The 72,089-nt window shown below is 35.4% G+C and overlaps 1 long non-coding RNA gene across 1 annotated transcript; it reads right to left on the bottom strand.

Moving 5' to 3' along the window:
- Positions 1-40,455: 40,455 nt before the first annotated feature.
- Positions 40,456-42,152, bottom strand: LOC111091010. The gene is made up of 3 exons (XR_005372938.1): positions 42,038-42,152; positions 40,970-41,013; positions 40,456-40,572 (listed from the first exon to the last, which is right to left on the bottom strand). It is a non-coding gene; the product is annotated as an uncharacterized LOC111091010 (long non-coding RNA).
- Positions 42,153-72,089: the final 29,937 nt, after the last annotated feature.

Genomic DNA, 72,089 nt, shown 5'->3' with positions numbered 1-72,089 from the left:
TTCATTTTCTCAAGTGGCTCATATGTTTCTCTTTGGTTACTAGAAACTCAGTGAGTCTATTTATGGGGCTTTGCAACCTACTCAACACATAATTGTTACACGACTTTCTGATCATTATTGGGAAAAGTAGGATTTCTACGAGCCCCATTTTCAAGTTTATCCCCCTAACCATATTAGTTAACCATTTTTAATTGGCCCCATGATGTGCTGCACTAAGAAAATGTGAGACCCTTTTACAGAACTGGGACACACACATGCAGAAATTTCTGATCTCTTCTACTTCTAGTTTCTTAAATTCAGTGTAGAGATTCTGCATGTCATACTGCCATTGGGCTAGTAGGAATAACTGTCACCATAAGTTATTGCTACAATAATGCAGCTTGTGTATAAAATGAATTAATTATTTAGCTAACATATAAACATATAATACTTTCTTTACATTCTTTCCCATTTAATAAAACCTAGTAATCTTCTATCTTTAAAGGTTGTGTAATATGGCATCTTCAAGAGCATAGAATGGATGAGACTAAGTTTCCTTGAGATGACATCAATAGGTGAAATTAAAAAATATGTTTTCTTGATCGATAATCCATACCTTTATAATTTCTTTTGAATTAATGTATTATTTAATTTAATATGCTAACCTTAAAATTTCAGTGATTTAACATATTCAACATCTTCTTCTCATTATATCACAAACCAGTGATGATGTTCCTAATGAGATGCCTGAGTCCCCCAGTATGAAACAGTGAAATTTCAAGATATTTAAAGCTAAAAGGACAGAATAGTTCATTATCTGATAAAGTAGACAGAAGAATGGCAGCTAGAATTCAGCGTATGAAATGAAAGCCATTATTATTAAGCTTATTGAAGGATTTAAACACTATTTATAAAATAATAGCCTCCGAGCCTATTTGTGACCCATGAAAGGATACCAAGGATCATGTGTGCCACTATGGGTAAAAAGAACCATCCACCGCTAGATAGCATGTGATATGTAAACACAGTGTATGTACCCACATTTCGGTATGATGCTCTGTATTTAAGTTTATGGACTGTATTTTCTCTTATGCCTAAGTGGGAGAAAAATGCAGTGAACAGCTAAGAAATAATCAAAAGTCCTTTTACATGATTAAACCGAAAAAGAGAATCCATTATTTATAAGTCTTTATAGATGAAAGCTAAAAGGGAATACGATCACCAAAGGAATGGAGTGGATGAATATCAAATGTTCCAATCCCTAGACATTAATATGTGAGAGAATCCTTTGAGGTAGCATGAAAATGAAGACAGATCAAAATAAAATAAAATGACTGTCCTAAAACACAAAAGATTGAGTGAGGATAAATGAAAAATGGATTCAATTAAATTTAAGCTATATTTGAAGTGGGCATTCAAGAAATGAGCCTTCTTATATTGTCATAAAAAGGTAGGGAGGTTTGGAGTTCTATCTATCATCTATCTATCATGTGTATCTGTATCTATATATACTCATATATATACATATATACATACACATGTGTACATATCCCATTTACACATTACATGTAATCTAATTATTGTGCTTACTATTAAGTTTAGCTAACATACACCACATTATTATTATTTGTTTTGTGTAGACTTATCAGTTTTATGATTCTTTTCTTTTGCTTTCCTGCTCTTTTATATTATCAACCATTTCTATGATTTTTCCCTTTTTTTTTGTTGTTGGTATACATTCTTTTACTATCCTTCCTTTTAATATGTAGGTTACCCTACATATTAGCATATACATTCTTGACACACTGTTGTCAGATACAAAGAATTTAGTTTCCCATCCATAGTCTGCTCGAGTATTAGAACCTTTAAAATTCATAAACCACTGTCTTTGAAATATTTTGTCATGCATTTTAATTTTATATACATAATGCAAATTTTAAAAGACATTACACTTGTGTCATATGGACAAGTACTGTTTCTATTGTTCTTTAACTGAGTGTGTACCTTCTACATACTCATATTACTATTGAAATCAATTTCCATCTTTTACTACAGAACTACTGGCAGCACATTCCCTCCATATTGTTTTATCTGAAAATGTCTTCATTTTGCCTTCTGTTTTGATATCTTCATTTTGCCTTCTGTTTTGAAGGATATATTCTCTAGGTATACAATTCTAGGTTGGTAGTTACGTTCTTTCAACAATTTAAAAACTGTCATTATATTTCCTTTTGTCTTTCCTCATTTCTATTGAAATGTAATCTGCCAATCTAATTCTTTGCTTTATTAATAGTGATGTGTTTTGTTTTCTCTTGTGGATTTTTTATTCCTTTCCCCTGGTTTTTGGTTTTCAGCATTTATTCTATAATGCACTTAAAAGATGTTATCTTTGGATTTATCCTGTTTGTGCTTTGCTATGTTCATTGGATCTGTAGATTGATATTTTCTCTTTTTTTCTACAAATATATCCCCATGTCTCTTAAACTCTGGTGTATTCTTTTCTTTTTATTCTATTTCTATTCCTTTCTCTCTCTCTCCTCTCTCTCTCTCTCTGCATGTCTCCATATCTCATCCTATATGTTAATTTATATTTAATTTTATTAATTCAGTTCTAATATGTTCAATATATTTAAACATATATATTATTAATTTCAGATACCGCATTTTTTCAATTCCAGAAAGTTCATTTTGTTACTTTTAAAAATTAAAACCTCTAGTGAAATTCTGTATCTTTACACTGATACTCACCTTTGTTCTCATACTGTGTTTAACATGTTTATCAAAGTTAAAGTCTTTTCTTCAATATCTGAATCCTATATTCTTTGGTCTTCCATTGATTGCAAATCATGTATGTCTACTTCTTTACATGTCTATTTTCTTTTATTGTATTTTGAACACTGTATACAAAAGAAAAAAAAAACTATAGTGCTACTAGGTGATCTTATCTTTTCCTTTAGACAAATCAGGAGAATTTTAACCACATACAAATTAAAGGATACTCCTTCATATTGCAGGCTAGTACCACTCAATCTATGTAGAATTTCCCCCCTGCTCTGACGTGTTAGCCCTTCTAGAAATTTGTTTTTGAGTGTGGTAGGTCACAGACTTTTCAGCCTTGAAAACCTGTGAGAAACAGAGATTCCACCCCAGATTAACACTGCAAATAGATTCAAGATCAGGAAAAAAAAAATCTCAGTGGATATCCATGATGTGGTTGATGGGGACTCACTTCCAGCAGTATCTTGTTTCCTGTGCATTGAGAATCTATAAGAAATTTAACTCTACTCCAGAAGCTTTTAAGTCCTATCCCATGTTTTGGGAAAAGCCTGAACTCACCAGAAGTTTGGGAATTGTCAGAGGCCTCTGTGGTTTCCAACTTTCACTCCAGCCCCAAATGTTTGCTGAGGTTTCTGTTTGTTTTCATTTTTGTTTTCCATCTAGAAGAGTCTTTCTAACACAGAAGACCAGATTCTTACCCCAGCGTGATTTGGAAAATGTCCTCAGGGGAAAAAACAAACAAACAAACAAACAAACAAACAAACTACAGATCATTAGGCAAACCTAAAATGACTTTTGTTCTCTTAATTTTATTTCACCTAATCCTTATCCATTCCTCACCTATGTGATACCTGTACTCATAAAACTTTTGTAACTTCTCCTACTCTTGCCATAGGATTCTTGGCTAGCTGAAAATTACTACTAAGATCATTTTACTATTTTTACTTGAAAAAATACTGTCTGTACTGTTGGTGTGATACTTCGTAAACACAGACTAGATTTTGCTAACTGGAAGAAGTACTCAATTTCACTTTGTTTTACACTGAAATGTATAAATATTTTAGCGCAAATATTTTCATTGACTTATACCACAGGCCTTCACCTGGCAAGCCTTTCCCCTTGGACTGGAAGTTATACTATTGGCTCCTCAGGTTCTCAGGTCTTCAGACTCAGACTAAATTACACCATCAACTTTCCTGGTTCTCCAGTTTGCAGACAGCAGATTGTGGGATTTCTCAGCCTCCCTAATGCTGTGAGCCAAGGCCTATAATAAATCTTCTCATGTATATATATATCACATTGGTTCTGTTTCTCTGGAGAACCCTGAGGAATATACCCTACATCTAGATAGATTTTAAATTTTCGAAATAAAAAGTATAATCATTTGAATTTCATAGTTTAATTTTTTGCCTCCTACATTGACTTTGTGAGCATAAATTTTAATGACATGTATTTGAATTCCCTTTAATTAAATCTTCAAAGCTAAAGTTTTTTTATACTCCATTTCTTGAACATTTAAGTTTAAGATCTCTAATGGATTTTGAATTCGAATTAAAAAGAGAATTTCTTACAAGGAAGACTTCTTTAAAAACTACTCCAGTAGGGATGAGAGGCCAGAGTGAGTGTGAACTCAACTTCACTGAAAGAAAGTGATAATGGGTTTTTAAGAGCTGGAGTGGAGAGTAGGAGAGTCACAAACTGCAGTGTTTGCTGTTCAGCCCCACTCAAAAAAAAAAAAAAAAAAAGTAAAGTTTCTTCTATCTTCATGAAAGGAAATAGTTGTACCACAAGGATCAGGACACACTCTGAAGTCAGGCCCCTACCCTCCACAGAGATGAGGAGGTATCTATCTGCTTTGAGGATTACATTTCAAAGAGATGACTTTAAAGCCCTAGAGAAAGAATTTTGGTTGTAAAACTGGCAAAAGAATTATTATTTCTTTAATTTCCATCTCAAAGTGGAAGAGAAAGAATTTACAATTATAACTCTCCTAAAGTAAATGCTCTCAGGAAATGGAGATGGGGGAGGAGGGGTGGCTAGAGGCAGGAGGAAGCCTATCAAAAATTTGGTTAAACTGAGGAAAACTTTAAAATTATCTTGGCACCTCTCATTAGATTATCCTAGCCACAAGTAATTTTCTATGTTACTTCTTAGCATTTATAATTAATCTTTATTGCTGCTAAACATTTTTCTATCATATATTAGTAACATCATTTTTTTTGGAACAATTCCTTACTGTTGGATCATTTGCTTGATTTTTGTCCTTTGTTTTTAAAAAATCCTATATGTGCATTGAACTCTCATCCATTTCTTAGAAAATTTGTCTTTGTAAGTAGCCCTGCTTAATATATACCTCCATGTATTGGAGCCTGTAGAAAATGATCCCACCTCTAACTTATGGGTGATTAGATAGAATGAATCTAACTGAAGACTTTCACCCACAGGCTGTAAAATAACTCTGCTTTCTTAATCTAGAGTGAGTGATGGACTACTCCAGGATTCCTCTCTTGATTTAGAATTAGGACAATGAAAAGGTGTTGACACTTAGATTTAGAATTAGGACAATGAAAAGGTGTTGACACTTAATTGTGAGGATCTATCCCAGACTCAAAAGTTGGGAAGCCATTCTGAGCCTGGAGAGAAAGCTTGGAATATTTATATTAAAAAAGGAAGCATTTGGGGGTAAATAATATATGAGAAAAGAGGGGAAAAATTAAAAGGAAATTTTGGTTTATTTTGAATTTTTCCTGAAGCCTGGTTTTATGTTTTTACATGTTTGGTTTTATATTATTTTATTTATTTTTTTAAATTTAATTTAAAATAACTTTTCTCTCTATATTTTGCATTATTTGGCCATGAAAAAAAGTTCTTTAACATGTGTTTTAAACAAATGTAGATGTATTTTCCCACAAAATGATTCCTAATCTTTTTTTTTCAGAGAGATAACAATGAAGTTAATGGTGAACTGTATGTGTGACTAAAAATAATTCTAAGTTTACCTTGATTATCTTAATAACAAATAAATCAAATTTCCAGGCCTATAATTTATGTCGAGTGAGAGACTTGCTTAAAATCAAAAGCACTTTCCACATTTACTATTTTTAAAAATAATAATGCAATTTGTTTTCACAACTAATTCATATAGCTGCATGCACTCTTAATAATTATGACTTGTATCTGTAACAGAAAATTATATTCAACTTAGCACATCTTTGGAGTGCATCAAATGATAGTGACTATCTTAAGTTTATCTAATTATATTTGACTTGTGCAGATTTATTTACAGAGGCAATTGAAAGCAAATTTTAAACCCATTGGAAAAATAGAAACACATTTGCAGATTGATCAGCACAAATGAAAGTAAAATACACTCTCCCAAGGATATAATCCCACAGGGAGTTCTCAAAATTTTTATTTCAGTTGAAAAAAAAATAAAGCATATTCATAAAGTGAAATGATCTTTTGAAGATGAAATTTTTCATGGTTTTAATTTGGGGAATGAGATGAGGCTTCTCAAAGAACATTGTCAAATTCCCTGCGATGGGCTCCGGCAACCTGTCATCTTTAGTTGTACCTCCGTACTCTACTTCCACTAATTTAATGATGTGTTTGAAGTGAAGCACACTTTCAAATTGGCAGGATGTCAGGCAGGTTTGAAAATAACTCTTATTAGCAGAGACAGCCTAAGCTGGCCAGCAGGTGTTGTTATCAGTGTCCTACGATTTTGCTGTGTTTATTAGATTATTACTGAGAGATGGGGCTAAACAAAACTTAACATTGCAAATTTCAGTCTCTCCTTTTAAAACACTTAATTGAAAAGGGTCTGAAGGTTCACAGAAACAAATGTGCTCTCGCTAATAATCTCCTTACAATATACTCATTAGTGTTCTAGGAATACAAATTCGGCCTGCTACATGTTTGCTCTCCCACCAAATGGTGGAAATGACAATCAGGAGCTGATTAGAAAATCACATTTGGAGTACAAAAAGCAAACTGCCTGAAATCTCCACAGTTTTGCAGTCTTTGCAGTGGAAAATATGTTCCATAGTCAGGGTCATGACTGAAGTCAAGTACTTGAGGTGCTAGTTATTGATTCTAAAGAGGTTTCTAGTTTTTCTACTGACTTTTTTATGGCTTGACAACTCCTACAAAAGCACCCAATGAACCAATTTGGCCTTTTTCCAGGTACCTCCATTTATTGCTCTGCATAACAAGCCTTCCTTATGAAACAACCTTAGAGTATTGAGCTGTTAGCTGGTTTGTTTTTTTTTTTTTTTTTTTTGCATATGTATATAGTAGAAGTCATAGCTATGTCTGGAAAAGGCTGGATTTTCTAAGTCATTTTGTTTATTCCCCTCCTAATAATATGAAGAACAGTGTTCCTGGCATTTTTCCAAATAAGATGAAATGTCATTGATAAAGAATCAAAGCACCTTTCAAGTATTTCAATTGAAGTAAAGTTTGATTAAATTCACAGCTGTAAATGATTGTAATTGGTATCATTTATTGAGACTTTGTTGCATGGGAGAAAATGAACAAAAATTTTATGTGTAATTGAACTATATTTCCACAATTATCATAAGGATCAGAATTAATTATCAACATGACAGAGAGATAGTTTTTATTTAGAAAGGTTAAATAATTTCTCAATGTCACACAATCGATAAAATATGTAATGTTGGTTCTAATCTTTATCTGACTTGAAAACTGTTGATCTTAATCATTGTGCTATGCTGTGTGTGTCCAGATATATTGGGAAAATGTAAGGGAGGTGTGGGATAATGGACAGTTCTGTGATAGATTTCAACAAATTAGGAATGAGTAGATACTAGAATATTCTCTCATTTCCAATTGCATCTTAAATAACAGATATGGCATCAAGGGATAGGAACTTAGATATTAGAATTTTAAAATAGAATCATTCTTGGATATCAAGCAGAATAACTGCCTTTCCACAGATAAAGTAATGGTCAGGTAAGGTTATGACCAGATGACTAAAAGGAAACAAGTAAGACCATCCACTCATCCTGACTGCTCTGACATACTACCTTCTAGCACATTCTACAGGAAACTTAAGTAGACAAAATTGTATCACTGAACTGAGAAGAAAAGTTGGTACTTTAGAATTTATGAGACAGAATATCAAAAAACAAATAAGCAAACAAACAAAACCAGAGCTGTGCAGAAAAGGAGTTCCTGAATCCAACCAGAGTCTTGTAAGTCTAGTTAGACACCTATTTGCACACACATAGGGCAAGACTGTAGGATCAGGCAAAGTACAATAACCAACGAGATAAAATGACATTCCAGATGCTGTAAAAGTTGAGGCTGGATTTCTGAAAACAAGCATGGAGATATCTGGCTGAACATACTACAGAAATTAAGGAAGGAATAAATTAAATAAACCTTATTTCTGGATACGTCTGTGAGGGTGTTTCAGGATGAGATCAGCATTTAAATTGGTGGACTCTGTAGAGGAAATTATCCTTCCCAATGTGTTGGGCATCATCTAATCCACTGAGAGCCTCAATAGAACAAAAGGCAGAGGAAGGAGGAATTTGCTCCATTTTTCCTGCCTGTATGCTGCACTGGTACATCTTCTCTCATCTTTTGCCTTTGGACTGGAATTTAATCATTAGAACTCTTGAATCTCCAGCCTTCAGGTTTGAACTGAAATGCTCCACTATCTTCCCCGAATCTCTAACTTACAGATAAGAGCTTGTGGAATTTCTTAACCTACACAATTAGGTAAATCAATTTCTCATAATGATCCCCACCTCAGTAGATGATAGATAGATGATACATGATAGATAGATAGATAGATGATAGATAGATAGATGATAGATAGATAGATAGATAGATAGATAGATAGATGATAGATAGATGATAGATAGATAATAGATAGATGATAGATAGATGATAGATAGATAGATCTTTATCTATCTCTCCTTTTGCTTCTGTTTACTAGGAGAACCCTGATTAATCAATACAACAGCTTTATTCATAATTACTCAGACTTAGAAGCAACCAAGATGTCCATCAAGGAAAATGGACAAATGAACTTTGGTACACCCAGACAATGCAACATTATTCAGCACTGAAAATAACTGAATTATCAGGCTATGAGAGGACATGAAGGAAACTTAAATGTATATTACTAAGTGAAAGAAACCAATCATAAAGGCTAGATACTGTTTGCACCCACGCAACATTGTAGAGAAGGTAACACTATGGAGGAAATAGAACGATTTATGGTAACCAGGATATTTAGAGCAATAAAACTACTTTGTGTGATTCTATAGTGGTGGGTGCATTTGTCCAATCCCACAGAATGTATAAAACCAAAAGTGAACCCTAACTCAAAATATGGACTCTGAGTGATAATTATGAGTCCATGTAGGTCTACCAGCTGACCTTGGGGTCAGGAGATATATTCCCCTCAAGTCTGAAACTGTCATTGCCTTCACGTAGTGTTTGGCACATAGCTTGCTAGCATCCAGCATTTTTTTGTGAACCGATTCAATGATATATTCTGTGGTCCTGAAAATACAAGATAGGAGAAGGCTAAATTAAAGACAACAGTGTGGGGGATCCCTGGGTGGCGCAGCGGTTTGGCGCCTGCCTTTGGCCCAGGGCGCGATCCTGGAGACCCGGGATCGAATCCCACATCGGGCTCCCGGTGCATGGAGCCTGCTTCTCCCTCTGCCTATGTCTCTGCCTCTCTCTCTCTCTCTATCATAAATAAATAAATAAATAAATAAATAAATAAATAAATAAATAAATAAATAAAAAAGACAACAGTGTGGAATGGATTTCAGGAAAAGCTTCAAATAGAAAATAAGTTTTGGGCTAGGCCATGAGTGCAATTAGATGACTATATGCTCACATCGTATTTTACTCCAGAATTTTACAATGTAAAAATACTCTCTTCCATTGGATTCACTGAAACCACACTCCCCTTATTTTTCTACCATAATTATGAACACTTTTCTTCAGTCATTTTAACTTTCACATGCTTCTCTCTTTAGCCTTTAAATATGTAGATTTTCATTCTCATTCTGAGGCCCTCTCAAGTACTTCACATTCTGTTCTCTCCACCACTGGCCAAGATTTAGATTCTTCATTAATCCCTCAGCCTCCTCTCTAGTTACTGAAGTATTCTCTGCACTTCAGTGAGAGCAATCATCTCAAATTTCAACTTTGATTATTCTTACCCCTATTTAAAAACATTTAATAACTTCCATTTGCCCTTTGCATCAACATAAAAATAGTGATAATTGTAAGAATACTCTAACATAATCTCTCTTAAACCTCATTTGATTCCCACCCTGCCTCACCTACATACCAACACCTTCCTATTCTATTGCCACAGACTCTCATTTTATCATGTACCTCTCTATAAATGTCCTTAATAGAATGAATCATAGGTTGGTATTTAAATATATATATATATTTTTTTTCATAGGTTGGTATTTAAATATATATATATATATATATATATATATATATATATATATGAACTTGGTTTTAAAAAGTAAATAAACTTATTTGACTAGGGTTTTACTGCTGTAAATGCAATAATATGCCTGAAATTTGGGTCTTCAAGAAAGAGTAAATTACATAGTGTTTCCCGTAGAAACATTTTGGAATAGTATAAAATGGATTTAAATGATCAGTGTAATTCTAAGGTATAGTGTGCCTGTGATTGAAACCTAGTTCTTAACTTTATAAAAACTCTGTAATGTTTTTTTTTTATTTTCATCCAATCTGCTCAATACCATTCCATAATATGAACTAAATATTAAAATATAAGAGATGAAACACTCTCTTCTCTACTCCTGCAAGCAATGACCCTTCCACCCTGCCCAGTGAATGTCACTTTTAATAGTTAGAAACCCACTGCTTTTTTCTCATTAAGTTATTCCTCAACCAGAAACTTTTTTGAGGTACATAGGAGGTCTCTATGTGAGCCAACAGGAGAGCTTTTAATTGGCTTTCAAGAATTGCAATAAACAGCCTTTAAGATATTTCAGATACTAACGGAAAATGCTAAAGACGTTTAGAAAAAGCTTTGAATTTAGTTAAAGTCAGACCTGAATGAAAACATTGATATGTGTTGTGTTGCAAAAAAAGTACCCACAGAATCTATAAACAAGGCATTTCCTTTCCTTTCAAGAGGTAATTAGACAATTGTCAAGTAATGCCATGAAAGCAAAGCCTAGTATAAAGTAGGTGTTCAATTCATGTTTGAATAAATACAACATGGACATTCTTATTTCCATGTCTCCTACTCATGCTTTTCCCATTCATGGATAACCTTGGTGCTTTGATTTCAACATATCAAACATATTGAATGTTGCAATCGGTACAGTATTACCCCCCTTACCCTCCCACCCCCAGGGACAAATGTCTTTACATGTGATAAACAGAGTAGATAGAAAGCCTCTTCAGATTTTAAATGGCACGAAGTCATTTGGTCTCCTTGCCCCATCTCAGTGGTAAAGCCTATCCTCAAGTGCTGTGTTTACATCAAATATATTATAAACATACACACGTATTCATATACATATATATACATACATTAAAGTGTATACATATATACATTAAAAATAACATCTTATTACATTGCTATTCTCTATGTGGTATTTGTAAGAAATGAATATTGGAGCAGGTCCCTCTAGCCCTGATTCCCCATGGCAGGCATATGGTTGTAGGCCTGTAGAGGCTTCCAAGCCACTGTCTCTGCTACTTACTAAGTATGAGCATAGGCTATTGGCCCCATGTTTAGACAACTCACACCACTACTGTCCTCCTGGCCTTGATGGTTTTCACCCATCCTTCCCCTTATTCTCATTCATTACATGGTCTTCCTTCCCATAAGTTTCTCACACCTTCCTAGAATCAGTTATACAAAAAGACTCCTCATGCTCTCTACTCTGGCTGCCTTCTTTAATCCCTGGCTAGGAACCTGGAATTAATTTGACAGGTGAAAGGAGGACTGTAGGGATGGTTTTTCTTTAGACCATGGGTTGGCAAACTATGGTCTATTGGCCAAATCTAACCCACCTCCTGTTTTTGTATAGCCTATGCAGTTAGAATATTGTTTTTACCTGCTTAAATTATTGAAAAAAAAAATCAAAGAATGATATTTTGTGAAATGTGAAATTATATGAAATTCAGAATTTAATCCTTTCAGTTCCCTTTTGTAGGGAGGAAGACGCCAGTCTGTAAGGGCAGCCTATTCAGATGAAATTTTGTTCAGCCGTCTGTCTCCTGCTATGTGAAGGGATCACAGCTAGCCAGAGAATGTTGCTGGAGCAAGGTGAAATCACCTTCTATAGGGTAGGGGCCAAGCTCTGGAGAGCATTGAGATGTAAACTCAGGGCTACACAGTTCTGAATGTTAGGAAGGGGTTTTCAGACCTAGTGTTCGCTTTCTGCTAAGATAGGCAGTGTTTCACTGTGCCAGAGTACAACTTTTTACAGATTATTAATAAAGTTATATATGTTTCATTGTTAAAAGAAATGCTTCACAGTTCTGCATTTTATCTTTAGATCTATGATTTAGGTTATTTTCTTGAAGTAGTGTATGATCTATGTCTAGGTACTTTGGTTCTTGTTGCATATCAATATCAAATTGTCCTAGAACAATTTGCTAAAAAGACTTTTCTTTCTCTGTTGAATGGCCTTTATGGCTCTGTCAATAATCAGCTAATTATATTTGTGCAAGACTATATCTGAACTGTCTATACTGTTCCATTGACCTATGCTTCTTTTGCTAGTACATCATTGCCTTGATTACCGTAGCTTTATAATTAGTCTTAAAATTGATACTGTGAGTCCTCCAACACGGATCTTCTTCACTGTTTTGATGGTAATTTTAGGTTCTTCGCATTTCCATTTACACTTTGGAATCAGTTTACCAATATCAATAATACATCTTGCTAGTATTTTGATTTGAATTGTATTGAATCCATAGATCAAGTTGGGATGCACTGGCATTTTAACAATATTGAGCCTTCCAATCAATGAACAAAGAATATCTTTCCATTTATTTAGATCTTCTTTAATGATTTACATCCATGTTTTATTGTTTTCTACATGCAGATCTTAGACATATTTTGTTATATTTATACCCAAGAACATCATTTTTTGTTATTCTGGACAATTAAGTCAATTTTTACATAGATAATCATGTCATTTGAGAAGGAAAATTCTGTTATTTTATTATATTTATATTCCCACCCACATACATTTCTTTTCTTGTATAATTGAACTAAATAGGGCTTCCCTGGGTGATGTGGAATAAGAGTAGTGAGAGAAGAAGGCTTGGAGTTTAGAGAGGGGGCACCCAGTCTCTTACCGTTATGTATTATGTTGGCTGTTGGTCTCTCATAGATATTTTTATGAAGTTGAGAAATTTCCTATTTTTTCTAGGTTATTTTATCATGAATTGCAGTTGTACTTTTTCAAATGAGTTTTCCACATCAATTAATGTGATCATATGATTTTTCTATTCAGCCTGTTGATATGCTGGGTTACATTAATTGATTTTTCAAATATTGAACCAGTTTATATATCTGGAATACATTATTTTTAAGAGCTTGAAACCAACAGTGCATTCTCACATTTATATCTATTAAAATTACTGCAAGCCTAAATCTCTAAAATGTTTTAGTTCTTTATACATTTTTTAAAATATTTTATTTATTTATTTATTTTAGAGAGGGAAAGAGAGAGAGTGGAGAAAGAGAATGGAGAGAGAGAAAGCATGCAAGCAAGCAAGGGCAGGAGCAGAGAGTGAGGGAAAGGGATGACTTTGCTTTGTACAGCGAGAGGAGCCCAAAGTGGGACTTCATCTCAGGACCATCAGGACATGAGTTGAAACTGAGTCAGATGCTTAACTGACTGAGCCACCTAGGTGCCCCTAGTTTTTTATATATATTTTTTTACTATCAAATGCATATCACGTCTCTTAGAGCTTTATGTATATGTCCTCTATAGCCTGCTAAGTTATGTTGAGTTGGACAAATGCTAAGAAAAACCTGATCTCATATTCAGAAATTCTTCTTCAGAATGCTATCAGTTAGTAAGATTATTTTTTGTTTGTTTTTCTTTTGGGGGGGTATAGTTTTTGTTGATTGTTAGGTATGTGAACTTAAAGAATTGTACCCCATCTAAACTCTAATACATATAAAAATAAATTTGGTACATATTAAGGATTATATTAATAGTAAATGCAGATACTAATATTTATAAATTAGTTTATAATTTTTTAATAGTCTTGGACATAACTCCCCATCCTTTGGTTTATTTACAGTGATACCTGAATAGAAGTTCACAATTCTTTGACATCACCGAGCACTCTCTAGGCAATTTCTTTTATCTCTCAATGAAAGAAATAGAATTAATTTCATAAGATGTATTCTTTAGAATGCTTATGAATCCTTAGGAGCCTTGTATCTCTGATATGCTATTTATGTTTTCTGATCTATGTCTTTGGTAATCTATATCTAGGACTGAAATTAAAATCACCAGTCTAATGAGGTCAATGTGTTCTAGGGCAGGAGGGAGTTTTATATGCCCAAGTCTTTTGACTTTCTGAACACTGATTTCTAACGTTTTGCTGAATCTGCTCAAATGACTCAAGGAGAGAACTCTATAAAGAGATTTTTGTTATGAATGACATACGGACTATAGGAAAGGGGCCATCTCAGATGCCAAGAAAAGAAATTAGTGGAACATTTTCTCTTTTGAACGTTTTAATTATTCTGGCAGAGAGATCATTGTTATTATCACCAATATAATGTTCAAGGAATCAGTAAAACTACTAGAAGGGGTAGATAAAGATTCCCCCATTTCACCTTTATTAACCTTTTTTCCTTTTCTATCTCTTGAGAAATCACATATTTTAATGAGTGCTATTTTACTATTGATTATTATCATGGCAATAAAATTGTCTTTTATTTCAGATTCATGCTGAAATAATTAACTAGATTTTTCTTTTTCTTACTTTGTATTTTCAAGTCTCATATGGGATACTTTTTTTTTTTTTTTTTTTTGCCTCTGTCCCCACTGGCAATCAACCAATGACCCAGACCAGATCTTAACCACTATCTTCTATTTTTAAAGGCACTACTAAAGGCAACACAAAATATTTTGAGATTTTAGTCCAAAATAGTCATATTGATCATATGGCAGTGCTTTTTTAACTAATAAATTATTGTATATCTTAAGCCATGTAGCCAAAAGACAAGACAAGAGCAAAGACTAGAAAGGTGTTTATAGTTGCAGCAGCTAGATTTGCGTGTCAGTCTGCTTGGATGGATTTCAATCTGTAGTATTTTCATTTCTGTATTAAAATAAAGATGATATCAAGAAATTTGAAAATATATATATAATTGCACCTAAGCATTTACTTTCAGAAAATTATCAAGATAGCTATGGAATAGAATATGCAAAAATCCCCTATGTTGCTATTTAAATTATTTTGTAGAAAAAATACATTACGTACGAAAAAAGAGATTTACTACCTTTTTATCCATTCCATACTTCAATAATATCCTTATTTTTTTACACTTTTAAGGGGAAAGACTCTAAAAATAGTGGGGAACGGGTGGGAAAGAAAGGAAAGAAAGGTTGTGAGCTGTCCTCCCTTCAGTATGATCTCTTTGTGACTAGGGTTTTCTGGAGATGTAATGTGTGAAATATTTAAGATTTGAAGTAGATATTTTTTGCTTAATCTGACACTGTTTTAAGCATAGGCAAAGGATTTAAACCATTTGAATGAAATTGTCTGTGTCTAATACACTACATCTTTCCCATAAAAGTCTTATTTTTGTTCACTTAATATGCCCAGAATGTAACTAGGCTGCACTTGGTATCTGTGAAATGTCATTTCTTGTCAATTTTGGCTTCTTTGCCAGAGGAGAAATTACTATTTTCTTATCCTAGGACTAGATGCCATTTTGACATATTTTTAATGTAAATGCCATTTATCTACTCCCATATATTTCAAAATAAGAAATTATAAAAGAAAGCCTCTCCCAACATCCCACTCCATCACACTCCTGTTCCTAAGCCAACCTTGCACTTTCTACTCTGCCAAAAGTTATTCTTTGAAACCAAATTCCAGTTTCAACCAATTCATTCATGCAGTATTCTCTCATTGTATATTTGGCTCATTTATTTTTGTCAGTTGGTAAAACCTGAAATTGTACCATAGTTGCTCTATATTTCCTCAATCTACTCCTCTAAAATTTTCTCTTTCTTTTGCTATGCTTATCTTGTCTTTCCCTTTCTTCACTTATTTCAGGTATACTTTGATAACACTTTTCTGCACTGATGTTCAGGTAATCGTAGTAGACTTTTAAAGAGTGTTATATAACTTTGGTTGTAGATGCTAGTTATCTAATATATTTATAGTATTGAGTACCTATGATTTGTGCCATATTTATGATTGTCAGCTAAAAATTAATATCAGGTTCTAGGTTGACAATATGAATGATGGTAAATCACTTTTTTTTTTTTTTTTTTTTTTTTTTTTTTGCAGGCAGTGATTGATATAAGCATTCTAGGTAAAGAAATATTTGCCTGGTGTGGCCTCTTTTCTTCATTTCTCCTTGCCCATTAGCATTTCTCAAAATTGCCTCTTGAAACACCATCCCTCATTGATTGTCTCTCTTCTGATTTTTGCATGGTTGAATGTCAAAAAGATTGCCATCTTTCTATGAGGACATTAGTTTTGTGATTGTACTTTCAGATTAAAATTTGTGTGCATTTCTTAGGTATGCATTATTTCTTAATTTCCCTAACTTGTAAAGATATGATGGATTCAGTCGTCCTCTATAATTCTGACATCCTACTATTATACTTGGATCCTAAATAAATCTTCAGTTATTCCCTTGAATGGTATGCCATAGACAAGAACCAGCACTTCAACTATTACAAATACTACCAGAAATTTCCTAAACTAGCTTCTAATAGCATTCACTTTCTTTCTTTCTTCTTCTTTCTTCTTTCTTTCTTCTTTCTTTCTTTCTTTTCCTTCCTTCCTTCTTTCTTTTCTCTTTCCTTTCTTTCTTTCTTTCTTTCCTTTCTTCTTTCTTTCTTTCTTTCTTTCTTTCTTCTTCTTCTTCTTCTTCTTCTTCTTCTTCTTCTTCTTCTTCTCTTCTTCATTCTTCTTCTTTCTTTCTTTCTTTCTTCTTTCTTTCTTTCTTTCTTTCTTTCTTTCTTTCTTTCTTTCTTTCTTCTTTCTTTCTTTCTTTCTTTTTTTCTTCTTTCTTTCTTTCTTTCTCTTATTTTTTAAATAATATTTACTTCTTTCTGTTACCTGGCCATCTAATGCAACCTACCTGGATCTTTATTCTTCATACTTTCAGCATTCAAGACACTAAGTTTGGATCTTCACTATCCTTCCATTTTTAACATCAAATGTAAAATATTATGTGTTTTTAACCCCAATAAATCCTAAAATAAATTAACTTTTTGCCAGAATTTCTCTAATATCTTTTCTTCCCATGAACCACAATGGAATTAAGCAGGAATTTAATCATATTTGTTCTATTATCAAAGGGGAAAAACATAAGGCTTATTTCTCAGAAATATGGCAGAAGAAATTTTGAGATTTTTGTTTACTTGTTTTACAGCAACTAGATAAACATTTACCAAAATTTATTTCAGAAAATATAGATTGTGGTGTTTTGAAATGCTCAAGAATTTGCTGTCACACTAACTTGATCTTGACTCCAAGGTGGTTATTGATACCTGAATTAAAGGAAGGAAAAGCATGCAAAGTGAGCTTTACCAAAAGACATTTTTTTTTTTTTTCAGGGGTCTTTTTCATCATTTCAGTCTTGCCTAGCTGGCTCCATACTGATGAATTCATGGGCTGAGATATTTGGCTGGAGTCTTCTTGAGATGATATTTCAGAATTCTTTCACCTAAGTTCTTTCTTTAACCTATTAGCAGCATGTCATCTATAACTGTCTGTAGGCAAATAATTGTTTTGATCTCTGCAAGAGCTTTCTATTTTTATTTTTCTTCTCTTGTTAATATGCCATGTATGTGTTTTCTTAACTTTGAAAGTCATCCAACTCCATCATTAAGGCTATTCACAGGCTTATAAACAGTAAATTATTAATGTACATATAAACCCAAAGCAGTATTGTATTTTTACATTTTTAATTGAGGTCTAAGGATTATTTGATCATTTTAAATAATTATATTAAGTGTAATAAAACTTGTAAAGTATTAAACTGATAAATTCCAATGTTATGCAAATGTGTTAAAAAGTTACAATGTTAGTCTTATGTATACAAAGCAATGCATTCACTTTATTGATAATAATATAGGAAGTCTAGCTAAGGAAATGACAGCTAAGTATTTTCTTAAGACTTCATCTATATTTCTCAGAATTACTTAAAATATTTATAATATAAAGACCTACCAGACCTCAAAAGATAGCAATTTGGATTTCAAAAAAACTTTAGAATTCTAATACCAGGATTAAAATAATGAACAGAGAAACCTGTACGAGGTATTCTAGTTACTATTAAATAGCTGGCAAATTTTATTACAGATACCTTGAGGGAAATAGGAACCTAAGTACCCATTAGAGAAAACACACAGATCAAACAGCTCTTGAATATTTGCCTGTGGCTCAAGAAAGACAATGGGCTTTCATCAATCAAACTTGCTCTGTCTTCGTAGTTCAAGATATTAAAACCAATACAAACACAACCTAGGTTGCAGTGCAATCCATGAGTGCTGTCCCAGCCATATGCACTGAGGACTTTCAAGCCCAGCAGAGACCCAACAAATACCAACAAAATCTTAAAAGACTAGCAAGTTATAGCCTGTTAGGTTTATCCAGAATTTCTTCTTTCTTTCAGACAACAGAGGAATATAAATGGCATTGGAGTGAGGACCTGCTCTCACAACAAGGGCCAGGGTCTTACAAAATTGTTCAAAGAACCAGTCAACCAAATCAGTTACTGTTTTCTTAGATTAAACTGAAACATCTCTATGTTACCAAAATACTTTAATGCACTTTGAGCATCTACCATGTCATTAAACACATATGTAAGCCACGTGTTACACAATCCAAACATTGAACTAATGTTGGGCTCTGTCCTGTCCTGTTGCAGTACAGATGTAAAGTCTTTCCTGGTGAAATAGTTTTCAGTACGGTCTGACCATTCCCTTCTGTTACATTTTCAATACGGTTTCTCTTTGTTCTTTTCATCATCTTCTAATTTTTCACTTCCCTTTCCTGCTTTGCATTTCTTCTGCTTTAGTAAATATTCTAGTAACTGTTTCAAAGAGGGTTCTTTGGTTGGTAACTTTTCTTGGGTCTCACTTTTATTAGTTTCTCACACGTAATTTTTTGTAAAAGATTCTATTTATTTATTTGAGAGTGAGAGTGAGAGAGCATAGTGGAGGTCAGAGGAAGAGGAAGAATCAGACTCCCCGCTGAGCAGAAAGCCCCATGCGGGATCCCAGGATCGTGACCTGAGCCAAAGGCAGATGCTTAACGGACTGAGCCACCCAGGTGCCCCTCTCACATGTAATTTATGTGAGATGATATAAATGTATATATCATAAAAATAAAATTCTATGAATTTTCCCACAGAACTACTCTGCATATGAAGAAAAAGAATATTTTGAGTGTTCTATAATATTCATGCTTCATGTTTCCTTCTAGTTATAAAATTACCTAGGGCAGTCGTTTCTCTGACTGGTAAGACCATACAGTAGGTTTGAAATTTCTATAGATAAAATGATAAATGTACTACTTTATGTTTGGAGTTTCTTACTCAACACATTTCTATAGTTTAATCTTCTGTATTTAAATACATGTGTGAACAAAAGTTATTCACCATGTGATTCGGGTCTTTCCTTTCTATTTTGACTCTCACATATGTGAGGTGTGTGTGTATGTGTGAGATTAATCTTAACATTGTAAACACTATTTGAAATGTTTTGACTTTTTTTGCATCCCTTCTACATTGAGAAGTTACCTGTAATACTGTCCGAGAGCCTTGAACAGGGAAGGGAAAAACAATGTCATTGGCTTGGGAACAAAAGAAACATACAAGGAAGATTCAGTGGAGGAGGAGGAGGATTATGATAATAATTATCATTATAATGATTATGATTATAACAAAAGTGATAAAGCAGCATCACTATGTCTATGGTTTATTTTGTATAGAGACTCCAGTAAATGTATGCTGAGATTTAGAATCCAACCTAACAGAGTTGTAAAATGTCGGAGCCACAATCTAGGCTCATTCCTCTGTATGCTATTTTCCCTCTTACTTTAACATTAATTTAGAACCAAGAAGATCACATCCATCAAGGCACAGAAAAACTTTTCTATGGGTGGGTTTACTCTTTTAGTTCTCTTTTCCATTTTGATATCTTCTCTTTTATAGATGCAAATCACAGTGTAGTTAATATGATTTTACTATAATTTAAGTATAAATTATCAGAATGTAGCTTTGTTGCTTCTTTAGATTTTCCTTGATTTTTTAATCCCATAATTAGGATTATTTTGGTCAAATCACCTTAGTCTCTACCAGGATTTCACACTGTCCAAAGTTATTACAATATCCCTTTCCTTAAATAAAATCAGATAAACTTTTCTCAAACATTCTCTCTGCTTGCCTTATAAAATGTATTGAGGCAAAGGTTTTAATTAAAATGCTGTATCCAACAGCTGTTAGCTTGTGAGCTTATAAGCCAAATGTATCTTTTTAGGAAAACGAGGTATAATTGAAATATGAGACTAACAATAGGAGATTTAAAATCAAGAATGAAATATAGTTTTTTCACAGCTCAGATGTGTCACTTGGAAGTTAAATAGCATTTCATCAATGCTTTTTTGTACTGATCAGTCTGCCTACTTTTAAGGGCCCTAGATAATGACAAGGAAACATGTCTCCATATTTATAGGAAGAGTCAGAATGAAAGCTAAGGCTTTTCTATGTACTCTTTTTTATTGTCTCCCAAATTAATGAATAAGAATGGCTAGATAATGTATTTTTTTCCTCTTCTCTACCATAAGATCTTGATCTTTGATCAATTATACATGGTTGGCTGGGAAGAAGAGACCTATACAAATATTTCTAACACATAGCATTCAACACAGCCCTACGTTCAAGAGAACTAGAACAAATCTGCATTAGCCGTCCCTCTGTGTGGCGTCATGGATTTGACCTACCCCGTAAGAAACAACGATAACTTGAAATGAAAGGAAAACGTGTGTGTGTATGAAATCAAGGATCAGGAGACATTTTGAGTCACACCTTATCTTCTAGAATAAGCCCTATGGTTAAAAAAATCATAAAGAGATGACTAATTTTAAACCAAGGTCATTTGTAGGTATTGTGCTTATTATAGTGGAAACTTGGATGTAAATGGAGAATTTGAGGATCCCTGGATGGCTCAGAGGTTTAATGACTGCCTTCGTGCCAGGGCATGGTCCTGGAGTCCCAGGATGGAGTCCCACATCCGGCTCCCTGGATGGAGCCTGCTTCTCCCTCTGCCTGTGTCTCTGCCTCTCTCTCTCTGTGTCTCTTATGAATAAATAATCTTAAAAAAAAATCCTTGTAAATGGAGAATTTCTCTCCAAATGTACAATATTCTGCTCTCGGGCTCAGGGTCAGATATGGGTGAGAGTGCATAAATGGAAGAAAATGCCTACTATACGATAATTAAAATAATATTAGTAAGATGTGAATAATAATTAGGACAATAAAAATAAAGATAGTGATGATGAAATGGTAATTTAAACTTCTTATACAGTATTTATCAAGACTATACTCAATGCTTTACAGGGTCATTTCATTTCATGACTAGGTAATTTTTTTTTTAATTTTTATTTATTTATGATAGTCACAGAGAGAGAGAGAGAGAGGCAGAGACACAGGCAGAGGGAGAAGCAGGCTCCATGCACCGGGAGCCCGATGTGGGATTCGATCCCGGGACTCCAGGATCGCGCCCTGGGCCAAAGGCAGGCGCCAAACCACTGCGCCACCCAGGGATCCCTATGACTAGGTAATTGTTAATAAAATGGGAATAATAATAACATGATAGTCAGAGTTGTTGGGACATTCATACATGTAAAACGCTTATGAGAGTGCCTGGAATATGTAATTATTTAATTATTATTTTTGTTAATGTTTTGTAGTAATCTGGCATATCACAAGAAATAGGAATTAATACTTTAATTGTTTGATTAGACTCAGAGATTTTCAGTAATTTATTCAATGCCACACAGTGAATAAATTGGAGAATGATGATATAACACTTTCTCACTCTACTCCCAAAGTTCATGTTCCTTTACTGTGCTACACTACCTCATTTGATATCATGTAATTACAAAGTCTTATACTCATTACTTCATATATATTGAGCTATCTGTAAATCAGTTTTCTTGTCTGTAAAATGATGGGTTAGACAAAGAAGTTATTATCTTTCCCTATGTTGTGACATTTAGCCAAATAACTCCAGTTAGTCAAAATTCATTCCATATACTCACTTTTAAGCAGTTTAAAGCTACCTCTATAAACTCTTAGCAGTGTAAGTATTTCTGTCAAAGATCTTCACTTGATCCGTCTATACTGCCTTGAAATACTGTGCAGCAGTGCAGGGAAAGAGAAATATAGCTCACTTCTCTTGGAATCACTCAAGCAACTTCTAATAGGCATACAAATTGGGTAATTTTCACCCATTCAATGTAAAGAAAGGAAAAAATTAAGGAGAATTGTTGCCACTTGGCATTTCTTTCCTCCTTGAGCTGAGAGCAGTGAGAAAAGATTCTCACTCATTTTTTTAAATATAGAACCCAAATTAGACATGAAAAGGAAAGTGCTTCTTTTCTCGGTGGGTAGCTTCTTGATTTTGTTAAGTTTACACTTGTTCTTTTTCTATTAAGTCACTCATCAATTGGTAAACTTAAGCTTATTACTCACATATCAAGTGAGAACAGAAACCCAAAACCATCAGCTATGAATCTCAACATACCAACATATCAAGTGACTTTTTTGAACAGTACCCTGCAGGCAAAGGGAGCTCAGCTAAAGAACACACAGACTGCATCACAGTTCTGAATTTATTTTTCCTCTATGTCCATTCTAAATAATTTTAAGGTACTTCAAATCACCCTGGGTCTGAGATCATTGTTATTATCTTATTTTCAATTTGAGAGAAAGAGCAATGGACGAGGTTAAACTCTTGGGAGCCCTGACAAAGAGTCAGGTACTGAATTAAGAGTCAGGTACTGAATTAAGATATAAGTAAAGATGTTGATTGTTACACGGAAACTGGATGGCACTTCTAATTTTTTTTTTGTAAAGCAAAGTTCAATTCACACAATTAACTTCCAAGCTGTTAAAGATAAAAAGTCAAAAATAACAAATAATAAATAATAAAATAAAATAAATAATAAATAATAATAAATTATATTTATAAATAAATTATATAATATATAATATATATATTATATATTGATATGGTTTTGATAAGCCAAGGGCAAGGGCTGCCACACAGAAGACTTGAATAAGAATAATTTTATAAAAGAACACTTTTTTCTTTCAAAAGAAAGAAATTATTTTTATGGAAGTAGTGAATGCCCAAACCATTCTTTTCTTTTTAAAGATTTTATTTATTTATTCATGAGAGACACACAGAGAGAGGCAGAGACACAGGCAGAGGGAGAAGAAGGCTCCATGCAGGGAGCCTGATGTGGGACTCGATTCCGGGACTGGGATCATGCCCTCAGCCAAAGGCAGATGCTCAACCACTGAGCCATCCGTGCGCCCCCCACAAACCATCCTTTTATCCCAGCCTAAACCCGTATAAAAGCCATATGACCCTCTTTTGTCACTGTCCTTCATCATATACCCTTCCTTCTTTTTCTAGATATAAACAGAAACAAAAAATGTTTTGCATATTCCATGGATGAGTTTGACATTGGGAAAAGAAAATATCAAAGTATGTTCTGTAATAAGATCCTGGACCCTAAGAAAACCATTACATGCCACATTCATGTGTGCAACAAACATTTCTGAACATCTCTATGCCAGACAATATTCTAGGGCCCCACCATATATTACTGAATAAAGTGAGAGAAAATAATTATCATACTAGAACATAGAGAGCAGAAGCTAATAATAAATAGTAAACATAATAAATAAATTATATTATATATTGATATGGGAAAACCACTATAGGAAAAATAGAGTCAAGAGTATGTGTGTCAATGCTATGAAACTAGAAGTCAACCACATAGAAAAATCTGGGAACACCACAAGTACCTGGAGGTTAAATAACATACTAATAAACAATGAATGGGTCCACCAAAAAAATCAAAGAAGAAATAATAAAAAAGTATGTGGAAACAAATGAAAATAAAAACACAGCAACTGAAACCATTGAGATGTAGCAAAAGTGGCTCTAGGAGGGAGGTTTATAGCAATACGGATCTACCTCAAGAAGCAAGAAAATATCAAATAAACAACCTAACCTTACACCTAACGGAGCTAGAAAAAGAACAACAAACAAAACCTAAAACCAACAGAAGGAAGGAAATGATAAAGATTAGAGTAGAAATAAATGATATAGAAACAAACAAACAAACAAAAATCCCCCAAACAATAGGACAGATCAATGAAACTGGGAGCTGGTTCTTTGAAAAAATCAGTAACATTGATAAATATCTAGTCAGACTTATCAGGAAAAAATGAGAAAGGACTCAAATAAAATAACAAATGAGAGAGGGGAAGTAACAATCAACACCATAGAAATAGAAACAATTAACGGACACCTGGGTGGCTCACTGGTTGAGTGTCTGCCTTCCAATCAGGGTGTGATCTCAGGGTCCTGGGATCAAGTCCTCATCGGGCCCCCTGCAGGGAGCCTGCTTCTCCCTCTGGCTGTGTCTCTGCTTCTCTCTCTGGGTCTCTCATGAATAAATAAACAAAATCTTAAAAAAAAAAGAAACAGAAACAATTATAAGAGAATATTATGAAAACCTATATGCCAACAAAAGGGACAACCTAAAAGAAATGGATAAATTCCTAGAAATATATAAGCTACTAAAACTTATATAGGAGAAGAAACTAGAAGAAAGGAGAAGAACTAGAAGATTTGAACAGACCAATAATCAGGAAAAAAAATTAAATCAGTAGTCAACTCCCAAAAACAAAAGTCTAGGATTAGATGGCCTCACAGGTAAACTCTACCAAACATTTAAAGAAGAGTTAATACCTGTTCTTCTCAAATTATTTAAAAAAAATAAATAAAAGGAAGGAAAACTTCCAAATTCATTCTATGAAGCCAGCATTACTGTGATATCAAAACTGAATAAAGACACCACTAAAACATAGAACTATAGGCCAATATCCCTGATGAACATAGATGCAAAAATCCTCAATAAAGTACTAGCAAACTGAATTCAATAGCACATTAAAAAAAAAAAATCATTCACCATGATCAAGTGGGATTTTTTTTCCTAAGTTGCAAGGGTGGTTCAATATTCACAAATCAATGAATGTGATACATCACATCAATAAGAGAAAGGATAAGACCCATATGATCATTCTAATAGACACAGAAAAAGCATTTGACAAGTAATACATTCATTCATGATAAAAAATCCTCAACAAAGTAGGTTTAAAGGGAATATATCACAGCATCATAAAAGCTGTATATGAAAAACCCACAGCTAACATCATCTTCGTTGGGGAAAAAATGGAGTTTTTCTTCTAAGATCAGAAATAAGATAGTGAAGTCCACTTTCACTATTTTTATTTAGTGGAAATCCTAGCCACAGCAGTCATACAACAAAAAGAAATAGATTTCATCTAGATCTGTGAGGAAGAAGTAAAATATTCATTATCTCCAAATGACAAGACATGATGAAAGATTCTACCAAAAGACTGCTGGAACTGAAAAACAAATTTCATAAAGTTACAGGATGCAAAGTCAACATATAGAAATCTGTTGCATTTCTGTATACCAATAGTGAAGCAGCAGAAAGAGAAAATTTTTAAAATCTATATCATTTACAATTGCTTCAAAAATAAGAGGAATGAGTGTAACCAAAGAGGTGAAAGACCTGTATTCTGAAAACTAGAAAATGCTGATGAAAGGAATTGAAGTCAACACAAAGAAATGGAAAGACATTCCATTGGAAGAACAAATATTGTTAAAATGTCTTATATTACCCAAACCTTCTACACATTTAATGCAACCCCTATCAAATTACTACCAGCATTTTTTGCAGAGCTAGAACAAACAATTCTAATATTTATATGGAATCGCAAAGGACCCTGAAGAGTTAAAGCAATCTTGAAAAAGGAAAGCACAGCTGGAGGCATCATAATTCTGGACTTTAAGTAATATTACAAAGCTGTAGTGATTTAGACAGTGTGGTACTGGCACAAAAATGGGCAGATCAATGGAACAGAAAACCCCGAAATAAAGCCACAACTATATAGTCAATTCACCTTTGACAAAGCAGGAAAAAATATCCAATGGGAAAAGAACAGTCTCTTCAACAAATGGTGTTGGGAAAACCGGATGGTGACATGCAAAAAAAAAAAAAAAAAAAAAGAAAGAAAAAAGAAACTGGATCACTTCCTTATAAACAAAAATGAATTGAAGTGGATTGGGGACCTACATGTGAGACTTGAAACCATAAAATCCCTAGAAAAGAACACACCCAGTAACCTCTTTGACATGGGCTGTAGTGAATTTTTTCTAGATATGTCGCCTGAGAGAGAGAAAACAAAAGCAAAAATATACTATTGGGATTACATCAAAGTGAAAACTTCTCCACAATGAGGGAAACAACCCACAAAACTAAAAGGCAACCTATGGGATGGAAGAAGATATTTGCAAATAACATATCTGAAAAAGTGTTAGTGTCTTTGTCGCGATGAGCGCTGAATGATGTACGGGATTGCTGAATCACTACGTTGTACACCTAAAACTAACACGAGTAAAAAAATAAATAAGTAAATAAAAATAAAAATAAAAAACTAACATGAGATTGTATGTCAACTAACTGAAATTTAAAAAAATAAATAAATAAAGATTAAAAGAACTAACATGAGACTGTATGTTAACTAACTGGAAATAAATAAATAAATAAATAAATAAATAAATAAATAAATAATAAATATTGACATAAGACTGTATGTTAACTAACTGAAATTAAAATAATTTCTTTAAAAGTGTGTGCATGTGCATGTCTGTGTGTGTGTGTGTGTTGACTGGGGACAGAGAGAGCACGATGGTGGAAAGTCGGAAAGATCTCCTTAATCAGGTAGTACTTGAATACAGACTTGAAGTCTATGCATGTCTTAGGGCCAGCGTTCATCCTGAAACTATCTGAGAACTATAAATTGTTAAAGCTAGAGCCACAACCAGCACAGAATAACTCAAATAGGACACATCATGTTCAAGAGCATGAAAGTGGCCAGTGTTGCTGGTGTTCAGCTTCAAGGTAAAAATAATAATAATAATATTAATCTTAAAAATGTTTAGGAAGCCATAGAAGAGAGTAGAAGAAGAGAAGAGAGGGACAATAGGATGCAGATGAAATGGAGCTGTCTGGCTGTGATCATCATGACTTTCACTTTGAAACGAGGAGCCACTGCAGTGTTGTGAGGAGTGGAATGACGACAACCTACATGTTTAAAGAGTCACTCTGGGTGCTGTGCGTGAGGGAGTGGATGGTAATGGTGAAATCCAGGAAACTCACAAAGAAGCTAGTGACAGAAAGAGTCAGAATGGATTTGAAGGAAGGGCCAACAGGAGTTTTCCAGACCTTAGATGTGAGAGGCAAGGGAACGATGACAGGAGTGAATGGAAGTTCGAGTTGCCATCGGATGGATGGGAAAGGTGGAGGGCAGACGAGTTTGGAAGGGGAGTAGATCAGGAGTTAAATTTTAAATGCATTAAATTTGAAATGCCTGGTTGACATCTCAGTAGAAAAATCAGGTAGGCAGGCTGATCCATGACTCTGAAGCTCAGGAGGGAGCTAAGATCTACATACGTAAGAGGTTGTTAGCCCATGGATGGTATTTTAACATGGGATAGTGAAGCATGTGAACGGGGCAGTCAGTAAAGCTGGACAAGGTACCAAACACCAAGCTCTGTGTCACTATAACTTAAGATGTTAGGGAGGAGTAGGGGAGCCAGCAAAGGATCCTGACAACAGCAGTCCAGGGGAAGGAGGGAAACCACCTCTGGATGCTGGCCTGTGTGTCCGGGAAAGAGAATATCGAGGCAGAGGGAGCGAGCTAAGACTATGTCACATGGTATTGATCTGTTGACTGAGGTAAGGATTATGAATGGACTAAACATCCAGGAAGATCTACTCTGTAAACCCCAAGAAACAAAATAAAAACCTGGCCACCAAATGGCTTTGCCAAAAGAACACATGGAAAAGAAGTATGGAGACATAAAAATTGTCGGCATCACAATATGTGGATTATTCTCTTTGTTTTGCTTACTACGGTTCCTTCATTATCATTATAGTAATTTTGATAAAAGGAAAGTATACTTCTATTCTTCCAATGAGCATCAAGTTAAATGGCCATGGTGATGGATGGATGTGTGCCAGCCATTTGTAAGGCTGCCTGCATTCTTTCTTGCTTGGGGGGCTCTCTTTCCAGGGTATTTTCCAAGGCCTTTACCAGCGCTCGCGATCCTCTCCATGATTCTAACCACTGAGCTCTCACGACTACTTTTGTCATATTTTATGGATGAACACACACACACACACACACACACACACACTCGTTTGCTCTTTCTCTAAATTCCCTCATTAAAACATCCACTTCCACAATCAGTTTCATCTCTCCCTGTTAGCAGTGTTGTTTCCACTTCCTCCCAGATGACTCCTCTCTGAGCTCCAAAATGGTCACAGGTTCCACAGTAGGGACACCTTCCCTTCTCCAGGCATCTTTGCAGATGGAAGCATTTCTTCCAAAATTCTCAAAGTAGAAACATTCTGACTGCATTTCCCTTATTGAAATACGGGGCTACTCCGCCATCCTCCTATGGGAAAATGCCTTCTTTGCCTTCAGATAACCCAGCATAGTGGCTGGTTTTAAGGAAATTCAGAAAAACTCACTCTTCTAAAGGAGATTGCAGAGGTGATACTAATATGAGTTTTTTTTTTTCCACCTCTCTCAGAGAGATGGACAGGAAAAACCATGGCCACTCCACTAAGAAGAGTCATGTGCCACCACTCATATGATCAAAAAAGAGCTGTCAATCCTCTTAGCGTTTGGGCCAGGTAAGGTGTCTTGTGTTAATGGTTTCTGCCCAAAACAACCAGGCAGATGGGATCACAGGAGAGACTCCCTTCTACTAGCACATCTGGTCATACCCATTTCATTCACTCTAGATATGACAATGGAAGGGTCTATTTTTCTTGTTCATCTTTACATCTTGAGACATGAGCACTCAGCCTTAAACGCAGAAGGTGCTCAATAGGTATCTTCTGAGTGGATGCCTGAGTCTATCAGCAGTACACGCGGGACACTGTTAAGGCCATTCATTTCAAGAAAGTTTTTAGACAAACCCAATTTCACATTCAAGTCCTATCATTCCTGTTGGTGATCACATCTAGGCCAAGGAGGAGCATTGCTGTCCAGGATGGTGGAGTTCTGGAATCCCAGATACCTCCGTGTGCCCCTCTGGGCTGCTCCCAAGTGCGATGAACATTACAAGTCGGCAAGTTTGCATTGTGCTGGCAACGCAGCACCAGGAAAAATTACCCAGCCCGTTGCCACTCAATTCCAGGTGCTCGCTGGAGTTGTTTTCGCCTCTTTCTTGCCTTAGCATCAGTACACAATAAAATGACTGCTACCCCTTTTTAAAATCTTAGGGAATAAGGGCCTGTGAACTTGTCTGTGAACTACCTTTGGGAACATCAGTATTTATTTTCTTATCTGTATATAGGAAACTGCAATTTGGAATATTAATGCCAGGAGTCTTCAAACCTAGACATTGAGAAAAACACTCATTTGTAAGTAGTAAGTTTTTCAGGGATATGGATGTTATTTCAATTACAATTAAATCAAATGGAGAGACAAAAATTCTGTACATATTTTGGAATTTGAAGAATCCTATGTAAATCATTTGTTGCTTAAATCTGTGAAATACAAGTTTCTTTGGGGGAGAGTATACATTTATAAATGTTGTGTAGAAGCAAGTGTTTTTATTGTATTTATGTAATTGTTTTTAAGTGTTGAGTGTCTTCATTGCAATATGAAATTCATTAAAAATCCATGTTCCATAAAAAAAAACTGAAAAATACTGAAAACTTTAAAAGCATTCAAATTTAGTGCATATTTAATTTATGATGTATGTAAAACTTAGAGATCGTAAGTTCCACATATTGAGTGATCACTATTTCCATTTAAAAAAAAATAAAATCCTATCTACCTTAAGAGAAAAATAGTCAACAGTAAATACAGTAAAACATACCTTTTGACCTTGGGTAATAATTGTAGAAGTATAGTCATTTTTATTCATCTTTTCATATTTATTTATTTTTCAACTGTTTTATAACGAAAAAGCATTACTTTCAATGTTACTGCAAAATCCGCCTGAGGTTGACATTTGAGGCATCTTCACTTTGAATTGTTTAAAATGTTGCAAAGTTTTTATTAGTGATTTCAAGAGAATATCCCCCTTGTTGCCTCAAGCAGTAATTTTTAAAGAAAGTAATTATATAGAAATAAAGAAAGTAATTATATGGATTAAAAAACGAGACATCTTGCTTTCACTTCTATCTCTGCATAAGACTGAATACCAAATGGTTTTATGAGTTAGCATAAAATTGCTACAAATTTCAGAAACGCCTTTTCTCATTATCTTCCTGAGACATCTGTCAATATTTATCTGTTAACAGACTAAGCAATCAGCCTCAGTAAATAAAATATCAGATCCAAATACATATATCCCTTCTGCTGTTAAAGGGATGCTTAGGGACAGGATATTAGGATAACGGTCGTCAGATATCCTACTTATACTGATTTTTCTTTCACAAAAATTAATAGGTAGCGAAACTGGCAAAAGAGTAAATGATGATATTTTGTAGGTTCCCTCCAACCTGTGTTGTCCGACCACTGCGCTGATGACAACTTTGAGATGCTTAAGTAGAAGCAAGTGTCAGAACAAATAGGGCTCCAGTTTATAAAAGTAAGACAAAAGTCAAGGTCAATTGCAGATACTCTACTAAAGCAATACTCTTATTCACGTAGAAGCACAAATCGCTGAAATTGACTCTGCTTGGCTTTTAGTCATTAAGTGTGTTACAGAGCCTAACAGCCTTTGACTTACTGGTTGTATAAACTTGAGGAGGTTCCTTGAATTCTTTGAAGCACATGAAAGGCATCTATCAAATGCGATTATAAAATCCACTTCATTTAAATTGGCATGAGAATTTTGAGATAAAAATATGTAAATCACTCTGTGTAATATGCAAGACTAAATAATCTTTGAATGCTTCTTAAATCAGTTTGGAGTGGTTAGAGAGACTTAAACAAATGGAAGACACTCATTTGTAAATAACCAGGTTCTTAAAAGTGATAATTTTGAGTTGAAGTGACAACACAATTGTTATTTTAATCGAATTCTGAAATGACCTCAGTATTTCAGACAAACTTATAGGTACACACAGATGTGAATTTGGACATGTTCATTTTAGCCCTGCCTATACTCCTGAGTGATGTGAAGTTTCTGAAATGTTTTTACTTCACTAGGAAATAAAAAAAATAAAAAATAAAAGACACGTAAATGTTGTTTTCCACCACAGGGAAAAATGGCGGCATGGGGGGTGGGGTAGGGAGTAGGGCACAGAATACAAAATACAGTACAAGAAGAAGAGAAAGGCTTTACAATAAAAGAATCATAATAAAATTCCACCTACCAGCTTGTATTACTCTTTTTAGTATCCAAACTTTATCTGAAAATTAGGGATAATAGTATCAACTTCAAATAGTTTTTGAGAAGTAAACTAATAGATGGCAACCAGTCATAGCTTACATGATGAAACCTTATATATAAGGTCTCTATAAATGTGACTAGCAGTAGGTTCAACTCAAGGTCATTTCTTGGGAGAACTTGTGCAGAGCTTTTACTGTAAAATAAAATGTCAGTTCTATCTACGCAACACCTTTCACAGGGAACAACAAAAAACTTTTCAAATTGTTAAATATGAAGGCTCTTTCTCATATACTAAATGAAGAAATAGTTAATAATGACAAAAGACTAAATTTAATACCTTTTTTTTTAGAAAATCAAGAATATTGGAAATTTTTTTTTTCTGGCTTATGGCTTTGGCATCACCAACCGCATATAAATAGGACAATCTAAAGAAAGATCATGATGATACTAGCTTCTAGTTTTTTACGACATGAATCACATTATAGGTACTTATCATTGGAGTATATAGAGTAAGATTATGAATTTGGATTCTAAAGTCTGAGGTCATATCCCATCCCTTCTATTACTTTTGTTTGATTTCTTCATATTTTCTCAAATGTACAATGAAGTTTTTGTCCAGTTCCCATTATCTGAATCCTGTGCTTCGCAGAAGTCAGGGAGCAGCAGTTATGTGAAACCAACTATTAGACTATTATTCTCAAGCAGGGAACCACAACACAGAGTTGAGTCATAAATTCTTCATGGACATGTCATCAGTTTGGGATAAACTATAAAATTCAGTTTTGCTACATGTTTGATGATCAGATTTATATCAGACTATGCAGTGTATTGGAGCCTAGGAAGCAATTATTTGACAAGAAAAAAAAATAAGGCTAGAATCAGTTCAGTAGTAGAAGTTGAATACAAACTCAGAGTGATGTCATGTTCATTAATCACACTTGATGGCTGTGCCAAATGTAATATCACATCAGAAATAGTAACTTGGAATTCTTGTTAAATCATAGATTCTTCTTCAATCGGTCTGGGTTCTATGCATCTAACAAATGCCCAGGTAGTGTCCAAGTCATTGTCCTAGGGAAACACTCTGGGTAGGATGAGTCTAGCTTAGTGCTGCCCAAATAGCACTCTCTGTGAAGTGGAACTGTCCTCTTCTTGTACTGTATTTGTCCAATATGGTAGCCACTAGCACCTACGGCTTTTAACCTTTTGAAAAGCATCTCATGCGACTGAAGAACTGAATTTAAATGCCTTTTCATCTAAGTTTAAATAGCCATGAGAGGTTGGTGGTTATTGGTTATTGGGCAGCACAGGTCTAAATAATTCAAGTAATTCGTCTTGATGATATGAGACCATATTCAAGGCAATAAAATTATCTTTCCAAACAGCAACCCAGGGTCCTGATTATTGACTTAGTGTTGATTTGTGTCTATCGATCCTTCAAACGTGGCACAACAACTACACTTACCCAAAAAGAGGAGACAGTTTTGGAAATCGTAATGGGGCAAATGGTTAGCTTCTGGGGTTTCAAATCTACCATGTCCTTACTAGCTGTGTGACCTTGAGTAATTTAACTACTTTGTGCCTCAGCTTCCTTACTTGTAAAAGGGGATAGTAATAGTAATGCTGTGAGAGTTGAATTAGTTGATACTTCTAAAGCATGACAACAGGGTCTGACACAAGCCTGTACAGCATGGTGGGTGTTATAAATCATGCTCCGCGTTTTGTACAAAAACATCAGTTTCAGGGAAATCAAACATTTCCAATGTCAGAGCCAATTTGTTGTGTTTAATTTGGCATCATTTGCACACTGCATGGAGGCATAGTTCTTAAATGTATAGTTAGATAAATATGTCACCCCAGAAAGTTCCTTCAGGTGTGTTCCTAGATTAAACCTCCTAGCAACCACAACCTTTATTTCTCTTACCAGAGATTAGTTTTTGCACGTTCTAGAAGTACATACAAATGAAATTATATGCACTCATTCTTGCTTTTGTGACTGCAAAAATTATTTTTAAGGTCCACCCCCTGGTGAGTAGTAGTCTCTTGTATGACTATACCACAGTCTGTCTATCCTTTGTCCTGTTGATATTCAGTTGAGGTTTTGGTTAATAAGGAATAAAGGAAGTTGCGCTAACCATCTGGTGCAAGCCTTTTATAGACATTCATTTCATTTCCTTTGGATAAATACCTAGGAGTAGAATTGCTGGGCAATAGGGGGAGGTGTATGTTTAAGTTTTAGGTAAGGTCAAAGTGTTTATCAAAGTAGGTGACAATTTCCCTCAGACGTCTTACTATGTTTTGAGAGCAGAGGTAACTGACTGCCTTTGTTCTTTTATTTTTTTAAAGATTTTATTTATTTATTTGAGAGAGAGAGAGGGGGTACGCATGAGTGGAGGAAGGGGCAGAGGGAGGGGGAGAAGTAGACACCCCACTGAGCAGGGAGCATGATGGGTGGCACACTCTCAGGACCCTGGGATCATGGCCTGAACCAAAGGCAGACACTTAACCGCTCCTGAACGCTTTTGTTTTGGACTACTGTGTTAATATGGCATATTGAAAGCCTTGAAAAATAGAGCTAGGCTCCACCTCTGCAGCGAAGAATAGGTTTGCTTCCTGACAAGTATCACAAAGAAAATGTTTCCCTCCAGAGCAAATACCTTATTCTCCATTATTTAAAATTCAGGTTCCCTAAGCTCAAGATTTCTTTCTTCCAATATATCCTGACCATGCAGCTATCACCTGACTCTCTTCATCATTCTGTGGGAACTGGGGCTTAGAAAATTGGCACAAATGCTAATACGCTGGCTCATTGCTCTGACCTGAGAGTCTTGTGTTTTCTTCTAGTGTCTAGGAAACCATGGCAAGACTTAGCTGTGATCTTGCAAGTAGGGTAAAATCTCAAATCCTTCACAGTTCTGGGTAGTTTGGTAGCAAGGATTAGATGTTGACAAGACATATATTGCTGGAACAAGAAAGATGAAGTGTTTTTTGAGGTTTTAGGGACATACAATGGAATCAGCAGCCAACACATTGACCAAATTGTATGGTTATCAGGTGGGTTTATAAAGAGGCATTGGTGAGATATCTGCAGGCTGAGTTCCAGAAAGTAGGTTAAAGACAACTCTCTAAATGATGCCCTGATTGCTGTTAACGCTCCTACAGGTAGGGTGACTTCTCACCAGGCTGGCAATCATTCTCAAGTCCATCCATTCTAATGGTTTGTACAGAGCTTTGTGTTAGCTAGCAGAAAACCTCACCTGCCCACCTCCTTCAGGCCATATTTACAAAAGCACACACCTGTACCATTAGTAGAAGGAGGGTTATTTGCAGCTGCTCTGGGCATAAAGCAGGGCACTTATTATATCTTTGGCTGTTTCCTTGGAAGATGAGGGGGCTGGAGGGACATGCTGCTTGTTCAGGAAAAATGGCAAGAGCTGAGCGTCCTCTGCAGGCCACCATGCCAACTGGAGAGGCACTCAGACATGAAGTAGAAAGGTCTCAGGGATGTTTATTTCTTTTTGCCATGGATCTGGGCTGCGATAGCAAAGCTTTAGCTCTCTGAGAGAGATTTCCCTGAGACAGGGGAAAACAAAACAAAACAAGAAAAAAAAAAAAAAAAACAAAGCAAAATAAAAACAACCTTTGGGAAACCATAAAGGAAGCATTGACAAGTATACAAGCTTGAACTATCCTAGACTGGATTTATAAGGCCGATAAAATGACCCATTGGCAAATGGGCCAGTGTGCTCTTTGTGGCTCCACTGCTCATATACTAGTTCTGTGGTTTTACAGTTGTACTACGAGTGCCTGTAAAGTCGAGGGGGGGTGTTGTTTGTTCAGGGGACTGTGGCCTGTAGAGAAGTGCTAGTGAGGGACAGGAGTCACTCCTCAGTTTGTCTCCTTGTCCTCATGTAGCTGCTGAGGCGGAGACCATATCGTAACTGAGGAAGAGAAGGAGACATCACAGCCATGATTAAGGACCTAGTGCCTCACAGGCAGTAGGAGATGCAAGACTGCAGTACCACACCCTGTCTGGTCCACTGTAAAGCCAACAGGAGCTGTTTTCCACAATGAAACCAACTGAATTCCATTCTTGCTCCTGTATTCTTGGTTTTTCTAGATATTGTGACTGTTACTGAATTGATTGCATGAACCAATGCCCTCAGTGTGTTGCCTTAGACATCACCAACACTTTTTTTTTTTTCCATCCCAAAGGCACCCAAGAACCAAGACTAATTTGCATTCACGTGGCAAAGCTGCTCATCTGCATTGGCAGTACTCAGCAGGGTTATCCAAACTTCACCCTTCCCCGCCTGTGGCTGGGTCAGGATGTAGAGTGAATGTCTACGTTTTGTGGTGCGAAGTTTTCACCATACAGATGATGCCCTGTTTATTGGCAAGTCAGGACCCTCATGCCCAAAGGTCCTTACTGCAGTCTCCATCCATCGGCAGACATGCTTAATAAACCCTGACAAAATTCAGGAGCTCACTTACCAGGTGAAATCTCTTGGCATTATGTGAATAGAGTCACAACTCTCAGTCCCTCTGGCATTCAGGGAAAATTGCTTTCTCTTCCTCCAACAATATTACCAAAAAGGAGACTTCATTGGACTTTCAGGTCTTAGAGACAGTATGGTCACGTGGGGGCATTCTACTTGGTCTCTTATTCATTGGCTACCCTCAAATCAGCATCCTTTGAGTGGGGACCAAACCAAAGTCTTCATCAGAAACTGTTTAACAAGCTATTACATGCCATTTACATTTGGAGTCCCGCAACCCAAATGATGCCTTTGAGCAACATGTTTCTATGACAGATGATTTTGCCAAGTGGAACCTCAGCAAAGGGTGTCATCCTCTGCCCCAAGACCTCCTTTGGGATTTTGACTTATCACTTCCCTGACTCTGCTACAGGCTACATCCCTGTTGGAAATTAGCTCTTAGCTGGCTGCTGTCCTCTTGTTGACATGAATGCCTGAAGCGGGAGGTGTCCTGACTCTTCAGCCTGATAATCCCTTTTTGGTGTGACTTAACTCAGACTTAGTGACTATCAGCATGGAAGGGTCCACCAAAGCTCACATCTTGGCTTTATGTGAAGAAAGTAGCAGCTGTTCCTGTTAGGGCAACTTCGTCCTCCTTTCTACTGGCTGGAGCAAATCTGCTGGCTCAGTGGGGCCCTGGGGTCATGGGAAGTTCTACTAAATGCCTGAGCCTATTTCACTGATGGCTCCTCTAAACTGAAATGCAGTGGCGTCCACTGGGATAGTGCACCTGTTCAAACTCAGCACCAGCCATGCAGAACTGATAATGGACACAGTTGCTCTGCCCAGTGGACAGAACTCAAGGTCATACATCTGACCAGTACTTCCCTTGATGAACCTTGTTGTATTGTTACCCACTCTTGGACTATTTACTATCATTTACTATTACTTTAGCCATTTTGTTTGCCACTTGGAAAAGTACAGACTAGCAAATTAGAAACACTGTGCTTTATATGTCTTTATCATTATTTAATCATTATTATTTTAACATCACATTTCTTCTGTAGTTAGTACATTATGAGTTCTGAGAAATTTTTGCTTACTCCCAAATTATGATGATATTATCCTCTTTTCTTCTAGAGACCATATAGTTTTAGCTTTTATGTTTCCATCTATGATGCATCTCAAAATAACCAAGTCTTACGATGTAAGATATTACATAGGGGTCAAAGCTTTTGTTTTTATTATTTATTTTTTAACATGACATCATTTCAACACTAGTGGTTGGAGAGATTTGCTTTCCCCGTTGAATTGCTGTAATGGCCTTGATGAAAACCAAGTAATGATTAATTTTTTAAAGAATGTATTATTATATTTTTGTAAGAAGGATATCTTAATCAAGATACAAAAGGATCTAATCACAAAAAGAAAATGCTCATGTACCTGAAAAATAAACTTAAAACTTCCATTTTTCAAAAGTGCTTTAAAGAAAATACAGATAAACCGCTAATTAGAGAAGATAGTCCTGGTACATAGAACTGAGATAGCTACAGATCTAGATATAAGTATATACTTCCTCAAACAAATAAGAATGGCATAAAAACTCAAATAATGCACTCAGATATTATCAAGCCATCTGTAGAAGAGAAAACGGCCAATGGATATATGGAGTGTTTAATTATATTAATAACCATTTTATATCCATTCCATTGGAAAACTTAAGGCAATGCAAGCTATTTATGATCATATGGATTTATTAAAAACTGATAGTTGATGCAACAATTTAGAAAATAATTTGGCATTCTTTTAGATGTAAATATGCAAATATCCTCTGACCTTGTTATTTTACTTCCAAGTATATATGCAAAGACATTTTGGTACTTCTGCCACATGAGATCTATATAAAAATATCCATAGCATCATTATTCATAACAGCAATACAGATGGAAATGGCACAAGTGTCTTTCAACAGGAGAAATTATCAGTAAGTTGTGATACATTCTTCATAGAGTATTACACAGCAGTGAATATTACTGAATTAATGTTCCATGCAAAATATAAATGAATTTTAATGTCATAATGCAATGTAAAAAAAGCAGGTTGCGTGAGACTACATTTTTTTTTTAAAGCAAAACCAAGAAATATATGTGTGCTATAAAAATACATTAAAAAAAAACAAACTACTAAAAAAAAGAAAAAAGAAAGCAAACTACTGTCAAACAAATTAAGGACACATCACTTGGTGGGGGTAGGTGAATAAGAAAAAGAGACATAAATATCTAGAATCAAGTTGTTGATAATGTTTTAACTTGAGGCACAGTAATTTCACCAATACCTGTGCTGGCTTTGGCCGCACATACACCAAAAGTGGAATGATACAGAGAAGATGAGCCTGGTCCTGCACAAGTACAATTTCACAAATAGCCATTATGTTACTTAAAATAGTTATGGAAATACATATATTTAAATACATAAATTCAAATGAATACTTGTTTAAATATACATATAAATTCAAGTTAAAAAGGGATGCGTGTGATTTAATTATGATAGTGCTTTATGATCAGAGGATAATAATCCATCGAATTCTGTGTTCATCTTCCCTCTATGAAAACACAAGAAAACAAAACAGGCATGTGGTGACTACGAAGGGTGAAGCCACTGTGAACGCAAAAGTCAAATTCTGATCCTTGTATCATATTCTGTTCTTCATTACTGAAATATTTGAAGTGACCTGTCACTGACCTGCATGCTGGACATCAATAGGAGTGTGGTTACTAAGTTCCCGCAACTAATCTTCAAAGCTGCACGACTCTGAGTTGCTATCATGCGGATTATCCCTTTTATGAAACATTCCACCGCAGCATGGCCAAGACTTCCCATGAGAGTAAAGACTATTTTTTATTTTATCAGCCAGAGTGTGCTCTTCTTAATCCTGGCTGTTTGAACACCGTGTATCTCCACATGTTCCACACAAGTGATTTTGAACATTAGTAAATCATCATTACCCCTGTTAGATCTCAAACTTGTCATGGATGCTGTTGCTTTTGGCCTGTGAGGGAAGCGAGGGCACCAGAGAGGATTCTAGCAACCGAAAAGTAGAGGCCTTGCATTGTTTCTAAGATGTAGCACATCTTGACCAGTAAATAACAGGAAAAAAGATGAATATCCAAATAGATAGTGACAACTTGATCAAAGGAAGAGGGGGAAAAATGCAGTTATGTACAACAGGCTTAATCAGGTTAATTAGAATCTGGGTTGCATCTTGGACCTGGGAATACTCATCAGCTGGCTGTCATCTGAAGAAGGATTATCCTCACTTAGTCTAAGGAGCGTGGCAGGTGTGTCGCATGTGGATAGACCGTCTCACACCAGCTCTCTGGGGAGCAGCGCTGTCACGGCGTTGCAATTTAGCAGACTGCCACTGCTCACACCAAAAAAATGCCTGGTGTCCCTGGTACTCCAGTGTCTGGAAGCGTCATCGTGCGGTGGAAGTGTTGGTGCAAAGGAGGGAGGAGGGGAGAGGTAAACGAGGAGAAGGGGAAGAAGAAGAAGGGGAGCCTGATGTGGGACTTGATCCCGGGACCCTGGGGTCACAGCCTGAGCAGAAGGCAGATGCTCAACCACTGAGCCACCCAGGTGCCCCTGAGGGTATAGTGTGTGTGTGTGTGTGTGTGTGTGTGTGTGTGTGTGTGATTATGACATTGTCCTTCTCTGAATTATTAATTTCTTTTTACTTTTTAATTTGATTAGATATTTATATCCTTATACTTTTCTGGTAACATAAAATACACTCAACATCACAGACCCCTAATAAATAAGAGGGCCCACAGAGGAAAGTTTTGGTTTTTTACTTCTCTTCTAGATTCCCATTTACATGGAATATAATAGATATATACACACTCTAGATTTAAGAAATTAGATTCATAAGTCTAGTATACCTCTCAATTCTGCTTACTTGCACTATAAAACTATAAAGTTTTAAACTAAATTCTAAAATATTTTAAGTCATAAACAAATATGCCTGTTTTTCATTAAAACTTATGAATTAATACAAATTGACCTAATATCCATATATTTTATATATTTTTTTTAATTTTTATTTATTTATAATAGTCACAGAGAGAGAGAGAGAGAGAGAGAGGCAGAGACACAGGCAGAGGGAGAAGCAGGCTCCATGCACCGGGAGCCTGACGTGGGATTCGATCCCGGGTCTCCAGGATCGCGCCCTGGGCCAAAGGCAGGCGCCAAACCGCTGCGCCACCCAGGGATCCCAATATCCATATATTTTAAAAGCCTCTCGATAAATGTGTGGTCCTTCTCACTTCAGTCCAGTGCCTTATTTCACACCCTCTAGACATCCTCTTCTGGATACATGTTTAAAAAAATTTTTAAGTTAAATTTTAGGTACATTTTTCTGATACTGACAATTTCATTTCTAGATATGATGCTTAAACATGAGTTTACTGTTTTTTCAAAGTTTTAGGCATTATCTCTCTTTATTCACTAGTTGTTTTAGAATTTAGCTTTTATTTTCACTCCCATATTATATCTCTTCTCTCATTCTCTCCCATATAGTTATATTACCTATTTTTGTAAACTCAATATTGAGTATTTGTATTAAATATATTAAATTAGAAAGTTTGTTAAATATTTATCAGTTTTATTAAAGTAGCCATTTATAACTGAGTTGAAGATTATGATTGTCATTTCCCTTATAACTCTCCACTTATTTAATTTGTCTTTAGTTATTCATATACTTACGTTTTTAGGTCTCACTAGCAATTTCCCTAAACCTTCTAAGAAATCTGAAAGAAAAATCAGAATATTGTTGGTTATACAATTGAATAGATAGCTTCCTATTTATTTAATTGATGCCATTTCTCATGGAACTCACAATTCTCTAGTTCCAGTCTCTATGTTCATTTCAAAGAAAGAGCAAAAAGTATGGCACTCATAAAATGAGAACATGTTATAACGAAAAGAATAATCAGAGGCCATGAATAAACTGTGGAAGACAGATGTGAAGCATTCATTTGTGAAGCTGGAATATACCAGATCTTAAATGTGGATTGAAACATCATATTTAGAAATGAAATTATTGGTATCAGGTAAAAGTACTTAAATTCTACCAGAAGATTAAGAAAATCACTAAATGAAAAACAGTAAATAATCAATGAGCGTCTTCCTTCGACCATGTATTAAACAACTTGCTGGTTTATCACTTTGTGTGGCAACCCTCAGAGGCCTTCATTCTAATAAAACATAACTTGAAATATGTCACCCTTTTTTATACCTCTAATGATGACTTTTTTTTTTTTTTTTTTTTTTTTCGTATAGACCTAAAGCTTCTCGTTGAGTTTGCAATCTAGTTTGGGAGACAGACATGTTATCGCACTGCATGGAGCGCTTTAATAGGTGTATAGGTGTGTACACAGAGCGCTTCAGAGGCAGAAATGAAGACCGGTTATCCTCAGTCTGAGAGCATGGGTGGATGTGGATATACAAAGAGAAAGAAGTTTCCTGAGTGGGCTAATCCCTAGGTTAAAATCTAAAGAATGAACAGCAGCTATCCGGGTGCAACACAGGGAGAGAGGGTTTTTCTAAGCATTGATGTTTCCATCAGCACCTCTCACTGAATTGCAATGGTAGATGGAGGGCATTGGATGCATCCGTGAAAAGATGCTGAAAAATCAGTAGGGCTCATCACAAGTTTGGACAATATAAACTGTCACGTAATTGATAAAAATCGTTTATTTGATGAATCTGACCAGATCAAGAATGTGTGACTAATGTGACGCCAGGAGATTGGCAGGAAAATAAGACATCTACCTTAGGAAAGAGGTGGGAAGTGACTTTCCATCATTTTCAGAAATATGACATGCCTTCTCAAGTCGCTGAATTCTCATTATCCACCTGACAGTCTTCCAGCACTAATGCACCTGTTGGAAGAATGTGGATGAGGTCTTTTTCTAAGGACAAAAAGAGACTGTCACTTATCAAAGAGAAGCTAAACAAATGGTCTGAAACTATTAGAGAAGGTTGTACATTCCTATATAAATACTTTCTGGAGACAGACTGTATTTTTATAAAATACCTATACAGCCGAGGGTCTTAAGTGTTTTATTTTACAGGGACATAAAACAAATAATTTATCATTTCAGGAAGCATCACAGAAACTGCAACATTTAATTCATTGTTGACATACTCGGGACTTTGTAAAATTAGAAATAAACCCACCATTTGCCTCGACGTGGATGGAACTGGAGGGTATTATGCTGAGTGAAATAAGTCAATCGGAGAAGAACAAACATTATATGGTCTCATTCATTTGGGGAATATAAATAATAGTGAAAGGGAATAAAGGGGAAAGGAGAAGAAATGAGTGGGAAATATCAGGGAGGGAGACAGAACATGAGAGACTCCTAACTCTGGGAAACGAACTAGGGGTGGTGGAACGGGAGGTGGGCAGGGGGTGGGGGTGACTGGGTGGCGGGCACTGAGGGGGGCACTTGATGGGATGAGCATTGGGTGTTATTCTATATGTTGGCAAATTGAACACCAATAAAAAATAAATTTATTAAAAAAAAAAGAAATAATGGCAGAGAAGTTTGTGTAAATGGAAAAGTCTTCCAGGGATTGTTCTATATATCCCCTACATGTTTGACCTAAGCACTGAATTAACTGGGATCTCAGAAATGGCATTTTATAACTGACTCAAAAACTGGGGCTAAGAAGTGGAAAAGTTATATTAATTACTCTTTCTGGTGAAGAGTGACTTTGAGGAGATGCGTTTATTTGAAGGGATGAAAGATGAACGTTCTGACCTGCAGAGAGATTAGAGATGTGCTCAAGAATAGACAAAAGGAATTTCAGTGTAAAAAAAAAAAAAAAAAACCCTCAAATTCAATACAAAGTGAGCACATTGAAAATCATTACAACTAAGAACAAAAGACACAGCTATTAATGTAACAAGTTGCAAAATAAATATAAGATTATGCACCTCAACCCGCCATCATCAGGAGCACTACCAGCTGTCAGATAGAAGCAGAAAGGTCAAATAATTATATATCTTCATAAAATGAGATTTCAAGTGCACTTTGAATTCACCATGGAGCATCCTCAATCAATAACAATATCAAATTTTAAGAAAGGTGCAAAAGGAGCAATTCTGTAATTACAGTATAAGTGATACAATTATTTCAAATATTTCAATAGTCTTTGCCAAATGAGGACGGGAAAGATAACATTTCCTTAGAGTGGAAATGAGGATAGTGAAAAATTTTCCAAGTGTGTAATTCACAATAAGACTCAGGGGCTTTGGGGACCCCTGGGTGGCTCAGTGGTTGAGCACCTGCGTTTAGATCAGGGTGTGACCCCGGGGTCCTGGGATCGAGTCCCACGTCGGGCTCCCTGTATGGAGCCTGCTTCTCCCTCTGCTTGGGTCTCTGCCTCTCTCTGTGTCTCTCATGAATAAATAAATAAAATCTTAAAAAAAAAAATCAGAGACTTGGAGAGTTCAAATAAAATTCCATGTTGTTTGAAGGCTTTGTCTTAAGAACACCCTCAGGGTTCAAATGCTAATTTTGCCCCAACTCTAAGAAAATACAACATATAATATTCTAAATTTATAAATGCTAAGCCAGCATGGCCTTCTTCACAAAAAGAAATACTATTTTTTAAAGTTTTTATTTAACTTCCAGGTAGTTGACATACAGTGTGATGTTAGTTTCAGGGGTACAGTTTAGGGATCCCACACTCACAGGCAGCCCCCGGTGCTCGTTGTGAAGAAATGTCATTTAAAGGTACTCAAAGGTACTTTTGAATAGTAGATACTTGGTGAATTTTGTGCTTTTGTCTAGAGATTTTTATCACTGGCAGAAAGACTAGGGGAAGGAATTAATAGTCTGGGTGTCTCTCACATGCTTTTCAGTTTTATGCACATTATCCATACGACACGTTGACAAGGTGATCATCGCTGCCTTGTTTTACACATAAGAACCTGGACACAGATGACTTAAAACTAAAAGCAGTAAATAGAGATAACAAAGGATGCTCTAGATTCAGGACACCTGGGCTTCATCATGGCTCCGTGACTTTCTAGCTGTGTGATCTTGTGCACGTTACTTAAAGGTTTTCTGTGACCAAGTGTTCACAGGGATGGTAGCACCTCACTTTTAATGTCCAGGTAAATTCAATTTACAGAAACTACCTAAGATGGGGCCAGACATTAGTTAGTATCCAATAAAAATAGGCTATTTCTTTAATTCTAATTTTTCTGTTTTTTTTTTTTATAAAGAGCAAAAAGTAAAAATCTCATGCTTTATTCCTTATTTTTACCAGATTCCAAAATACTTTTTTTTCTTTTTAAAGAGTATTTATTTAAGGGGGTTGGGAGGAACAGAGGGAGAGAATCTCAAGCAGACTCCCGCTGAACAGCCCAATCCAGGGCTCGATCTCAGGATCCATGAGATCATGACCTGACCTGAAACCAAGAGTTGAAGGCCTAACCGACTGAAGCACCCCGGTGCCCCCAAAACACAAGGTTGAAAAGTAGCCTGTATACATATAATCTGCAAAAATTGGAACATAGAAGTAAAAGAAAATTAATTTGATATCTGTGATATCTGTCATATCACAGTTTCTGACTTTAATGAAATCACTAACATTTTCAGGAAATTTCCTTGAAAAGAGAGTTTTGAAGATTCTGTATTGAGAAAGACATGAATATTATTAAATATTGTCATTGGAACAGATGAATTTTAAACATTAGAGTTCCTTTCTTCAGGGTATTATTTAAATAATAATACTAATAATCCCTATGTCCAGTTCAATTGTGGATGTGTTCATCATAAAACCAATATTTCTCCCAGATGTTCTTCCTTATGAAAATAAAGTGTCATTTTTTTTTTTTGCATTCTTATTTTAATTCTAGTTAAGACAGATATTAGTTTCAGGCCTACCACATAGAGATACAACAATTCCATACATTACATGGTGCTCATCACAGGTGTCATACTGTTCTAAACAACTTTTAGAGATGCATTTAATATTTAATATCTTGTCCTAAAATTGTTTGTTAGATATCTCTGTTAAAAACGGAAGCAATAGGGCAGGCTGGGTGGCTCAGTGGTTTAGTGCTGCCTTCGGCCCAGGGCCTGATCCTGGAGACCCGGGATTGAGTCCCGTGTCGAGCTCCCTGCGTGGAGCCTGCTTCTCCCTCTGCCTGTGTCTCTGCCTCTCTCTCTCTCTCTCTCTCTGTCTCATGAATAGATAAATAAAATCTTAAAAAAAAAAACAATCATTTAAAAAAATTGAAAGCAAGAAAAAGTGATTTTTTTTTCAAAATGTTGGCTTTACCATGGCATTCAAAGCCTCCCAAAAACTATCTCCTCCAGCCTACCCATCCACTGCTCCTTTCCTGCCTTCACTGATAAAGCTCCTCCTTCTGCTAATGTGTTTTTTTCATTAATCACTAAATATGCCTTTTTCTCTCCTACCTTTATCTGCTCTTCTTTCCTGGAATGGTCCATTCCTTCCTCATACTCTACTCTGACACACAAACTTTGACCTGATTCTCCTGGCTCCTGGGTAGGTTAGCCTGATTCCTCCACCCAGCTCCACAGACTAACTTTGGAAAGTGTCATGTGCCTCTGTCTCTCTCCCTCCTTATTTTCTCCCTGTGGAGTGGAGTTACGATAATCACCTTAATGTCCACCAGACTCTTCTGTTGAAATTTCTTTAAGGTACATTTAACACTTCCCACAAACTTTTTCATAGCCATCATTGGAATTTGTTATTAACTCCTATTCCTAGAAGTGATAGCTTTTTTTTTTTTCCGAGCTCATTAGCAGAAAAGAGGAAAATGAGGTTTGAACAAGTCAATTTACCTGTTTAATTTCACACAGTTTCTGACAAAGTCGGAACAAGAAGCTTTCCTTGAGATCAATCTTCCATTTCTACTTCCAGTGATGAGACATTGCTCTGTCTTATGGTGTCACCCCAGATTGATTATAATTTATCACCTTTTTTTTTTTTTCGTTTGGATTCTCTACGAGACTTGCTCATTTATTGCATTTATGTCAATTAGTGATTGATTGAACAGAGTACATAAAATTTGTGGAGCAGCTGTAAAATCCACTTGCACTGTAATTTTGAATAATATATTGGTATACTTCCTGGAAATATTGAGGCAACATTTTCTAGGCCTACAGATAGAAAGAAATGGAATTGCTTCAGAATTCTATTTATATCTTGATCACATGTTTTCCCAAGACAACTGGGAGCTATAAAATAAATTGGACAAGTATAGACGTAAAACCTTGAGTAAGTTTCTGGTTTCTCAAAACCTAGGGGATGTCTTGCACAAAACTGTTGTTTTCTAATAAAAAATACAATACTCTGTAAGGAGAATGTGTGGGACTTCTCATATCTTTCTTTGCTCAGACCTAATCACATTACAAAATGAGCATCTGGCTATTGAAATTGCAGTCTACAAATACACAGGCAGCCTTTTCTTCCACTCAGTTTTTCATAACCATTTGATATTACATTATCCTTTCTGTATGAAGTCTGTGTTAGGTAGGAAGAATGAATCAAATAATAAAAACTCAATATGGAATCTCTCTATCATTTTATGCTTTCAAAAATAGTATTCCTTCACAACCTCAGGGGAGAGAGATTATTTTATAGATGTCAATGGCTTATGCACTGGAAGCCTCTGTGAGTGAAGTAGCGTCTATCTGTACAGTATGGTAGTTAAGACTTAGCTCCCTGAAGTCAAGTAGTTACCTGAGTATATCAGTTGATACTGCTCAGCAAATCAATGCTGAAGTCGATTTAGGGACGCCTGGGTAAAACTAAAACTAAAATTTTAGGGGCACCTGGGTGGCTCAGTCAGTTAAGCATCTGCCTTCAGCTCAGGTCATGATCATGGGGTCCTGGGATCGAGCCCCACATCTGGCTCCCTGCCTAGGGGAAAGTCTGCTTCTTCCTCTCCCCCTGCCTCTCCACTCATGCCTCTCTGTCTCTCAAATAAATGAATAAAAATTTAAAACAAACAAAAGCCCTTAAAATTTGAGTGTAACAAACAAATATTTTGGCTTTAAAGTTTTTTTTTTTTTTTCTATTTCTCTTCACCTTATACACTTGTGCAAGACAGCCAGTATCAGGGTTCAAAAATCCAAATATGTTCAAAAGATACATAATTACCAGATTATTTTTGGGATAACAGCAAAATGGAAGATGGGGGAACTTGATAGTGAAAATTTCCCCTACAAATTTCACAGATCCAGAGATTTTAGACAACTTAGATAAACTGAGATGAACATTCACTTTACTCAATGTATTAGAACTTTCTGCTGTTTTCTACTCTTATGATATTTGTAGCTGTTCATATTTTAATAATGGTATAAGGTAAATGTGAAAAGTTTTCTCTACATTTATTGTTTTTCAAATTGTTTTTTTTCCCCACTGAGAATTTTTGAGGTATATGAAACACTTGCTTAAATATGACAATCTGTCACTATTTATAAGTAATTAATTTGGAGAGATTTTTATTAGGAAAATATTAATGAATTGCCTATTTTTACAGAGGCTCAGCTTATAGGAAAGATAAATTTCTCAATTCAAATGCCATTCTTTTGGCATATGTATATGGATAGATGATAGATATAGATATGAATTCCTAATTTTCTGGGATTTCTGGATGTAGCTAATATCTGTTCCTAAAGATATTGAGGTGGAGTTATATTGTTCATTAAAACCAAAGATATCAGGGGACACCTGGGTGGCTCAGCAGTTGAGCGTCTGCCTTCGGCCCAGGGCGTGATCCTAGAGTCCTGGGATTGAGTTCCACATGGGCTCCCTGCAGGGAGCCTGCTTCTCCCTCTGCCTGTGCCTCTGCCTCTCTCTCTGTGTCTCTCATGTATAAATAAATAAAATCTTTTTAAAGAGCAAAAAAAAAAAAAATATATATATATATATATATATCAGGTTTATATCCAATATTTGCTTAATAATGTTACAAATTAGGAATGATTTCGCTGTAGTTAACAGAAGGTCTAAAGAACAATGGTTTGTTGATATAGGCAATTCATTATCTAATCTAATTATACGATTTATTATCTAGCTTAGCTAGACAATTCATTATCTAATGTAACAAAAAAAATCTGAAGTATCAGATTATTTGGTCAACCTCATTGAACAGTTCAACCTTGTTTTATTTTTATTTTTATTTTTTTTTCAACCTTGTTTTAATACTTGATCCTAGTGGCAATGGGCCGTGTAAAAATAATACATACACACATACTTACATAACTGTTTAAGGTAAGAAGTGGTGAGAAACTCAGGAAAGGGGGAAAGAAAGAGAAGAGAAAAGGAAGGGAAGGCATAGGCTCTCTTCATGTATGTTTTATCTTTTTCCAAAGAAAAATAAATATATTTTACAGAAGGCTTTCCCTTACATCTCATTGGTCATTAAAATGAAATGGACACCTTAAGGGTGAGGAAGAATGGGGAAGCAAATTTTGTTTTTTCTTGCTTTTATTTTGTGAGGGGACTACAGGAGTAGTGTTTTGGGGAATGTTCCTGGACATAGACCAAAGGTTTCTGCCAAGAACATTTTCAGTGGTAAATATTTCAAAAGCCTATACCAATTTTTGTGAGATTTCTTTCTTATCATTGTTTAGGTATTTGGATAATGTCCACTAAAGGTCATCTTCAGATTTATTAAACCAGACAACAATATTTTAGGGGAGCATCTAGTCAGCATCAAAGTAAATATTTTCATCTAGGTTTAAATCTCAGGTTGTCCGAAATTTATATTTTACATTGAGAGAGCTCTGGATGTTTTGTTGTTGCTGTTGCTTTTAAGACATTTCTCTCAATCAGTTTTGATGGAAATTTCCAATTTACTAATTAGGAAAAATTAAATTTTAACATTATCACGGCTGGGTTAGCACTTATTATCAAAACTGCCTGAGTTTTGTTAAGTAGCATTAATTCTTACTGAGTGCTAAGTAATTAGTGCATTTTACTGTTAAAATTAATAATTAATGAATCTAAGACTGATCAAATTCTATGCTGACCACCTAAAATCAACCTAAGAATCATTTCATTAAAATATATTAAATCGTAGCTCCTTTACTCTTCAGTATTATTGAAGGAAGCACATTTCACTATGGCTTAAAGTAAGAGCAAACAGAAGCTTACCATTTAATTCACCAAGTGTACATCTTTAAATAGTTAACGGGTTAACTTTTATATTTTAAATCCCGAAGTCATCTACATTTGTAAAATGGAGATTCTAAAGAACATAAAGCCTCTTTCCTGAATAAGGTCAATTGTTTTGTTTTGTTGTTGTTGTTTTTCTTAAGTAAACTCTGCGTCCAATGTGAGGCTTGACCTTACCACCCTGAGGTCAGGAGTTGCTCCCTGTACCAACTGAGCCAGCCAGGAGCTCCGAGGTCAATCGTTTTTATATCCTTTATCGCTTCCCCATTTCCATTCATCCCCAAGGCATCTCTTATTCCTCTCCTCCACACAACTTCTGCCTTTGAAACTGAGAAACATAATTGTTGTTAAGTTCAGTTCTCCAGCACTGCCCTGTGTGCATCCTGTCACTCTTCCTGGGCGGACGTCGAGGATGATATCTCTTTACTTTGTCCAGCTAGTTCAAATGAAATTTGGAATTATTTATGCAAATCATTTAGGCCCTTTTGATAATCAATCAAGTTTAACACATTATTTTTTTAAGGATTTTATTTATTTGAGACAGAGAAAGTGAGAGAGCACAAGCAGGGTTGGGGCAGAGAGAGACTGAGAAGCAGCCTTGCTGCTGAGCAGGGAGCCCACGATGCAGGGACCCCAGGATCACCACCGGAGCTGAAGGCAGACACTCACCAGATTGAGCCACCCACGTGCCCCTAACTTTATTTTTGAGTAACTTTTAAGTCACATATAATATATAAAATGGGACCTAAGGCCTTGACAGTTTACAAAATATCTCTAGCCTGAAAGAAAAGGACAAAACAAAAAACAAAAGGGAGAAACAGGACATTTCCTGTAAGTCCCTATTTTTGTTTTTCATGAATAAAATAATCTTACTGCAAAGTCTTCGAGAATATATGTGGCGTTCAGGATGCCTAAGAAATTAAAGGGAATATCGATCTTTCTATCCACCAGCTACCTATTTATTTGTATTGACTTTTCTGTTTTTATACAGACACACACACACCTATTTATAATTTCATATGTAATAACTGTGTAGTAACTACATTTAGGGTCACATAAAATATAAATGTCATATTAGTTAAATTTCTGGTAATTACCCTAATAGTATACATTGGGTGAACAGTGTTAAATCTATCTCTTTTGTAATTATGCAACAGATATGTTTTACTGTGAATTAGAATTCTTTTTTTTTTTTTTCTAAGATTTTATTTATTTATTCATGAGAGAGAGAGAGAGAGAGAGGGAGGCAGAGACAGAAGCAGGCTCCATGCAAGGAGCCTGATGTGGGACTCGATCCCAGGACTCTAGGATCATGCCCTGGGCCAAAGGCAGATGCCAAACTGCTGAGCCACCCAGGCATCCTGAGAATTCTTCTTGACTGCAAAGAACTCACAGAATTGAAACATCCGAGAATAAAAGAAAAAAAAGTAAGTTAGAAACAATAAAAGTTTGAGTGTGTATTTAAATGACAAGGGTGTGTAAATGTCAACGTGACTTTCAGATAGATCAGTTCCATTTCAAATATCTTGACAATATCTTTGACTTTGACATGGGTAGTGGAGATTCTACAAAGCTGCTGCTGTGATTCTGGAGACTACGTGGTGGGGGAGGTAATGAGAGACTTGTGTGTGCATAGAAAAGTGGCTCCTGTATGTGTCAATTTAAAAACTAAAGCTTCTTTTGGGGAGTCTTTGCTCTGGTTTTATATTGTAATAAATAGTGTCTCTGCTAGAGGTGACATTTATGGCTCCTCAGAGGTCTGCCAATAAGGAAGAATGCTACTGTTTCCTGAGTGGTTCTTGTTCCCTCTGTATGTCATTTTCCATCTTGCCCTCATAGTGGCTTTGAGACCAATTTAATCTGACTGAAAACAAAATCATAGAAGGAAGTCATAAAAATATCTGTTGGAGAACAAGATGTGTTCTTGTGGTAGCAGGTCAGAACCCTCCATTCCGTATTTGCATTCTCATCAGGTCCAGAGTGAACTCGAAGCTTTGGTTAGGAAAAATGCCCAAGTCAATTTGAAGACATTAAGGATTTAGTTGTGATGCAACTTTCAATGGGCAGCTGTAAAATTACGGCTGCTAAGGATTCTGCTTAATTCTGGTTACTGACGTTTTTGTTTGAGGAAAACTCAAAATGCATTTACATTTGTAGCATGTTCTTCAAAATGGTTCTTTAAACGTGAAAAAAATCTTACTCATCATTAAGATTTAAACATTTCTTTCTTTATTCTGTGGCTTTTCTTGGCTTTCTCCTCTGAAGTAGCAAACTTAGACATACTGCTTATTATTCCCTGAACCATCCTTTGATAGGTGTCTAGTCTGAGATATTAAAACTGAGAGAATGATCTTTGAGAGAGAGAGAGAGGAGGGGCAGAGGGACAGGGGCAAGCAGAGTCCCCACGGAGTGGGGAGGCAAGTGAGGGCTCGCTCCCAGGACCCTGGGATAATGACCTGAGCTGAAACCAAGAGTTGGTCACTCTAACCACTGTACCACCCAGGTGCCCTTAAAACTTCAATACTATTTTGATAAAACTTCAATACTATTATTTCTGTTCTTGATTTTGACTATACTAAACATGCTTCTCTTACATTTCTTAATTTAACATCTCTCCAAACAGAAGTGTCCTGGAAAGTAGAAATAAAGATTAAAAATAAGTAAGTAAGTAAGGAAAGAAAGAAAGAAAGAAAGAAAGAAAGAAAGAAAGAAAGAAAGAAAGAAATGAAGATTATAACTCATAAATGGTGGTGGAGAAATATTTGTGACATCTAACATAGATATGAGATGGATGTTTTATTTCTTTGCAAGAATAACATCTTTAAGATTGCATTAGCACACCATCCTTTCTCTCACAACTTTAAAGGATGTTGTCTTTGGCCAAAGAAAATAAGTTTGCTTTGTTTCAAGTGTTTTATTCATTAATTACCTTCTAGTTATAGGGCAGGGAGTGAAGTAAATTTCTAAATAAAGTCAATACATGTAATACTGACATTTTACTTACTCTGGGTTACCTTAGCAGGTATACAACTTGCCCATATTATGAGTGTTTTTAATGAGATTTAGTATAATGTATTGAGATGACCCACTGTAATTTAAATAAAAGATATTTCAAGAGCAAATAATCTACATTTCTATATAAGGCAAGATATAAAATTAGCTTTCTATTTTTTTAAATTAATGTATCATCTTTATATATTGATCAATAACAGCAAACAATGATCGATATGCTTTTATAGAACACTGTAATATTCCATGATCAAAATAAATTAATTTAGTTATTTTTACTGGGGCTGTCAATATTTTTATTCTCTTATCTTAAAATGACTTTATGTGTATGTGTGTTTGTGTGTGTGTGTGTGTGCGTGTGTGTTTGTGTGAGGAATAACCTGTAGGGAAGATCCAGAAGCTAAAAAGAAAGCCCTTGGTGTCTTCAACAGAAAATCATAAATGTCAGAGACAACCCTTACATATGAGACAAGAAATAATGGAGCAGACAAATGGAGACATATTTTAACTTCTGTTATGAACTGAACTATGTTCTCCCAAAATTTGTATGTTGAATCCCTAACCCTCAATATAACTACATTTGGAAATAAGGCCTTTAAAGAGGTAATTAAGGTGAAATGATGTCATAAGAGTGGGTTCTAATCCAATAGGATTATTCCTTATAAAAAGAGGAAGAGACATCAAGGATGTGTGCACACAGAAGAAAAGGTCATATGAGGACATAGTGAGAAGGTGGCCATCTGCAAGCCAGAGAGAGAGAGAGAGAGACTTCAGGAGAACCAAACCTGCTGCTACCTTATATTTGGCTTTCAACCTCAAGAGCTGTGAGAATATAGATTTCAGTTGTGTAAGCCAGTCTGAGGTATTTTGTTATCACAGCACAACCATCAATTGGCAAATCCAGTGGGGGGGAAGTTTGATAAAAAGTTTGATAATAGAATAAAAGAAATAGCTGAGGACGAAGTGAAATCTTTGAGTAAGTGCAAAGACTGAGGGGGTGATTTTCCAGGCAAAACTAAAATAGAAAGTCATTTATTTTCCATGTTAATCTGTAGACTGGCTTCAGATTTCAGTTATAAATTTTCTGAAATGGATTTATTAGCCCTAGCAAAAAAAAAAAAAAAAGAGAATAAATAATCTGATGAAGATTTTTGTTGTTGAAAACCATCAATTTGAAGACTGCTAAAAAGTTGAAAAGGGAAAAGAAAATAATTCAGAATAAAAATGCATGAAGACATTAACCATCAACTCAAAGCTAACGTGTTAACACTACTATAGAGAAGAAGATTGATAAAAAGCATTAAAAACCACATAGTAGTTGGGCATTTATTGTGATTTGCTATCCATATTACCATATATTTGAGTAGATAGTATTTTTTTTTTTTTTTAGATAGTAAGATTGATTTTGGTTAAATTCATTTGTTTTCACCTCATCCTCTCTTTGTTTTTTTGTTTGTTTGGTTTTTGTTTTTGTTTTTTGTTTTGTGTGTGTTTGCATTATAAGTTTAAAATTCTTCTCTTATGGCAGCGATCAGAACACTGAAGATTATGGGCCATTTCTAGTCACCACCTGTTGTAGTAAATAAAGTTTCATTGGCCCACAACTACATCTACTCTTTACATACTGTCTTTGCTATTTTCACTATAATAGTAGTGTTGAATAATTGCAATACAGATCATTTGGACACAAAGCCTAAAATATTTATAATATGATCTTTAAAAAATTGTTGACTTTTTTTTATAGCAACAAGGATTTTCCATGTTATAGCAGTTGCTGCTACTGCTTGAATTATCTATTTATTGTATGTCAGTTTAGTTTCTTTAGCACCACTAAAACAGTACTGCCAGGAGAAACCCTGCCATGCTCACTTTGTTCAGTACTGTGTATGTAGCATCTCCATAATCGCTAGTATGAAATAAGCGCACTATTCTTTGTTCAATAGGGGCATTTAGTTTTAAATTTCAAGTTGGTTATAAAGTTATAAAAATGCTTGAACGGGTCGCATGATCATTACTTATTATCACTAGCTCCCCACATGCCTTTCTGAACTTTGCCAAATATGAGCCAGATCTGATTCTATAAATTGAGATTTTCCATTCTCTTTCTTCCTTTAGCTGGAACCAAATCAGACCAAGTGTATCAAATGTATCAATTTCCCACAGGTAACAGGATTGCCATAGCTCACCCCAAGTCCATCATCTTTGTCTTCTCTGTTGACAGAAGCCCAATATCTGGGCCATAATGTCTTCAACTATGACTCTATTTCCAACCATTCCTTGTATCTAGACATTGCCAACGAAAGGAAACTAGTGGTGATTAATTGGCTGGACTTTTCTGAAACTCTTGAAGAGTAGTAACTCATCCAGGAAGCATGTTTGGGCTTCCCTGCTTTTTCTGTCTTCAGCTTGCTGGGAATATGATTGTCATCACTACAGTTCCAGTGCCTTTTATTAACATGTGAGATGAAATCAAACTCAAATGAAGGCAGATGAGGAAAATAGTGAGCCTGATTCTGTGGTGATCATTCCTGCACATGAATACCTAATCCTGTCCATGTGAGGTGAAAGAGAAAACCTGTGTTTTTATTTGGTTTATGTCACCATAACTTGGAATTTCTGTATTATTAGATGAACCCGCTTAGCTGATCCTGTAATCCTTCTGAAGGCAACTTTTTTTAAAAAATGTATTGTGTATCTTAGGTTCAGGAAGTAGGGTTGGTAGCCCCTTTCAGCCATATTGCCAATCCCAGACCATTACTACTATTCTTCCAGTTGCTCATCTGAGAATTACAATATCTTCCTCTTGTTGACATTTACTAGCCTCGTGGTCGCAGCATCTTTTTCATTCAAAACATTTGTCCCCCTTACATTCTTCCTTTCTCCTGTCTCTCATCCTTCCCAGTGACTTCCATATCCATAAAGATTAAATACCAACAGTCTAACCTCTCAGTTATGTCAGATGTTCCTTTACAATGACTTTTTAATGTGATATTTTAAAATTGCCCTAAAATATTACATAATATGAAATTTACTAGGTTAATTATTTTTAAGTATGCAGTTCAGTCATTAAGTACATTCATATCGTTTTGCAATCATCACCACCATCCATCTCCAGAATTTTTCATCATCCCAAACTGAAACTCTCTATACTCTAAATGATAACTTTCTATTCCCCCAAGACCAAAGCCCCTAGCAACCATGAATCTACTTTACATCTCTGAATTTGACTACACTAGGTACCTCATATAAATGGAATCATGCACTATTTGTCCTTTTATGACTGACATATCATTTAGCATAATGTTTTCAGGGTTCATTTGTGTTGTAGCAAGAATGAGAATTTCTTTTCTTTTTCAGGCAGGATAATATTCTATTGGTATGCCACATATTGTTTATTCACTCATCTATTGACAGACATTTGGGTTGCTTTTACCTTTGGCTATTGTGAATAATGTTGCTGTGAACTTGGGGATACAAGTATCTGTTGGGGTCCCTGCTTTTGATTCTTTATGATATATAACCAGAAATGGAGTTCTGGATCAAATGATAATTCTGTCTTTAATTTTTTTTTTTTTTTGAGGAATTACCATGATGTTTCCCGTAGCACCTGCAGCTTTTTACATTCCTACCAACAGTTCACAAGGGTTCTAATTTCTCCACATCTTCTCTAACACTTGTTCTCTTCTTTTCTTTTTTATAGTAACCATCCTATTCGTTGTGAGGTGATACCTCCATGTGGTTTTGATTTACAGTTTCATAATAAATAGTGATTGAGCATCTTTTCATATGCCTGTTGGACATTCATATATCATCTTTGGAGAAATGTCAATTCTTTTGCCCACTTTAAATTTTTTTTAACTGAGCTATAGCAGTTCTTTATATGATCTGGATATTAATGAACTCCTAATTAGACATATGATTTGCAAATATTTTCTCCCATTCTAAATGTTGTCCTTTCATTCTTTCTATTAATAGTGTCCTTTGATAATCAATGGTTTTAAATTTTGAGGTTTAAATGATCTATTTTTTCCCTTTGGTTGCCTGTATTTTTGATGCCATATCCAAGAAACTATTACCATAACCAGTATCGTGAAGTATCCCCACTATATTTTCTTCTAAGAGTTTTATAGTTTTAGCTCTTCTGTTTAGGTCTCTGATCAATTTTGAGTTAATTTTATATGTGCTATAAGGTAAGCCTGTGTTTCTTCAGGGCTGTTTTCTAAAGATTTATTTTGTCCCTTTGAATGGCCCATGTTTCCAAGTTCCTTATCTGCATTGTGATCTTTTGTGCAAAATTGGGTACTGAAAAAATAGCTTCTCCCAGTGCTTTCAGATTGACTTCACACAGGAGAAAATCTACACTAATCAGCCTGTTTAAAGGCTCAGGATCTTCTGAGGCTTTTTCTGGGTGAGTGTTGTCCTGGCGGCACTTCTGTGTGTTTCCAATTTCACAGGGCTATATTTAAATACCTTAATTTCCCTAAGTGTCTCCCTGCTGTTTCATTTGAGCCTTATTTCTCTGCCTGCATTCTCTTATCTGAGAGCATCTGTGAATCTGAATTTTTTTTTTTGAAATCAAAGGAGTTTATTTTTTTTGTAAATTTATTTTTTATTGGTGTTCAATTTGCCAATATATAGAATAACACCCAGTGCTCACCATCAAGTGCCACCCTAGTGCCCGTCACCCAGTCACCCCCACCCCCGCCCACCTCCCCTTCCCCCAGCCTTAGTTCATTTCCCAGAGTTAGGAGTTTCTCATGTTCTGTCTCCCTTTCTGATATTTCCCACTCATTTTTTCTCCTTTCCCCTTTCTGAAATTTTCATGAGCCTCACTGCCTATCCCTGTCTCCTGTAGCTCCCAACCTCAGATGCAAACCATGCTGCCTTTAGGGTGAACTCTGAGTCAGGCTCTATAGAATTGATTTCCTTGGGCTGTCCACAGACAAGTCAGGACATTGCAAATGACTTCCACTTTCCTCTTAGGGGAAGAATTGGGCTACTTCCTCCTGACGTCACTGTACCTATGACAGGAAGGAAGTGCGAAAAGTGTGACCAAAAACACCAAATTCCTCATCATATTATGTGCAGATTTCTCTCGATTGGACATTTGCTTGGTTGCCGCAGATCCTTGATTGGTTTCCAAAGCTCCCACAAAGCTATTTTAGTTGGGTCTGTATTGTTTATTTAATTTTTCCATGGGGGATTGGAGCCTCTTACTCTACTACCTTGCAAAGCAACACCCTATGGACTCTTATAACCTTCTTTCTGCAGACATTGTATTAGCCACAACCTCAACGTTGTTATCAGGCCACTTCTGATAGTTCAACTTAATTTTTTTTTTTTTTTAATTTTCAGACATACTGTTTTTGTCATTCCAGTTCTTGTGCCCAAGTTCTCCAATTACCAACCTCATCGAGATCTTAAAGACCATATATTGTCTCCCACTTGCTTCCTCTGTGATCCTTGTCTAGTTTTTCTCATGAGGCTTCACCATGGGCCTGGTTTTCAGGGAGTTTATCAGCAAACCTAAAAATTATTCAGTTGTTCCTTAGTATTTCTTCTTGGATGTAAAACTTAAAATGAGATCACATGCTACCACTTAGAGTTGTGTTCAATAAATATTTGATGAATGGATGAATTGATAAGATTTGAATAAAATCAGTGAGGTGGTATATATAGCTTGGAGATCTGTTATCCTATCAATAATATGAAAAATAAGACTCAGTGTTTTTCCCTTAAAAATAATTTTCAAATAATTATAAAAAGTATTTGCCATGGCAAATACCTATGTACCATCTATCTACAGGAAAGCAAATATTAAGGAAAATAAAAAGTCAACCTAATCTTCCAAAAAAATTGAAATATTTTTATTATTTTGTTTAGAAATGCTATCTTTCTTAGAGGGAGATGAGTCAGAAAGAAAGACTGCAAGTCACACATTCAATACAAAGATTTTTATCTGGCATTGACTGTTATTTTTGCTTTCTCTCTGAACAGAATGACTGCGAATGTATCCTCAGCAAGATCTGGTTTCAGACACAATTCAATCAAGTCTAAGTTCAGGGGGATCGTCTTAGAAAAATAATAGAAGCTGAATTTGAAAAAGTAGAAAGAGTATATAGAGGGCTTTAAACAAAAAGACAACTAAATCAGTGAAGTTTCTGACTAAACCAGCAAGAAGCAAATTCAATTTATATGTCACCATTGAAAGAAAATTTTGTGTTGGTGCTAATATTGGTTCCTGATCTGAGTGGCTTTTTAAAGTAATATCCCATGGATAAGAAAGAAAGACTAATAACCAGTTTCTATAAAATTCTAACAGAGGGTTATGTCATCTAAAAAACATGGTGTTTATTACAAATCATTAGAGATAAAGTGAAGGAATACAATAACCAAAGGATATAATATCCACATCCAATCAAATGCAGGTAGTCTCTGTTCCTTCAAAATGTTGTTTCCATTAATTCCCTTACTTTATCTCATGCTGATACCAAACTGACTAATGTATTATTTCTTATCTGAACTCTTATAGGATTTTCCAAGCATTTCATATCTCCAAAATCACTTTCCTCCCATTTTTGTAGGAAAATATTGCCAGAATAATTATCCTTAAATGATTCTTTTATTATGCCATTATTATATTCAAAACCCTCTACAGAGCTCTATTATTTTTATTTAACATTATTTCAACAAGAGTTTTTAATGTGTGCTAAGTGCTAAGCATCATTCTAGGTGTGTGAAAATAACTGTGAACAAACAGAGCTAAGAATATTCAAAATTTTCTCTTTCTACTCTTGTATTGTTATCTCATGAATGTATTTAAAACATAAGTTGGCAAACTTTTATTGTAAAGGGCCAGATAGTAAATGTTTGTGTTTTTCTACATCGCTAAGGGTAGATTACAACTACTCTGTCGTTGTTTCATGGAAACTGCCATACACTGCATGTCCGTAAATGACTGTGGCTGTATTCCAATAAAAGTTTACTTGCAGAAAAAGGCATTGAATTGGATTTGCCTAGGAGGCATAATTTGTCAACCTGTGTTCTAGAATATTCTCTGATACCTTCTTCATTATTCAACATATTCAAGCCCCAACTGAAGTTCTGTTTCTCCATGAACTCGGTAGGATCATACCTTTTACTACTGGCGATTTAAAGTCCACGTGATTCTTATGTTTCCTATTAGAAAGGCCATAGGTGTAAACACTGGTTCTAATATACATTATTGTAGCATAGATAGGTCACTAAACATTACTGTGCCTCAATTTTTCACATGTAACAGAAATATACTAACACCAACCTTGACAATTGTGTGATAATGCAAGGATTTAATTACATGAAGTATTTTAATCTGTAGGCCAAATCTGCTGAAAAGCACTTTTCTCAACGGGTCCAAATCAAAGCTGGCAGGCTTCCTTGTGTCTTGGTAAATGGGTAGAGGAGCATTACCAGTGGCACACACTACTTCCAGGAAACAGGGAAGCCTATCAAGGATGGTGCTATTTGTGTGTGTGTGTGTGTGTGTGTGTGTGTGTGTGTGTGTGTGTGTGATAAGATGGAATATGCGATAAATTTTCTTTTACTTTATATGGAATATTTCAGCGTCCCTCACATCACTGGAAACATAAAATTTCATTGAGGTGGTAACTTCTTAAACTTTGTAGTATTTATCTATATTCTCTGAATGTATACACCTTACCAAGGCTTTAGATATAGATTCTACTTGTTCTTGTAGTCTGATTAACATGAGGTTATCAATAATAGCTGATGGATGTGGTATTCTATGGACTGCCCAGATGATCTTGGACTGCCCAGATGATCTTGGTTCTGCCAATACGTAGTGGCTAGCATCTGCAGCATTTTGATATATAATATCTTTTTTTAAAAGATTTTATTTATTTATTTGAAAGAGAGAGAGAAGGAGAGGGAGAGTACAAGCAGGGGGAGAGAAAAACAGAGGGAGAGGAGAAGCAGACCCCCCACTGAGCAGGGAGCCCAGTGTGGGGCTCAATCCCAGGACCTTGGGATCATTACCTGAGCCAAAGGCAGACACTTAACCAACTGAGCCACCCAGATGCCCCTATAATATCTTTCTTTCCTTCATAGGCCCAGTGCTTCCAATACTGAGTTACAATATGGCTTGACCCTAGTTATATGTCTGTTGGCCAAGAGAAGAGATGGAGGTGGATCCTGAACACAACACATGCTATTCTGTAAGTCATAGCTTTGGCTTTATTTGCAAGTGGGCTAATGCTTTAGCTTTAATAAGGAGGAGTGGGAAACTTCTGTAGATCCAGAAGATTCAAGGGAAACTGACTTAAAAATGTTTAAGCTCATCAATCCAGATTCCCCATATGACATTTCAGGTGTCCATTCTTTCTTAATCAGATTCCTTATCTTAGTGTAGAACAGCCAAAGCTGATAGCATGATTTTTCCTAGAAATTTCTTCACTTGTAATATGTTCTAGTCCAGAATTCTCACTCTCTTTCTGTCCTCTAATTCTTTATATGATTCCAATAAGCCAGCTGCATTTTACAATCTCCTATATTAATCACCTTCAACCTTTAATTTTTTTCCCTACTGTTTGTCAATAGTCCTTAGAGTTAGAAAAGAAAAAGAGAGAGGAAGGAAGGAAGGAAGGAAGGAAGGAAGGAAGGAAGGAAGGAAAGAAAGAAAGAAAGAAAGAAAGAAAGAAAGAAAGAACGAAATAAAATAAAAACACAGCCAGTAAAATTCCGTCCGCAGCCTCCCCTCTCATCCCACTCCTCCCCCTCCCTCCTCCCTCCCCCCCGCTCCACTCACGCACTCCCTCCCCCCCTCCCTCCCCCTTCCTTCTCCCCTTACTCCAATTAACGTCATGGGAAGGAAGGAAGGAAGGAAGGCCATCCAAACCATAGCCATCTTTGTTACTACGAGTTTCTCTTGAAACTTATCCCAGCTGTGGTTTCTTTTCTACAAGTATCCATCCTGACTCATCAGCAGTGAAAGTTTTAGTAAAACTCTAAAATCATATGCTGAGACCCGTCGGTTCTCCACTTAACTAATAGTGATGAGGTCTTCACTGCCAGCTGGAAGTTGAGGCATCCATCTCAGAACTCCCAAGGTAGAATCAGTTCCAAGGACCCATCCTAAGAATACCTGTTGTTGATTAGTTCCGTGATAAACAGACTCTGAGCCTCTGGAATTTGTATTCAAGACTTCAATTAGAGATGGATTTGAGAAACAATATCTGTGAGCAGTGTGGCAACAATGTTGAGAAGAGAGATAAATTGATCTGAGGTACAATTGCAACAGAAGCGTCACCAATCCTACCCAGAGCAGAGTACTCCAGTTGAGACAGGGGGCTGGGTCTTTACGCTAACATAAAACAGTTATTATGTGTGGGCTGCCCCCAGAGACTCCACATACTCTTGGGTGAAGCAGTTGTTTTTTTCTTCTTTTAAGAAAAATTCCGGAAGGGGGCCCCAAGTTGGAGCATATATACTGGCAGAAGCTGGGAGAATGAGGGCCTTCATCTTGAAGAAGATATCCACATTACCAGTTTAGGCCTGAAGAGCTTCATTGACTAAATTGAAAACATTTTGAATGGTATATTTAATCTACGTTATTGACAACCTCCTTGTTTCTAAAAATGAAAGCCAGTTTATATTGGCATCCATTTTTTGATGGAGCAAGAGCAGATATTCCAGTCAATACAAATATTTTAATCCACTTTCATACCTAATATGTGGTTACATACCATTGGGGATAACATGCCATTTGGCAGAGGAAATACTTGCTTTGTGCAATTTCATAGTAGAACATGGACCTCTCTACCTGAGTACTCAGATTATGAAAAAAAATAAAAAAAAAAATCACCATGCACTTGTGATTTGCTTGGCTGTGGATTTTTAGGTAGGTATTTCACAGCATTGTGAGGAAACCCTATAAGCATTGACTCCTAGGAATTTCCAGGGTAGTTGCAAGAGAGTAAGATGGAAAAGTTGATTCACTTTTTTCTAGAATATAAACAGGTGGTTTGATCTATTAAGGTATGTCTCCTAGATTTCCTTTCTTTCTTGACCATTCTGCTTACTAAGCCGTGGCAAGTTGCTTTTCTCCCTAATTGATGCTTGTACTCATGAAGTGTATCATCATCATTAACCAAAATCAATTAAGCACCTACGTGAACATGGCCTTTCTCCTGGGCACTGGCTAATTTACACATGATCCTGTGTCTCCGTGTTAGAGATTCAGCCCTTTGGCAATCCCACTCTTTGAGAAAATTTTATTTCTGAAGTTAGACTTCTGGTTGCTGAGAAGTAACTTAAGAAGGCAAATAATTATTATGCAGATTGAAGATGTCATTGAAGAAACACAATTGATCAGGACATTGTTTGATATTCATGAGTAGAACAAAAATAGAGCCCCTGTAAATATTAACGTATTCATTAATATTAACTTGGGTAGGTTATATTCCATATAATGGAATGCGCAGGATAGTTTTTATTCCATTTACATTGACCTTCCTCAGTGACAGTTTGGTTCTGATCACGTAGCCGCTGAGATTTAGAGTAGAAACAATTTGACCCACCACAGGGTCAACTTAGTTGTGAAACTTAGACTTGGAGAAAGGGATATATATGGACAGAAGCCTTATTTAAGTTGAGGAAAATCTGGAGAATTGAAATGACTTGAGAGGCACAGCCTGAGGTATGGATCCTAACCCACGTTTTCTGGTTCTCATTTTGAATATTTGTAATAATTGCAAAGCTGAAATGTTCTTCTTTATAAATGGCAAAGATCCTGTGTCTCGGAGTTTCACAAATTATGTCCTTCTATTTAGTGTAGGATGATATCAATAATGTATAGACTACACTCAACCATTTTTAGGACTTATCACAGAACTTTTAGTACTTTTTACACAATAGATATTAGCTAAATATTTGGGAATTAATACAAATATCAATAGATTTATATTTATTCCTCTAAAATGGAATGATACACAATAAATATAACATTTTATGTAATACTTAAATTATCAACCCTTTATATTAGTCAAACCTTATAATGACATAATAGCTAAAATAATTACTAAAGGTATTAACAAAAATGGTTATACTTATTGATCAGGTGCATTCAGAATGGTATGGCCATACACATCTGTGGCTGGTGATGCTTATTGAATGCTTACTACATGACAGACACATTTCTAAGTGCTTAATGGATAAACCCATTACTCTTCATAAACACGGGGGGGGGGGGTAATATTTCAGTATCTACTACATGAGAGAACTGATGTGTTCAGCATTTGAGTTATTTGGTGCAGATTTCTTAGCCAGGAAATAGCTTGGATTTTATCCCTACCAGCTGATTCCAGAGTCTATGTAAAATAATTTAATAAGAAATTGAATAAAATAATTAAATACACAAAATTTCAGATATTTAGAATGATTGTGAGATAACTTGGGATATCCTGTAAACCCTAAAAAAAAAAAAGAGAGAGAGAGAGAGAGAGAGATCAGTATTTTTCCTCCCATACTTATTTACCCTTCGGGGTTCTACCTAAGATAAAGATGGAAGAATTCCAAAAGAGGATTCATGAGTGTGAGGCTAGCAGCAGCCTGTGGTAATAGGGGGTAAGAATGGGGTAGATGTGTTTATGAAGGGGTAACATGGGAAGATTATTGTGGTAATGGTATAGTTGTATATTTTGATTGTGATGGCTGCCACACAAATCTACACATGTGGTAAAATAGCACAGATCTATATACACACATTTACCAATATCAATTTTCTGACTTTTATATTGGAATGTATATGATGTGTATAATCCTAAATTGTCAGCCTGGGGGATAACTGGGTAATGAATATTTGAGACCTCTCTGTACTGTCTTTGCAACTTCATATAAGCCTATAATTATTTCAAAATAACATGTTAAAAATACCATTTACAAGAAAATAAAAAACATGTTATATTTAGGAATAGATTCAACCCAAAATATAGAAGACATCTACACTAAAACTATAGATTATTATGTAGAGAGATTAAAGAATACTTAGATAAATGGAAAGATGAACTATGTACATGGAATCAAAACTCGATAATTTTAAGATGTGACTTTCCTCCAATTTTTCAGTAACCAAATCCTGCAACACAGTATTTTAGAAACACAAAATTACCTAATATAAAATGGTCAGAGAATTTGTGCAGAACTCACACACACAAAAATAAATATAAATGACACAGGAAATAATGCTCAATATCCTTTGATATCAGAGAAATGTAATTTAAGCCATCATATAATACCAACACACCCATTAGAATGATTATAATTAAATAAGGCTGATATTAAGTGTTGGTAATTATGTGAAGCAACAGAAACTCTTATATACATTCTAGTTGGAATTTAAAATGATAAAACCATTTTGAAAAGGATTTTGGAAATTTCTTCTAAATGTAAGCATATCTCTTCTATGACCAAGTTATTCCACGTACTGCTATTTGCTCAACATAAATGAAAATATATATCCATAAAAATCTTTTTACAACAATGCTCAGAGCAGCTTTATTCATAATAGATGAATACTGGGATACAATACTGTTTATCTCCAAATGAAAAAAAATTATGCAATGGAATACCAATCAGCAATAAGCGAGCACTGACTACTATTACCCATTAACATAGTTGAATCTCAAATCATTTTGTTGTGTGAAAGAAGACAGAAATAAAGGATCACATATAATATGATTTCTTGATATGAAGTTCTGGAATCGGTAAAATTATTCAAAACAGATGATAGGACTCAGAATAGAACTTGGATGAGGGGGCTTTAGAAAGCATCACTGACATGTAACTATTTTAAATCTTGACCAGTAGGTTGGCTACATGGGTATACACATTTGTCAAAACTCACCAAACTATACCCTTAAAAACTTTGCATTTATTGGGTTTAAATTATGCTTTAACTGAAAATTAATAGTTTGAGTTTGACAATCCGTTTGATAGGACTATTAGCAGTATGATTGAAGATGTCAACCAGACAGATTTATGGGTCTATAGTTCTAGGGAAGTTCTGTGCTACAGGAAACACTTGAGAGTTATTCATCTCAAAGTTCAGTAAGGCATGTGGGGAGCTAGTGATAATAAGTAATGATCATGCGATCCATTCAAGCATTTTTATAAGAAATAGTGATATTTCCTCTTTCTCAACTCCTTTCTTTCTTACTACCATAAAAGCAGTGTAGGTTCCAAGCATTCTTTTTCCTTTCATTGTAAGCTATCCTTTACCACTGAGATGGATGTGATATAATAACTGCCATCAGATACATGCTGTGGGTCATTTTAGGATAACACTTTTGTTTTTGAAGGAAGGAACTGGTCATTTTGAGCTACCTCAATTTTTCAAATAGGTTTGTCTTTCTTTCTGAACACACAGACTCTAATCTTCTCTTGGACATGGAGTTATCTTAGAGTAAAAGTTTCTGCCTCTGTATTTTTTAGATCTGCTTTTAACTAGTAAGAGGATGGATTTCAAGTTAAAAAAACAAAAACAAAAACTTAATTCCCATCTTTGTCATTTCACCAGTATCAAATCCATCAGAATAAAGTAAAGATAATATATTGATACTTATTTGTTCAATTTAGGAAAGTTCATTGGATTCCAAACTTGAGCAGATAAAGTATACACCTGTGAGACCCTAAAACTTGAAGAGAGTTTCTATTCCCAGTCCCAATTCTCTATTTTTACCAATTTTAATATTAATTAGTTGCTTATTTGGAACACTTTGCAATGCAATTAAACATGAGCATTTGGGACTAATCTAGGGAAAAACTCTTTCTTCTAAACCATAATCAAATTTTATATGTAAGATGTTTAGGAAGACTCCTGAAAAAAGTTCTTACGAAGGATGGAGAAAATCACTGTACATCAGTTCTTCTATTTTGAAATCCATTCATTTCAGAAGATTCATTAATGTTTGTGGCTGTTGTCATTGCTAAAGAAAGACTATGAAATTTGAATACATATGTTGTGGCCTCAAAGCTAAAAGTGCATAGGTTGGTTCCAGATAGGCAGAAGATAGAAGAAATGAATGTACAAATTACAGAACTATACTAGTTTGATAAGGTGGTATTGGTGACATTCAATACCAATGATTTTTTGCTCCTACTGAGGGTGACAAGTCAAAAAGGCACAAGGCTCTTTTTATCTTTACACATCAGACACTACTTTATGACAAACATGGCAAGATACCTACAATTTAAAATTTCCCTTCCTGTGTTTAAAAAAAAAAGACAAAGTGAGGACACAATGTAAGTACCTACCAATGTAGCATACATAGAAAATTTATGGAAGTTCTTAATACAAGGAACAATACCACGACTGTGTCCCTAAAGGCTCATAATTGTTTCTTCAAAAAATTAATTGTGTGCTATGCCCATGACTATCTCTTTCAAATGCTTCATAAATTTGGTAAAGCTGTTTACTGCTGTGTGCTGATTTCTTGGTCAAGTTTGCTTTGAATGAGTAGGAATTCCCTTTCACAAATTTATAGATAAAAATCTTTGTTTTCCCTGAGCTTTTGAATATTTTTTTTTCCGTTTCAAAAGTACAGGAAACATACTATTGTATGGCATGTTGGTAGTGGGGAAAGTTATGCAGGTATCGGGATGGGGCTGTATCAGAAATCTGTATTTTCCACTCAATTTTGTTGTGAAACTAAAACTGCTCTAAATAATAGTTTATCATTTTTTTTAAAAAAGTATAGGCACTTTTATGAATTAATACTGGGGAAAATTGGCAATAATGGCTTATTAATCAGTTGTAAAATTTACTCAGAAAAAATATCACATAATGATATTTTGTGAACTATATCTATTAACATTTACAAAGATTTAAGTGTTAACTCCCAAATTTAAGTGAACTAAAAATACTGATACTTTTATTAGAAAGAATTTAAACAGAGCATAAGAGCAGTGAAGAAATGTTCAAGAATTTTCTAATTGTAATATAACTTAAATAATTCTTTGGAGAATATATATTCTAATAATTTTCATATCCTACAATAGACTATATCGACTTTTTACAGTATGCAGATAGATATTGAAAAATTGGATTATAGTCATACAATCTATAGATATGTCTAGAGGTTTCATTACAACTAAGACTGAAGAGAAATTGGGATGAGATTGAGGGATTCTAGATCTTTCATTAGCCTCTCTGCCTCTAAGGGATTTTAGTCCAGCTGCTTCACATCTCTGGTCCTCAATTTCTTCATCTATGTAAAGATATTACTTTTTAAAAAATTTATTCAAGATCTGATATTCTTAATCATGGGATACCTGGATGGGTGGCAGACAGTTAATGGGAAATCCTGTAACTCAATGTAAATTCAATGAGAGTGTATATTTTGCAAGAGAGTCTATACTTATGCTCAATGGCAGTTACAGAATTTCTATATGACAGGTCAGGAAAATATATTTAATTAGATTGATTATTTAACTGAGATAGCTATGAAAGCATATAGATGGCCAGTATTTGGTATCCAGCGCCTTCTACGCAAAGTACATTGGTAGTGCCACTTCTTTCAACTGATTTTCGAAAGGATTATTGAGAGAACAGGTAAAAGCCACTAGTTTAGAAGGACCCAAAAGCCTGAAGGCAAAATATATATTATTTCCAGCTTTTAAGTGAATGGGCCTGCTACACTCTAAGCAAAGTGGAATAATGCCACACAGGAAGTCAGAAGGCCAAGCTGAGAGTCTGGTTACTAACTTCAAGGTGAAACTTAGAAAGTTTTGGAGTTCTCATGATATCTGTTGGCACTATGTAAAAAGAGTTATACACAAAAAAAACATCAAAGAGGCGCTTTTTTCATCCTCATTATCTTTTCTGGTCCCTTCTGTGCCTCCACACTAGTCTTATTTTCTTCTTATAATAGCCCCAATGACTATAAAACAAGTAAAATCATTATTGAGAGCGTGTGGTGGGGGGGAGCCATTTTTAGTATATCACTTTCAGGATCCCTGTTGATTTTATATTCTATGTCATAATCTCTGAATATTTTGAATGACAATATCACAATTAGCACAGTGAAAAACTCAAGCAACTTTGGCACCAACGTAGATTAATCTTACCTAAGAAGACAGAGCTAAGGTAAGGAGTGTATGTGAGCCTCTTTATGACTCAATGGCAAAGTTTAATTAGCCTCAACTAAAGAGAAATAGGAACTGTTTCCAGGATGGCACCCTTTTATAGGGAAATCTGGTATTAGATGATTACAAATTTTCCAAAGCTGAGGAAAAAGAAGAGATATTTAGTCAAGGGAGATTCTTAGACTCTTGTCTTCAACAGCGTGTATTCCCAAAACATCAACTCTGCTTTTAACTCTCACTCAACTCCAAGGTTTAAAATGTTAAAAATTATAAGATAAAACTTGAAATTAGCAAAGTTCACAGCAAGTAGTATAGCAGAGTTTCTGCCTCAGATCTTTTGTCGGTTTAGACAAAGAGCAACTATATAAATGAAATGAACAAAAATGGTACAAAAAAGGAATTATTTTCACATTGAGCGGTATTGCTTTTGTTTTATTTAGGCTTGTATGGGCAGAGAAAATCTTGTTCAATTTCTTTTCATCATTTCTCACTTTGCATTAACTTCAGTCTCAGACTGGCTCTATCCTTTCAGTCTTCAGATGACTGGTGGCAGTTCCAGGGATTTGGGGACCTTTATCCAAACTCACTTGGGATGAATAACAAGTAGCTGTATTCTAGAATTTCTAGATAATTATACTGGCATATGTGCTAATAGATCTAGTTTATTCTGGTCTCTTAACCAACCTCTAAATCTCAGGTGCAGTATGCTGTTTGGTTGAGGCCTAAGTCATGTGCTTTTCTCAAAGCAATAGTGATGAAAGAAATACAAACTCCAACAAGATGCCAGGTTTCCCTACTAAGTTAAAAAAAATGAAATAAATGCTAATATCTGTCCCTCCAGATAGCTACCTAATGTTGATTCAGGCATTAGAAAACTAGAGCAAAGGAACTGTGGTTGATATAGTACTTGTAGACAACATTATAGCTCAAATATAAAGAAAAAAGGGCAAACAAAACTTGCTTTTTTTGAACCAGCACTTTTAACACCTAGGAATTTATTTCTAAATTAAACACCAAATTTAAAATATGCATTAAAGCATGTAGCTTTTATCCTTTTAAACAGAGGAATTTAAAATAGTAACATTTTGGAAGTGAGGACATTTTGGTACATTCTCACCCTCATTGGCAGAGAAGTAGTTAGAACAGTACCTCATTATGAAACAGTGTATTAAAATAAAACGCGATGCTATTTTCACCAAGTTTTATGCCATCTTTCACTTCTACACCTCATCTCCTACCCTAAAATATTGCAGATATAATGAACCCTTGTGATGAGGGTCATACATCACATCTGTCATTTCTATGAGTCATGTAATTATAGGAAAATGTTGATAACCCGGTCATACATATGGCAACTTTGAAAACTAGTAAGTGAGAAACATTTTATATCATAATGTTAAATTGAAAGAAAAATAGACTAGTACATCTTAGGCATACTTTGATTGCAATGATAAAAGCATGAAACTCTGGAAGTTAAATCAAGTTAGATTAAAGAAATTAAGAGTGATTTAATATGGACTTAATAATAAATCAGGATTGTATTAATATTTTTGTTTTATTACATACACCATGTTGCATATTCATAAAAGAGAAAACTAAGTTAAAAAAAACACACAAATTGCAGACTGCTTTGTTATTCTAAGTTGTATTGAAAGGTCATACAGGAAAAGTCAATCCCGTAATGATACCACAATACTTTAATAGAACTCATTGCTTAAAATTCTTTGAGAGATAGCAAACATGTTTTGTATATAGACCTATTAGCTGTAGGCTATTTTATCATGTTCCATCACTAAAGAAGAGTCTTATTCTGTAAAGTATGGTTTCCAAAATGAAAGCAGGAAATTAGAATGACTACTTTTCTGGTAAAATGCCTGCTGGCTCTTAATGCACACTATCAGAAAGGTGATCAGTTCGCAATCACTCAAACCTGATTGTCGACTTTTCATTAAAATTATTGCTGCTAGGAAACTACCACATTGCAACCATGCCTTGAATTTCAGAACATGGGAAATTCCTGGAATCTGCCAACTTGGTAGAGTTACTGGAGGGATAACATGGGAATTTAAGGGGAATTTCTTTATTTCAAATTCCTATCACATTTGGTATAGTAGGAAGGCCAGACAATGCCTAAACTTCAAAGGATGTAAGAAGTGTCCTGCTGACATCTTGTACTTGGGTATTAATATATGTATGAGGGTTTTAGTATATATGGGTATCCATGAGGCAAGGAATCCCTACAGCTCTTCACCTCATAAGGAGCAAATATGGATAAGGAATAGTGTGCTGCTGCCATTGTCCAGACCAGATGGACAAATCATTTCTAATTGCCTTAGTCTATAAAAATCTTTTAAGTATCTGGTATCAACTCCTACTCTTCCTGGAATTGGTCAGTTGTGTTAACTCTTTTGTATCTTTATAGCATCAGAACCATGGATAACTTAGAGTCATTATAGGTGATCCAGGGCCTCTAGTAAAATTGAAAGGAGTTGAACACAACTCTGTAGTGAAAGAGTCTCTGGGGTCACTAATGGAAGTACTTATATTTTGCAATTGAGTGCCTACTGTATTATAATTTGGAAAGATTCTAGAGTTTTTTGTTGTAGGGAGCTCTATAGTGGGCTGGTTTGTGAGTAACAGAATAAATGAAATTAAGTAAAATTTGTAGATGAGGATTGTGTTGCCTCTAGAATCCAAAACTTCCCAGAAAATATTGGGTTTACTTTAATATCGTGGATGCTGAAAGGGTCAATAACTGTTTCTTGATATTTTCAAAGATGGAATGGTTTTTGACTGATCAAATGATGCCCAGAAATTTAGGTGAGATCATGAGATCTTATATTTTGGATGAAACAATACCCCATCTCCCTTTCTATGAGATCATTTGTGAATATTTATATGTATTTAATTAGTGTGTCAAATGACTCTATGTAGAGTCGGAAGACATGGATGTAATGCCATACCTGTTTTCCTGGAGAATGTTGGATGAGGTTAAGATCTTGCCTGCAAAGCTGAAAGCAGTGGCATAACTGTTGTTTTGCCATTGAGAGTCCTCATGGGGAGTTTAGTAAAGGCAAATCTCAGAAAAAGAAAATCACTAAAACAAACATAGAAACAACATATTAGCCAAATCTATTATAGCAAAGTGATTACTAGTCAATGATCAAATGGAATCATTACTTCCAATAATAGTGGATGTGAGAAAACTGTTGGATAGGGGTATAGAACTAAAGTCACCATATTCCACTATAAGGTTCCATTCATTCTTCCCAGACCTAAGAGAAGGGCAATAAAGGGCTATTATACGGAAAAGCAGTGGGTATAACCATCCCTTTTCTAAATAGGCCTTATTTGAGTTCTTGACAGTTGCGTTTTGATTTATTTTGAGCCCTGTATTAGTATTCTTTGGCTGCTGTGACAAATGGCCACAAATTTAGTGTATTAACACAGTACAAATGTATCTTATAATTTGATAGTTCAGAAATCCAAAATGGTTGTCACTAGA

Source organism: Canis lupus, chromosome 18, assembly GCF_011100685.1.
Source record: "Canis lupus familiaris isolate Mischka breed German Shepherd chromosome 18, alternate assembly UU_Cfam_GSD_1.0, whole genome shotgun sequence".
In the NCBI taxonomy this organism is placed as follows: domain Eukaryota; kingdom Metazoa; phylum Chordata; class Mammalia; order Carnivora; family Canidae; genus Canis; species Canis lupus.
The sequence above is the reverse complement of the archived record's forward strand: the minus strand, read 5'-3'. Positions and strand labels throughout refer to the sequence as shown.